We start from the raw sequence: 72089 nt of genomic DNA on the forward strand, positions 1-72089 counted from the left end.
GGGCATTAGCTTAACTTTGAGTGAGTTAGAACAATGTTGAAAATTGTTCCTGACTTATTTTGGCTTTGTCCAGAATTCTTGAGCAAACAAGTTTAGAAATTTGTTAACAATTCTTATAAATCTGGAAGTTTAACACAACAAATGTGACATAATTTTAAAAACTGTTCATACTGCTAAAGTGTACCTCATTAAAATGAACGTTCTTCATTTTGAGTCTGAAAAACTCCTTGTTTCACATTATTCTAAACTGCAAGTGTGTGTTATTCTGACATTGTTGTTATTATTAATATTTTCAATATCCATGCTAAAGAATACAGTATCATTCTATTTCAAAGAACTTTTTATAAATTTTAATGACGCATTTTAATTGTCAGATTTTTCTTATTTTGCTCACTGATTCTACATAACGAGAGACAGTGTTCTACATCCTGGAAATGGAATGTTGAGAATTGTTATATAGCTGTTGGGTTTTCTGCAGGGGGGTGGGGGGTTTGTGTGTTATTTATTTATATATGTGCCAATGTCTGTGGATGGCATACCCCACACATTTAGAAGTACACCAATGCAGATCATAAAATAAATGTTTGTTTTCCAGAGAATATGTATATGTATGTTTGCTGTAACAAAAGGAGATACTACCAGCCCAGCTATCTGGAACTTTGTAAATAATTATAGGTCATTTGTGAATATCGATAATTCATAGACTTGTGTTACAAATGTATTAGAACTGTATGTCATATAAGATGGTTTAATGAAGGTTAGCAGGACTAAGACAGAATATATGTGTGTGAATGAGAGGGAGGACAGAGGAATTGTGAGGATGCAGGGAGTAGAGGTGGTGAAGGTGAATGAGTTTAAGTACTTGGGATCAACAGTTCAGAGTAATGGCGAGTGTGGAAGAGAGGTGAAGAAGAGAGTACAGGCAGGATGGAGTGGGTGGAGAACAGTGTCAGGAGTGATTTGTGACAGATGGGTACCAGTAAGATTGAAAGGGAAGGTCTACAAAAGGGTAGTGAGACCACCTATGTTGTACGGGTTGGAGACAGTGGCATTGACAAAAAGGCAGGAGTCAGAGCTTGACGTGGCAGAGTTGAAGATGTTAAAATTTGCACTGGGTGTGCCAAGGATGGACAGGATTAGGAGTAAGTATATTAGAGAGTCAGCACAGGTTGGAAGGTTTGGAGACAATGCCAGAGAGGCAAGATTACATTGGTTTGGACATGTGCTGAGGAGGGATGCAGAGTATATTGGGAAAAAGATGCTAAGGATGAAGCTGCCAGGTAACAGGAAAAGAGGAAGACCTAAGATAAGGTTTATGGATGTGTTGAGAGAGGACATGCAGGTGGTTGGTGTGACAGAGCAAGATGCAGAGGACAGGAAGAAATGGAAACAGATGATCTTCTGTGGCGACCCCTAACGGGTGCAGCTGAAAGAAGAAGAAGATGTCATATAAGATGGTTTATACAGATGTGTGCTGAAGAGATATTTTATAAAGTACTGAGCTAAAATGTAACCACAGCATGGCCTACTGGAAAAAATGAGAGAAATGTGCATGCATTATTGTAAATGTTTAGATGTATATATTTTAACAATGGAAACTGGAACACCAGAGGTCAACTTCAGAAAAATAGCTGAAATTAAATTACTTTATGACAGCAACAGACAGGATGTCTGTACTAGGAGGCTCTCTGTGTCTCTTGAAAGAGAGGTAATTACTAGGCTTGAGATGTGGAAGTGTTTTATTCCTTTATAACCTCCTACAGTTGCACAGCTCTGAGCAAAAGCCTTTGTCTATTTATGTTCACAGGCAGATGCTACATGCTACCAGCTGCATCAATGAGGGTTTTACCTGGGACAGTCAGATGGCAAGAAGTGATGTCATTCTGCAAGCTATCCCAGCAATAATATTTGGGATATTTAAGGGCTCTCTGAGAGAGACTGAGTAATCTGTATTTGTCTTTGACCTGACAACATCAGCTGGAAGACCCATTCACCACATCTGCCTTGTTGCTGTGTAAGTAAGTCTAGGGAACAGTATAATTCTCTTAAACACATTCAGGAATGTAGCTAAGCTTAATTTAGATATTTTTCTTTACTTATTTGAGACTGTCCTGCAATATTGTTTTAAATATTTAGTGTGATTTTGAACTCTGATGCAACTGTGATTATATACTGAGTATTTTCTTGTTATTTTATTATTTATTATTAAATATATTTAAACCTTTCATTGTGGCTGATATTTGTAAGATTGGCCACTGTGATGCAGTGGTTAGCATTGCTGCCTCACAGCAACAGGTTCTCCAGTTCGATCCTCGGCTGGGGTGCCTTCTGCACAGAATCTGCATGTCCTCCCTGTGGTTGCGTGGGTTTCCTCCTGGTGCTCTGGTTTCCTCCCACATCCCAAAGACATGCTGTAGGTGGATTGGATACTCTAAATTGGCCCTAGGTGTGAGTGCGTGCATGTGTGTGCCTTCCATGGAAAGTTGGGCGCCGGGCTGGTGACTCTACACTGTAAAATTCCACTGCCAATAATGATCGGACAGGTGATCCACTGTGGCAACCCCTAACCAGGAAAGCTGAAAGAAGAAAAAGAAGATCATGGCTAATATTTGTGATACATGTTTTAAGTCATATTGAAGTTGTGAGAGTACTTGCATATTTATCTGGTGACACTGTATAGGCCACTCCTAATAACCTTGCTCTTGGTCAAACTATCATTTGTATTAACAGTAATATTACACAGTAGGATTGGAAACCCTTTTTTAAGGGCCTTAAAGTAGCTGACGAGGAGGTGGCTGGTGGCAGTGATAACTACTTCATAGTCTGGGCAAAAGGGCACATAACTAGTTAACCTATACTGGCCTTTTCCGTGTGTGTGTGTGTGTGTGTGTGTGTGTGTGTGTGTGTGTGTGTTTGTGTAAATTAAACCTCAAAGGGTGTATGTGTCAGCTACTTGGGCAGGGACATGAAGCACTGGTTGGACAGAGAGGGTGCCGGAGGTCTTGACTTGGCCACTCAGCTGAGATCCCAACTCTATTGCTGTGCCAGTGGGGTATCTTACTGGGGATCTAGAGAAAGAAGTAGAAACCAGCCCCAGACTGACTGTGGTCTCTGAGAGTTCTTAAGGGAAATTGCACTTGATGCAGAGAGGTGCATCTGGAAATACTGTGTGTGTAAGTTGTCATCCCCCCACTGGTGCTAGTGGTGAGGATTGAGGTTCCTTCTTGATTACTGGGCTAGAGGTGGGGTGTCACATATGTATATATGTGTTTATGTTTGTGTGTGTGTGTGTGTGTGTGTGTGTGTATATATATATATATATATATATATATATATATATATATATATATATATATATATAGATAGATAGATATATGTATATAATATATATATATATATATATATATATATATATAGATAGATAGATAGATATATGTATATAATATATAATATATATATATATATACATATGTAGATATAATGTATAAAATATTCACACACACATGACTATGGTTGCTTTATAGATGTATGTGTATATGTGTGTTTGTAGTATATATATTCACACACATATTACTATTGTTATGTTATATGTGTATGTACATATAATACAAAATCAAGGAGTGTACCATGTGACTAGGCTATGCACCACATGGTCATATGCATGGAATGTGTAATCTGACTGGGCAATGTCAGGGTTGGGAGGGTGGCCTAATGGTTAAGGTGTTTGCCTTACAAACCCAAGGTGCAGGGTTTGAATCTCACAGGGGATAACTGGCTAGGCTTAAAATGGCTCGCAAGGGCAGTTAGTCAAGTATGAACCTATGTTCCACGTGGTCATATGCATGGAATATACAATATGACTGGGCTATGGTCCATGTGGTCATATTCACCTTTCCAATACCCGACCTTAGACCTAACTTCCTTTCTTAAGCAGCAATAGGCGAGTCACAGTTAGGGAGAATTTATGAGTACTCATCCATTTGTCAAATTCTTTCTTAAAAAAATATAGTGTGCCACATTGCTTGATGTGGACAGGAAGGTTATTTCGGAGAAGTGGTAGTATCTATCTGACAAATATGGCTTTCCAATCTCATCTCTGTATTTGCTAAAGAAGGTTCAAATCTTTTATTTCAGTGTTTGCCACGCTGTTGCTTTTGGGGAGAAATTAGAGATCTTGCACTGCCAGATCCCAATTGGCAGAGAAAGCAAAGCACTGACTGCCCATTTGGAGTCTATATTACACTGCATACAGGGACAAGGCCTCCAGCCTCTGTTGTTATAGCAGGTCCTTTAGTCTTGTGATATTTTTTGTAGGGAATTTTTGTTGTCTCTTGAACTGCTTTATATGTGTATTAACATGCAACCCAAACGAGGCATTGTATTCTGTGATGGGCCTGATATGTGCAGTATATAGATAGTTCAGGACTTCTTTGGACCTAGAGGAAATACTGTTTGAAATCAGCTGTGTGAGAGAATGATTTCCTGACCAATGCAGTAACATGATCTCAAAGAAACAGGGAGTTTGCTACTTAGTTTCCATGGTCATGGTGATACATCATCTTCATTGTGGAGTGATGTGTTTTCTGTACTGCAAACTTGGTGGAAGGTAGTTTTCAAAGTCAGACAATATTACATTTTTTAGAATTTCATTTCATTCCATTTTCAGCACATCAGCTAGTAACCTGGTTAAGTTAACTTGCATCTTCTACATATCTGAAGGATATTCTGTTATAGCACCCAATTAACAGAAGTCGGCAGATATGGTTAATTATAGTTCCTTGTTTTTGATTTGGAGATCAGAGAAGGATACGCTGAAGAGCAGAGATCACAGACTGGAACTCTGTGATATGCTACTGGTTACTTTCATAATGTCTGAGGATACACCTTCCACCCTCCAAGTGTGGGTTGTATCCCTCAGCCAGTTTGTCATCCAGCTAACTACAAACGGATCAGTTTAGAGTGCATTTAGCTTGTTAATAATGTTGTCATGTGATGTTATAGCAAATGCTTTGGCAAAGTCAGGATGTGCTCTATGACCAGTGTGACCACTGTCTACAGCTTGCTTTACCCTCTCAAAAATGCATAACAAATGAATTCCATGTGATCTAGCCTGAACAAAGTCAAAGCACTGTGGCTTAGGTCAAATGTGATATTTTATATCTTACTGTTGGTTTACTTTCTCCAAGGGTTTTTGGTTTCTAATACCATCTATTGGGTCTGTATCAGAACATCAAAGTATTAAAACTTCAAAGGTTCTGATATTGAACACTATCCAGTGAACGCTAAGAATAGCGGAGCTGCAGAGCAGCAAATTCTTTCTTCGGGAAAGAATTTTGTTGGCCGTTTCTGTGGCTTCACTATTCTTAGAGTTGTGGTGGAAAGTTAGGGGTTGGGTTCAGGTAAGTTTGTGATTGTTTGTACGTTAGGGTTAGGGGCAGGTTAAGTGAGTTTGGGTTAGGGGTGGGTTAAGTGAGTTAGGCTTAGGGCGTGGGTTAGGCGTGTTTGTGATAGTGACAGATTTTAGCGTTAGGGGTGGTGTAAGTGAGTTAGGGCACAGGTTAGGTGAGTGTGCAATAGTGACGGACCTTAGGGTTACGGTTTGGGTTAAGGTAAGTGGGAAGATAGTAGTGTATGTTTAGTTTAGTGTAGCGTTAGATGTAGGATTTTAAGTGTATGTGTGTGGTTGCTGTTTGTTTGATGTGCTCGTGCTGTGTGTATGTGTTTCGGAGCAGCAAATTTTTTCCATGGGAAAAAAATCGCTGTTCTGAATGTTTGATGTTTTCATGTTTAGATGTTTTGAGGCCTATGAAATAGCATTCGCTATTTTCATCTTCCGATAACATGATATAAACGCCATCTATTATGACCCATTACAGGAGGTTCATCAGGCTGACAGATCTGTAATTCTTGGAGTTTGTGGTGCGGCTACCTTTGTGAAGAGTCATCATAGCTGCTGTGCATCAAACCTCTGGGACAAAGTGAGTAGATAAGCTCAGGTACAGAGCAAGTCGACCGATGCATGTTAAATGCTGTTTATCAGGAAGCCTGATATGTTTTCAGGTCACATAGTGGACATATTTTTGTTTCAGCAAAGTACTTTTAACAAGTGTTATTTTGGAATAGCAGGTGGTTTTGCACCTTAGGTGTATATGGATTTGGTATAGCTGTCTCTGGGCAAAGATGGCATTGAATTTGTTGTCCTGTATATTTGTAGTACCCCCACATCTGTGTAAGTTGCATCATTTTAAATGAATTCTGAGCAACATTGGGTGATATTTTAAAACTTCCTGACCTTCATAAGGATGGATTTGTAATTATCCTTGGCTTTTGATGCTGGCCTAATTTCTTGGAAAGCATTAGCTTTTCCTGATGCTTTTTTCTGTTGTATAACCTTTTGATTAACAGGGGCACTGGGAACTAACTTTGGGCAGCATGATGCCAGGAAATCGTCTTGGGCTAGGCTTATATAGGCTCCCGGGCCATTACCCTAGTACACACCTATGAACCTATGTACCTATGATGCTAGAATCAGAGGGGCTGTAGCCAAAAGGCAGACAGTGTTGGGGGAGTGTGTGACAGAAGAATGCCAAACAAACTGAAAAGTAAAGAGTATGAACCAGTGATGCAACCATTACTGATGTATAGCAAAAAACATGGGCAGTGAAGGCACAGCAGTTGAGGAAGCTACAGGTTATGTATATTAAGTACCTGAGACAGGTGGTGGGATGCACAGTGTGGAATAGATGAAGAAATGAGGACATCAGAGCAGAAACCAAGGTAGCTCCAATTACAGAGAAAGTCAAAGAGACCAGATTACTGTGGTTTGTGCACATGTGCAGGAGTACAGAAAACTATCTGGTGAAGAAATTTGGGACAGACAGGAAGAAAGCAAGAGGAAATTAGGGTGTCCAGCCAAGAGATGGATGGATTGTGTAGAGAAGAGTTGTAACAGTAAGGCATGACTGTCGAAGCAGGTAGGTAGTGGCGCTGAATCGAGAGAGATGGAGAAAGTTGATGTGACACCCCAACCACACATAGAAAATGAAATGGATTTGATAATGATGAGCAGTACCATAGCAAGGGTGGGGGGCAGGAGCAACTGCCCTGGTGCAAAGTGTTGGGGGGAGCACACTCAGTCGATCCCAATCTCTCTTTAATGTAGTACTAGCTTTGTGGTCAAATCTGAGTCCTAAGTGCTCCATGTGTGGTGTAAACTGTAGCAAGGAGTAGGAGAAAAGTCCACTTGTAGAGTCATAGACCTAACTGTAATAAGCCAATCACTTTCAATGGAAGAGGTGGGGAGAGTCGTAGACCTAACTGTAATAAGCCAATCACTTTCAATGGAAAAGGTGGGGAGAGTCATAGATCTAACTGTAATAAGCCAATCCCTTTCAATGGAAGAGGTGGGGAGAGTCATAGATCTAACTGTAATAAGCCAATTACTTTCAATGGAAGAGGTGGGGAGAGTTGTAGATCTAACTGTAATAAGCCAATCACTTTCAATGGAAGAGGTGGGGAGAGTCATAGTGTTAACTGTAATAAGCCAATCACTTTCAATGGAAGAGGTGGGGAGAGTCGTAGATCTAACTGTAATAAGCCAATCACTTTCAATGGAAGAGGTGGGGAGAGTCATAGATCTAACTGTAATAAGCCAATCAATTTCAATGGAAGAGGTGGGGAGAGTCATAGATCTAACTGTAATAAGCCAATCACTTTCAATGGAAGAGGTGGGGAGAGTCGTAGATCTAACTGTAATAAGCCAATCACTTTCAATGGAAGAGGTGGGGAGAGTTGTAGATCTAACTGTAATAAGCCAATCACTTTCAATGGAAGAGGTGGGGAGAGTCATAGATCTAGCTGTGGTAAGCCAATCACTTTCAATGGAAGAAGTGGGGAGAGTCATAGATCTAACTGTAATAAGCCAATGACTTTCAATGGAAGAGGTGGGGTGAGTCGTAGATCTAAGTGTAATAAGCCAATTACTTTCAATGGAAGAGTTGGGGAGAGTCATAAATCTAGCTTTAATAAGCCAACCACTTTCAATGGAAGAGGTGGGGAGAGTCATAGATCTAGCTGTGGTAAGCCAATCACTTTCAATGGAAGAAGTGGGGAGAGTCATAGATCTAACTGTAATAAACCAATCACTTTCAATGGAAGAGGTGGGGTGAGTCATAGATCTAACTGTAATAAGCCAATCGCTTTCAATGGAAGAGGTGGGGAGAGTCATAGATCCAACTGTAATAAGCCAATCGCTTTCAATGGAAGAGGTGTGGAAAGTCATAGATCTAACTGTAATAAGCCAATCGCTTTCAATGGAAGAGATGGGGGAAGAGTCATAGATCTATCTGTAATAAGCCAATCACTTATAAATTAGTGATCAGCTTATTACAGTGACATGCTTTTTCTTTTGCTCTTCACTTGAAGAACTGTATATATATGTGTATATATATATATATATATATATATATATATATATATATATATATATATATATGGGCCTACGTCAGATCACTGAGAAACCAAAAGACTAAATTCCAAAAGACTACAAATTCAAAATACTGAATGATGGAACTTGCTCCATCTCCACTGTTATGTGATCTTGGAGTTGGTATACATAGTTAGCAGAGGGTGTGGGTGCTGCATCCCCCCCCCCCCACATGAGGGGTGCAGGGGACTTGCCCCCTGCATTAGAATTGTGTTCAGTATTTTGAATTTTCAGTCTTTTGGGAGTCAGTCTTTTGGTTTATCAGTCTTTTGAAGTAGGCTCATATACATGTATACATGTTTAGTTTTTTTAAGTAAAACATGAGCACTGTAGAGCTCTGTGCAGGCTGGGTATAAACTTGAAGCAACTGTTTCTTACATTTGTAACAAGCAGTTTTCTTCATTTTAAAAAGTACAAAAACCCCCCAGTTTTTTTTACTAAAATGTGAGAGCTGTAGTGCTCCGCACAAGTAAATTATAAACTGTAGCAACTGTTTTCTAACAGTTTGCTACAATTTAAAACTGTATATATATATATATATATATATATATATATATATATATATATATATATATATATATATATATATATATATATAAAATATGTTGAACAACATTGGGGCAGGCACAAAAATGGGACCTGAATGGCTGCGCAATAGTGAAGGGCAGGATCGCCATGCATCTAGCCACCCGATTGCTGTGCCAGTAAAAGGTGCATCCATTTTTTTAATTTTTGGCCTTTCGTGGACGAGCTGGCGGTGGTGTAGATTTAACTGTAATAAGCCAATCACTTACATTGTAACAATTATATTTTTACAGTGAAGTGTTTTTTTTTGCTTTTCACTTGAAGAGCTGAGGGGTGGGTGCTGGTTTGTAGTACCATCCCAGGGCACAGGTTGAACAAGCTACACTTTTGATGATGATATGTCCCTATACCTCTGAAGACTCATGCATGGTAATTTATATCTATCATTCAGTGCTGTTAAATACCCAGACCTCACTAATCTTACATCTCCACAAATGTGTCCACAAACTAGAGAATCCCTTAACTGTTGAGCATTTTTCAGTAGGTCTGTCCTCAGAATTGTGGCTTTTTTGGGCTATTTTGATGATATGAAGTCAAAAATCCATATCTCCAGAATGATTCAACATTTACTCATGAATGTTTCAGAGAATATTACTAGCATAATTATCTATAAAACTTTATTAGATAGGACTGCTACTGTTTAAGACAAAGGAGCAACTGCAGCTTTAATTTTTATGAAAAAGAAATGTATGTCATTTTTAATGTCTCAATATATACAAAGACTGATAACATTACAGTTCTACAGGAGAACATAGTGCTTTTATGTCTAAAAATCACATGAATATTTTATTCATGTTTTTGATTATCTTTTGATTATCTTTTGATCATCTCTGTGTTGGAGGGAAGCCTTCTAGCTTATCAGTGGGAGTGGTAAGCATTTGGTAGCCTATCTACCACAAGAGGAGTGGTTCTGGCCCAGAAATTGTAGTTTATTGGCCATTTGGGCATTTTATTTCCACCTCTTTAAACTTTCTGGTTTAAAAGCCGCACTTGCGATTGTTTCCCACCTTTCCTGTAACTAGCCTAGTCCAGATACAGATTTGATGTATCCAGGACTTTTTGTAAGCTTCTGAGCCCCCCAAGCCTTTCTGTGTTGGAGGAAAGCCTTCTAGCTTATCAGTGGGAGTGGTAAGCACTAGGTAGCTTGTCTACCACAAGCGGACTGATTCTTGGCCCAGAAATTGTAGTTTATTGATCATTTGGGCAGTTTGTCCATCTCTTTCAACTTTCTGGTTTAAAAGACCACATCTGCGCTTGTTTCCAATCTTTCCTGTAACTAACCTACTGGGATGCACTAGAAAGTCTTAAACTGATAAAAGCCTTCTAGCTTAGAAGAGAGACTTTGGAGTGATTAAGTATCAGTTTTCTGTATCTTCTTGCTGTACTTAACTGTTTTCTGCCATTTATTGTGATTTAAAAGCTTGTTTTTTTTCACATATTGTACTTATTTGACTACCTACACTTTTAAAAAGAAGGAAGTTTCTCTGTTCACCTGTGAGAGAGGGGAGCTTTGAGCAGCCTATCTGTCCCTGGAGGAGTGTTTCCAGCCCAGAAGTTAGTAGTTTATTGGCCATTTTGGGCTAATTTCTCTCTCTTTCATTTCCCTGCTATAAAAACCACGTTTACATAGTTTTGCTCGCCGGGCAGCACCGGTTAGCTAGGGTTAAATTACTCCCAGCTCCACTAAGTCTCCTCTTCAGTTTTTCCCTTGAAACTAGTCTAACTCTCAACCTAAGCACTCAAAAAGCATCCTACAGTCCAGCACTTGCTCAAACCTAATAGCAAGCACTAATATACCCTGAGACTTGATTGCACAGCAGGGCACAGCTCTTTATTCACCCCTCACCAACCAAGCAACTAAGCAGCTCACCCTACTATTCAGGCATGACCAAAGGGCAATTTCAGGTGTACTCTCCAGTTCAGCTGGTGAATCTGGGTATCCTGAAGCAATGTTACAACTGCCTCATGTACACAGACAACCCTCTCCTTCTACCACAAAACACTAACATATGCGAGAGATGCAATTATATAGCCAAACTGAAGGCTAAGCTCTTTCCACCCAAGACTAGAACAGACAGTCAAGAGGAGAAGGGTAACACTTGCACCACACCTCCAGCCACACATAGACCTGCTAAACCAGCACTGGCAAAAAATACACATAAATACACAAAATCATACTCGGAGGCTCTAAATAAAAACCTGCAAAAGCATCAGAGACCTCTAAAGCAGACACCCAAACAACCTGCACCTCCCGTCACAAACCAGACAACAAATAAAATACAAAATCAGTGTGCTGCACAATCACAGCCCTTAAGGCGAAATAACATACCTAACACACTAGCAATAGGTGACTCTATAGTCAGGCACACTGACGTCCCACTCATTAGGCTGGACAAGCAGAAGGTTACTGTTAGCTGCCTGTCGGGAGCCAGAATCCGCCACATAACACAACCACTCAGGTCACTCCAGAACAAGTACAAATATGACTCTGTCATTCTTCATGTTGGAGTGAATGACCTGAGATGTACCTCCCCGGACTACATGAAAAGAGACATGGAAGAGCTCTCTGATCATGTAGCCCAGGCTGGTATGGCCCTGACCCTGCGTATCATCCTGCCCTCACCAAGAATGATACCTCAGTATAAAGAAAAAATGATCAATTTCAACAATTGGCTAAGCTTCTGGAGTCATTCAAAGGGGATCCAGTGTCTGTCAGCCTGGGACGACATGCTCGACAAGCCGCGTTGCTTCACAAGAGACGGCTTGCACCTGTCACCCATAGGCCTTCGAATACTGGCCAAGGCTCTTGCTGCCCCCATAGTGCCTTTTTTAGGCAAGGCTCAAAAGTCAAACCCACCTATCTTAACAGCACAATTAACAAAAAACTGAGGGTTATGTTACTCAATGGCAGGAGTTTAAATCTCAAAATGCACATGCTCGAACACTCCTCAGTATGGAGAACGTCGACATCTATGCAGTAAATGAAACCTGGTTCAAGGCTCCAGAGAATACCCCAGCACTACCGGGCTACAACTCATACCACATGTTTCGGCCACAGAACACGGACCAAAACACAAAAGGAGGGGGGTGTATCCATATTCATCAGGGATACCTGCACCTTCAGGTTAGTGGAGCAGCATGATACCTCTGAGATCATCCATGTGCAACTAACATCAGGCAAATCTGCAATGCAAATTGTGGCCTGCTACAGATCACCATCTATGACTCAGGACCACCACTCCACCTTTCTGGAGACACTGGAAAACATGAAGGTCCTACCGAACACCCTGATATTGTGCAATTTCAATTACCCTACCATTAACTGGGAAAACTACTTGAGTACAAACTCCTAGGTTCAGCGCTTCCTGGAATTCATCAACTCAAATGCCCTGAATCAGCTGGTAAACTCCGCTACCAGAGGTGGAAACTTATTGGACCTGGTCATCACCAACATGGGCGATGGGTGTTCCACACAAGAGGTCAACCCGTCACTGGTTAGATCAGACCATATACTAATCACTCTGGATGTCCACATCCCACCACCACCCCCAACTAAGGAAACCACAGTAACAAACTTTTCTAAAGCAAACTTTACTTAAGACAGAGGTGGTAAGTTTCACAGCCCCCACCCTAAAGGATAACACTGCCCAAGATGCAAAACCTTTACAAATGCACTCTATGAGCACCTACAAGTATGTATGGATTGTGCCATCCCTAGCAAAACCAAGACCCACTCCTCTAAGAGAAGGAAACCAGCCTGGTGGACCCCTGCCATAAACAGGCTATACAATAGAAGGAGAAAACTAGTTCAGAAAAAAAAAAATCCCAAGAAGGAAAGACATCCCTGATCAGTATCAGTAAGAAACTAAGGTCCCTCATAAAATCATCCAAGGCTAACTTCAAAAGAAAAACAGCTAAGGATTCAAAAGATAACCAGAAAGCCTTCTTTAGCTATGTTAAGAATCAAAGTGGCAACTCGCAGATATGCACTGAACTAGTGCAACATAGCACAAAATATACTGAACCTACTGATATTGCCAACATCCTGGCAGATAGATTCAATGCAAACTACACCCACAAAAGGGCCCACGACAATACTGAAAAGTGTAGTGTCCCAGAAATCACAGACGCACAGGTGAAAACAGCCCTTTCAAAAGTTAAAAACACAGCATCAGTGGGACCAGATGGTGTCCCAGGCTGCATCTTGCACAAACTACAGAACAAACTAATCCCCCAAATAAACACGCTGTTCAACCTCAGCCTCTCCACAGGCTACGTGCCCATAGAATGATGCACAGCAATGGTTATTCCACTCCACAAAGGAGGGCCCACAACTGCCCTGGTAACTATCGCCCCATAAGCCTGTCTAGCCTGGTCTGCAAGGCTATGGAGCGCATCATCATTGAACTCATTAACAAAGACATTTGGGACCTCCAAACACTTGACTCGACCCAGTTCAGCTTTGTTAAGGGCAGATCATGCCTGCTAAATCTGGATGACTTCTTTGAGACAGTCATCAAGGCCATAGATAAGGGAAAGGTGGTTCACACAGTCTACCTTGACCTCGCCAAGGCTTTCGACACCATTCTCCACTCGGGTATTACAGAAAAACTCACCAGCCTGAACATAAACCCCTAAGTCAAGAGATGGGCTGCCAACTGACTTACAGACAGGACTCACACGGTAAGAATAGCAGACTCCAGGTCAGACTCTAAACCAGTCACAAGTGGTGTCTCACAAGGCTTGGTCCTGGGACCCTTACTGTTTGTCATATACTTCTCAGAGTTACAGGCAAACACAGGAGGAATATGGCTAACCAAGTTCACCGATGACTGCAAACTGGGAGCCATAATTATCTCTCTGGCTGACACAGACATCCTCCAAAAGGGCCTTACTGAGAGGGACACTTGGTGTCAAAGTCATGGCCTCAAGCCAAATGCCAAGAAATGCATAGTCATCCCATTTGGGAAAAACAAAACACACACGAATTACCACATAGGTGGCAGCCCCCTTAATAAAGAAGAGGTAATAAGAGATCTGGGGACCCAGGTAGATAATAATCTCTCCTTTGACAATCATATTGCCAAAGTAGTTAGGAAATTCTTCTATGTGGCCCATCTAATTACTAAAGGGTTCACATCTAGAAATAAAGAGGTATAGTGCCCCTCTACTCGTCACTCATCAGACCCATCATAGAGTACAATGCCCCATTTGGGATGTACCTCACAAGACACTTCCAGCAGCTGGAAAGACCACAAAAGTACCTCACCAAGAGGATTACTGGCCTCAAACATATGTCTTATACAGCCCGACTGAAAAAATGCTAGCTGTACTCAGTGGCATATCGCTTACTCAGAGGTGATCTCTGCCTGACTTACAAAGCCATGTCTAACTCAGAATTGCTGGACATGCTCCATCTAAGGAAATCCAAGTCACTGTGAGCCACGTGCTCTAGTTAGAACATGCTGGAGGGATATATTTTTGTCACAGAGACTCCCCATGCTTTAGAACAAAATTCAAAACTACATTAGGCAAAGTCCCTCACTAACATTCTTCAAGAGAAACCTTAACGAGTGGATGGGTAACAGAAAATACACCCCTGGGATCACTTCATTGGCTCTGCTTGACAGAGGATCAGTTAATTAGTCAATGGGGCAGTGAAAGCCGACACACTCTGGCTAGGCTTATAAATGGCTCAGGCAGGTAGCCTAGTACCTACCTATGACCCTAAGAAACAAAATGCCACAGAAGTCAGCCCACATTTTGCCTCACTAAACTTGACTGTAATAACTATTTGTGCTGTACATCGCACAACAACAGTTCCTGAAATAGTAGGAATAACATGTTTGTTTAAAATGTTTTTAGCAAATGTTTTTAATAATGTTTCTTAACAATGTTTTTCAATGTTCACTTGCGCTGTGATTGTAAGGTGATCCCTTTAAAGGAAATCACACCTGTTTTAGTGATTACTGTTGTGATGTCACTCTTGAGTTTTTAAAAACAGTAATTTGGCGCCATTCCTTTTTTACTCTGAAGAAGCTACTGAAGTTTCAGTAGCGAAAACGCTGTATCTCTGTCTGAATTAAATTTGCGTTAAGTTTATATTTTGCAGTTTGGCTTCCTTCACTTCGGACTTCTGTGGCATTTTGTTTCTACCAGTTTGTTTCAGTTCTACAGTTTGTCTAGTTTCTTCATGGCTACAGGAGGTCCTACCAGCCCAGGGAGCCCTAACATTTTGGGTTTGGGCACTTGTGCCAGCTTTTCAAACTAATTAGATATGCCGGCATTGTTTCAGACTATTTCCCAGCATCTGGACTCCCTTAACAAACGCTTGGATTCCCTTGACGAAAGGATATCTAGCGGTCCAGTTCAACTCAGGAATGGCTTAACATCTTCACAGCAAGGTGTATCCTTGCAGTCTTCTGGTTCCAGTTGTTTTCTGATACCAGCAGCGCAACCTGCTCCAATGACTCTTATTGGCAAAACTCTAGTATCTGCTTCTACAAATGTGAATGAGACCGCTAATTTGGGTAATACTTCAGCAGCAGCTCATTCCTCATCCGAGAATCCGAACTCAATGCTCATCGGAGTTCCTATACTTAGCGAGTGGATTGGCGAAATTGAAGCATTCTCCTTCACTCAACAACAACCACAGGAACTACCTGCAATGGGAACGGGTATGTCTAACAACAACATAGCAGATAACCTAAAGGCAATGGATTACAAACTTGTAAAACTTAAAAAACTTCAGTTGGAGATGTGTTATTTTAAGCAATGTCTACAAGATCATATTATACCTAAGGGGCTTAGAAGTACTTTTGCTCCTACAGGGCTATTCATTGATGAAGTATTTCTGTCTGAATTAAAAACTCTTTTCGACATTCAAGGTTCACAGTTACTTGAACTGTTGATCAAGCATTACTCACTGTGTATTTCAACCCTCACAAGTGAGATTAACCAGCTAGATAACTTGATCAAACTTGACCTTGACTTTATCAGTTATAAATATGATTACACTAGAATATTCAAGAGTATTGATGCTCTCTTGACCAAATTAAAAATAAATAAATCTAAAAAACTTAATAGGGACAGATTTTCATACCGGCAAGGAAAAGCATACCCTAAGCTGGCATTACCTAAACCCAGTATCGATTTTATGGGCTCCCAAGATGTATTTAATAGCAATGAAGAAGGCTCTGTTCAACAAACTGGTGCTAACCAAGACACTATCACAGAGGAACATGACCTAGACCTAGAACAAGGGCCTAGACGAAGTAATCGAATAAAAGCGAATAAAAATAACAACTCTAATCCCTCCTTTTATAACCAATGTGGGGGAGAAACTAACCAAGGCAACCGTAACAACAGCAATTTTTTAGGGTATCACAACAACAACCGCCAGTTCAACCGGAAGACCAGGAACTGGAGCAAATATCAGAATTGAGTTCTACTAATGTTGTTGATGAACCTGATGTTAACAACTTAAAAATTTCCTATAACAGCAAAGGGGACTTCAAGGTTTATAATTTTTCTACTGTCACACTTGATCAAAATCTTATAGACCTTTTAGCTCTTGGCAACACTTTCGTGCCTAGCCAGACCTTTAACCTTACTAGAACCATTATAGATTTAAAAAGTTTTGTGCGTAAATTAAACCTTGACATTCTGTTTCCTAGCACAACATCACAACAAACCTGTAACCTCAAACTACCCAGTGTATTTAATCCAGTATTACATCCGGACCTTACTCTATTTGAAAGAGTGTGTGAGGTCGACCTCAGACACTTAAACAAGAACCAAAAAACTTATTCAGGTTTTAAGAAGAACAATACATCTAAAGAACAAATGGCCTTGTTAAATAATTTGTGTAGCCTACCAGTCAGGGTATTAAAACCAGATAAAGGGGGTGGACTAGTAATCTTAGACAACAATGATTATAGAGGAAAAATAGCAGCTGTCCTAGATAACCCAGCATATATTCAATCATCAAAGAACGAAATGAATATAGCTTATTCCAGAAACAGAGGGTATTTCAGGGACCTATGTTTAGCTGGAAAAATCGATCTAGACACCTACCATTACATAGACATCACGTTTCCCAAAGTACCAGTGATTTTTGGAATCCCAAAAATTCACAAAAATTTAACAAATCCTCCTATGAGGGCTTTGGTGGATGGTAGGTCTTCTATGACCCACCCCTGCGCACACTTAGTGGATAAAATCTTGAGTAAATACTTGAAGCTAATACCTCACATTTGTAAGGATTCTTGGTCATTTCTTCGAGATATTAATAACATCTTATTTGACCAAGACTACAACTTCCTTACTATAGATGTCGTTGACCTATATACCTCGATTCCACACATTGAGGCTACTGAATAGGTTAGTAACATAATAGGTGATTTGGGTGCTCCATCGACAGAAATAGATACTGTTTCTGAGTTACTTGATATTATTCTATCGTCTAACTTCTTTATATTTGATCAGCAATACTACTTACAAACACAAGGTATTGCAATGGGATCACCATGCGGCTCCAGTGTTGCAAATGTATTTGTTGCTTACTGGGAGAAGCAATTTATACTACACAACAGTGAGTTCAAGCACCAAGTATCATACTACACCAGATACCTCGATGACATCTTTATCTTATTTAAAGGTAATGTTGGTGAGGCTGCAGCTCTGGTTGAATACTTGAATAGCACAACTAACTTCTTTAAGTTTACATTCCAGTTTTCCACTACAGAGATTGAATACCTGGATGTTAGGCTCACAAAAGATAGTACAAGGGGTCTCTTTTTATCATCTATTTACAGGAAATCAACTTACTGTAACTCATTTCTTCACTTCTCAAGCCTGCACCCTTATAGACAAGAAAGATCTATAGTGAAAGGACAGCTTATCAGGGCTGCAAAAATGTGCAGCACAACTGAAAGCTTTGAGGAAGAATGCCTTACACTTGGAGGTATGTTTTCTAGCAGAGACTACCCCAACTCACTTATTCTGGAACTTACACAAGAAGTAAGAAATAAAAGAGAGTCAGGTTTATACACACCTTTGCTAGCTAGTAGTACAGCAACAAGTAATGATACTCTAGGTACTCATGAATTAAGTCCAGGTACGACTGAAACTAGTTTAAGTATATGTGAAAGGAGAGGTAATGTTAATCTTATTAATACTGCTTCTAAATTTACTACCGGTTTTATAACTACTTTTAACAAAGACTCTTACCTCATACGATCTATTATACATAAGAACTGGTATTTCATCACCAGTAACGCCCAACTTTTTGAGAAACTAGGTAGTTCCCCCCCTAATAGTCTATAGGAAAGGCAATAACTTGAAAAGTCTATTAGAAAGGAACAAAAAACAGGATTTCCTCTCCAAACAGAAGGGCACGTACTCCTGTGGTCATTGCAATTGGTGTAAATATTTGAGGACAGGTTCTACGTTCCAAATTAGAGGTAAAAAATATAACATCCTTTATAAAATGGATTGTGATACTAGATCAATTGTCTATCTGGCCATATGTGATTGTTGCCCAGCATACTATGTTGGTAAAACAGATCAGAAATTTAAAGACAGGATTTACCAGCATTCGTATGCTATCAGGAAAAAGAAAGAAGATAACGCTTTGGCGAAGCACATTATGAATTGTGAAGGCCATAGCTTTCACTTTATGGCCATAGACCATGTTCCACATAATATTAGAGGGGGTCCCAACGCGTTGATTTTAGAAAATAAGGAACTTGAGTGGCAAATAAAATTGGAGGCATTTAACAGTCCTGGCTTAAACGAACACTGCAATATCTCCTGTATTCTCAAACTTAAGAGTTACATGAGATAATTAAATTTTAGTACCAGGACTTCATTATTTAATATTTTAATTTTTAAACTTTTGCTACTCAACAGCTACCTTCACTAAAGGACAAAATAGGAACGCGGAGTAAATACATTTCGACCAGCTTGTTTTAGAGTACAGAGGAGAACATCCCTATGACCCCCTTTTTTTTGGCTTAATGATTAAGATTTCTCTTATTATTCGGAGAATATTAACTATCGGGTCAGATCTGGTTTCTAATCATAGTAATGTTTCCCAAGGACTAAACATTAGCCCTTTTACATAAACATAACTTTATACTTCAGATACTATATACTTTAGAATGGCAAATATTGTGCATTTCATATAAATATTTTATATTACATGCAAATTAAATTTGAGTTAGTAATGTCTTATTGACGATGTGTGTAATATAACTACTTGACATAAGTATACTGTTTGTAATACCTGACAGCCCACATTTTGCCTCACTAAACTTGACTGTAATAACTATTTGTGCTGTACATCGCACAACAACAGTTCCTGAAATAGTAGGAATAACATGTTTGTTTAAAATGTTTTTAGCAAATGTTTTTAATAATGTTTCTTAACAATGTTTTTCAATGTTCACTTGTGCTGTGATTGTAAGGTGATCCCTTTAAAGGAAATCACGCCTGTTTTAGTGATTACTGTTGTGATGTCACTCTTGAGTTTTTAAAAACAGTAATTTGGCGCCATTCCTTTTTTACTCTGAAGAAGCTACTGAAGTTTCAGTAGCGAAAACACTGTATCTCTGTCTGAATTAAATTTGCGTTAAGTTTATATTTTGCAGTTTGGCTTCCTTCGCTTCGGACTTCTGTGGCATTTTGTTTCTACCAGTTTGTTTCAGTTCTACAGTTTATCTATGACCCTATGAACCTATGATTACTTTTCTTTCAAAAGAATTGAAAGCTGTTCTTTGCAGCTGTTTTGTAAAAGTTGTGCTCTGTCAGTTTTCAAAGGTCTTTTGGCCCGAATTCCACCTTAAATTCAAATAGAAATATTTATCCGAATGGAGAGCCTCTAAAAGTCCATCATATCACCTTTACTTTAAACAGTTAAGAAATGCCACCAAAAAAGACATTCTGCAAGACAAAAAAACTATTACCTTCACCTCCAACAAACCCACCAACAAAAACCACAAAAGTTCTGGTCAGGCGTCAACAAACTACTTCAGCCAGGGCACTCTAAAACTCCTGCCCCATCAGGATTCAACCATAATAACTCTAACCAAATTCCTGATGCCTTTAATAACTATTTTATTGAAGCCATTCAAACCCTAGCGAATACATTACCACCTATTACCACTTCCCCATTAAATACCACTAATAGTCCAGCTCCAACCTTTCATATACAACCTGTACCTACATCCCTCATTTGCAACCTCCTTCAAAAACTGAAACCATGCACCCCTTCTGCAGACTGTCTTCCAGCTGAATGCCTGCGAATTGCAGTTAAAGCCATTGCCTATCCCATTTCCATCCTTATAAATAGAACAATTTTAGAAAGCACAATCTCTTCCATATGGAAAGTCTCCCATATCATCCCTCTACATAAAGGTGGGACATCTACTGAGCTTTCCAACTTTCAGCCAATCGCCTTACTCTCTCCAATAGCTAAAATAATGGAAAAATGCATCCACAGACAACTACTTGACCACCTTCTCCATAATAATTTACTTGCCAACTGCCAGCATGGCTTTAGACCTTTTCATAGCACAACAACTGCCCTGCTATCCTTTTCTGACTGTATAAACAAAAATCGTAACAATAACTCTCTTTCCTCTACACTATTTATTGACCTTTCAAAAGCCTTTGATATGGTTAACCATCACACGCTTATTGATGTACTAAAAGCCCAATCACTTGACCCACAGGCATTACGTTGGTTTAAATCTTAACTGAGGAAAGCTAGGCTTTAAGGTATTCTGGAGGGGGCTATGTAATTGACCCGAATGGTTTTAATATGGTAAATTCGATTCTTAATGTTTATGTTGTATTTGAATTAAATGATCATGGTTATGTTGATTGACAGTAATTAATTGTTGGCCAGCTGATGTTGAAATGAGGTATTTAAATGATGAGCTATGGAGTGCAGTAGTGTTCAGTCCTTGAGAAAGCCTGGCAGAGGCCGGGTGAAAGCACTTGGTTTTATGTATTTGTTGATTGCAAAGTATTAAAGTTTATTTGGATTTTAACTTGGCTCAGGGTCCTCTGGCTCTTGGATATTTCTAAGTTACTGGTTTGTGCAGCTTCTTGGTTCATGTATCATAAGCAGTAGCCAGTGACTTGTGTGCACATGTCCTACCTCTGTATGATGGCCACAATGTACACTGGCTACAGTGTAACACACAAGTATAATTAGAACAAGGACCTACTGTAAGCATTAGCAAGCAACTTGTGTGCACATATCCTTCACTGTACAATCTGCATACATGTGACATATACTCAGTATGTCAAATTAATACATGGTAAAAGTAGTTTTAGCAAAGGCAATCAAAACTGCAAAAAATAATAAGGAAATATGTAGGTGGGTTGGAGGTGGACAACATGAGCCCACATCAGTGTGCTAGCCCTTTAGAGCCTTAAAATTGAATTTTACTACTGCATTTATTGTATTTCTGTTTCTGTAACAAAAAATGAAAAAAAATCCTGTCTACTTGCTCATTTCCCACCTTTTTCTCAAACTAGAATAGTCCAGATCTCATATTTACTGATTTCAGGACTATATTTTGTGTTCTGAATTCCCCAGACCTTGCTGAGATAGACGGAAGTGTTTCTACTTATCAGTGGGAGTGGAAAGCTCTGAGCAGCCTATCTGTCACTAGAGGAGTGATTTCCAGCACAGGAATTGTATTTTATTGGCTGTTTTGGGATGATTCTATCCCTTTCAGCTTTCTGACTTAAAAACTTGTGTTTGCACAGGTTTGCATATCGCACAGCGCTGCTAAGCTAGGGTAAACTATTACCAGTGCCTTAAAGTCTGCTTTTAATTTTCCCTTAGATTTTGCTAGCTTTCATCTCTGAGCACTCAAATCAGACCTCTAAACCCAGTACTTGCTCATAACCTCTTGCAGCTGTTACTGTAAGCATACCAACTGCTAGAAGCACAAAATAACATCCTTAAAGGAAACAAAAACAGCATCAGTACTTAAAAGGAAGCAAAACAGCTCCAGTAGTCAAATAATTAAGCACCTATCCAGGCATTTCTGAAGGTCAGTTACCTATGCTTTCTCCTATTAACCTGGTGAACCTGGGCATCCTGAGGCAGTGTAGCAATTGCCTTATGTACACAGACAACCCTATCCTCCTACCTCCAAACACTTCCACTTGTGAGAGATGCACGTAGATAGCCAAACTAGAGGCCACGGTCTATCAAACCAAGACTGGGTTAGTCAGTCAAGATGAGAAGTTTGTCACATACATCACACCTTACAGAACACATAGAGCCACAGATCACACACCACCACACTTCTCACATAGTAACACAAAATACACACCCACTTTTGCAGAGGCTCTCAATAAAATTCTGCCCAAACAACAAAGACCTCTGAGGCAGAAACGTAAGCAACCATCTCAACCTAACACAACCCCCAAGACAGATAGCCCACATAAACAGTGTGCCACACAGCCTAAGCTCTTCAGCAAAAACATTTTACCCAATACACTAGTTATAGGTGATTCAATAGTAAGGCACACTGATGCCCCACTCACTATGGTGAATAAGGAGAAAGTTACGGTCAGCTGCCTGTCGGGTGCCAGGATTTTCCATATAATGCAAGCACTTGGGTCTCTCCACAACAAGTACAAATATGACTCTATCATTGTCCATGTTGTTGTGAACAACCTAAGATGTACCTTCCTGGACTACATGAAAAGAGGCATGGAGGAGCTCTCGGATCTTGTAGCCCAGGCAGGTATGATCCTAGCCCTGAGTAGCATCCTACCATCGCCCAGAATGATACCACAATACAAGCAGAAAATGATTGACTTCAACAATTGGCTTAAGTTTATGGTGTCATTCAAAGGGGATCCAGTATCTGTCTGACTGGGATGACATGATCGACAGACCTTGATGCTTTGCCAGAGATGGCCTGCATCTGTCAGCCCTAGGATTCCGGATACTGGCAATGGCTTTTGCCACCCCTATAGTGCCCTTTTTTATGCAATTGCCTGAAGAGAAATTTACCACCATAACAACTGGAAGCAAACACAACCTGAGGGTTATGCTACTCAGTGCTAGAAACCTAAATCTCAAAATGCACTCACTCGAGCCACTCCTTAAATTGGAGAACATTGACCTATGTGCAGTAACAGAGACCTGGTTCAGGCTTTGGAGAGCACCCCAGCACTACCAGGCTACATTGCATATCACACCTTTCACCCTCTAAACCTTTACCAAAGCCCTAAAGGAGGTGTGGACCAAAGCCCCAAAGGTGATGGTTTATCCACCTTCATAAAGGATATGCAAACCTCCTGACTGGTTTGCCAACACAATGTATCAGAGATATTACAGGTACAACTAACACTGGACAAAACTGAAATCCAGGTTGTAGCCTGTTATGGATCCACCACAATGTCCCTAGACTCCCACTCCAAATTCCTGAAACCTCTGGAAAGCATTAAGGTTCAGCCTAATACCCTTATACTGGGAGACTTAACTACCCCTCCATTGGCTAAGAAAATTACTCCTGTTCCAACTTGTTTGCCCAATGTTTTCTGGAATTCATTAATTCCAGTGCCCTGGACCAAGTCATTCTTACCCCTACCAGAGGTAGAAATATTCTCAACTTGGTCATTACAAACATGGGGGACTGCTGCTGTACACCATTAATCAACTCCTCCCTGGTTAGATCTGTCCACAAGTTAATCACAGACACTATCCAAATTCCCACCCTCACCCCCCCCCCATGAAGGAAACCACAGTGAAGAACTTCTCCAAAGCCAATTTTGAGCTTCTAAAGGCAGAAGTGTCAGACTTCACGTCATCCATGCAAATGGGGAATGGATATATGTCAAACGTCACGCCATCCATGCAAATGGGGAATGGATGTATGTCAAACATCACGTCATCCATGCAAGTGGGGAATGGATGTATGTCAAACGTCATGTCATCCATGCAAATGGGGAATGGATGTACGGCTGCTGAATCATACACCAAGGCACTGTATGAGCATTTACACAAGTGCATGGATCAGGCCATACCAATGAGTACCAAGATCCTGTCCTCCAAAGAAAAGGAAGCCAATCTGATGGTCCCTGCCATTAACAAACTCTACAACAGAAGGAAAAAACTGTTGCATAAAAGGGTAAAGTCCCAAGCCTGGAAAAATTCCCTTGTAAGTCTCAGCAAAAAACTGAGATCCCTCATCAAATCCTCCAAAGATAGTTATAAAAACAAAATTGCTACATATGCTAAAGATAACCACAAGGCATTCTTTAGCTATGTCAAGAATCCGCATAACAATACACAGAGCTGCTCTGAGCTACTGCACAACAGCACCACTTATACTAAATCAACAGATATTGCCAATATCTTGGCTGACAGGTTTAGTGCAAACGTTAACCCTCTTTCACCCCCTAAAGGGCCCATCCCAATACTCAAGGAATGCCAAATCCCCAATATCACAGCTGCACGGGTAGATGCTGCACTATCCAAAGCCAAAAATATTGCTTCCGTGGAACCTGATAATATACCTGGCTGTTGTCTACATGAATTACAAAGGGAACTGCACCACACCTAAGTGCCTTGTTCAACCACAGCCTCACTTCAGGCTTTGTGCTCACCAAATGGCGTACCACTACAGTCATTCCACTCCACAAAGGGGGAGCACCTACTGACCCTGGAAACTACTGCCCCATCAGCCTGATGAGTCTAATCTGTAAGGCCATGGAGTGCATCATTATGGACCACATAAATAGGGATATAGGGAACCTTCAAACCCGGAACCCCTCGCAGTTTGGGTTTATGAAGGGCAGATCATGTCTGCTCCACCTGATAGACTTCTTCAAATTTGTCACCAGATCGGTCGATGAAGGCAAGGTAGTCCATACAGCCTATTCAATCTGTCTAAGGCCTTTGACAGCATCCCTCACTCAGAGATCATTGACAAGCTCACTAACCTAGACATTAACCCCTACGTCATAAGATGGGTTGCCAACTCGCTCACGGACAGAACCCACATGGTGAAAGTAGTGGACTCCAAATCCATCTTCCGGGCAGTTATAAGTAGAGCCCCACAAGGATCTGTCCTGGGTCCTCTCCTGTTTGGTATCTATGTCTCTCAAGTTCAGGCCAACACTAAGGGACTCTGGTTAACCAAATTTGCAGATGACTGCAAACTGGGAGCTATTATTGATTCTCAAGCTGATGTAGACATCCTACAAAAAGACCTCACACACACCAATAACTGGTGCCAGAACCATGGTTTTAAACTCAGTGTTAAAAAGTGCATTATCATCCCCTTCGGGGAAAAACATGGTGCCCATGAACTACCACATTTATGGTAGCCCTCTCAACTCCCAAGGTGTGATAAGAGATCTAAGGACATAGGTAGATAGCAACCTCTTCTTCGATAACCATTTTGCCACTGTAGTTAGAAAGTCCTTCTGTGTGGCACACCTCATTACAAAAGGTTTCTCATCCAGGAAGAAAGAAGTCATAATCCCTCTCTACTCATCCCTCATTAGGTCCATTATAGAGTACAATGCCATATTTGGCATGTACCTCATTAGACACCTACAACAACTGGAGATGTCAGAAAAGTTCCTCACAAAGAGGATCCTAGGGCTCAAACACATGCCCTATACAGACAGACTCAAAAAACTCCAGCTATACTCCATCTCATATCGCCTACTTAGAGGCGATCTCTGCTTGACATACAAAGCCATGTCTGACCCAATGTTGCTTCATGCTTCATCTGAAAATTTCTCAATCCCTCCACACCACACGCTCCAAAGACCTCATCCTCATCACCACATTAAACAGAACCTACAGAAGGGACAGGTTCCTAACTCAGAGACTACCCACACTCTGGAATAAACTCTCCATTCATGTCAAGCAGAGCACCTCACTGGCCCTCTTAAAGAAAAATCTTGATGAATGGATGGGTAACTGGAAATTCACCCCAGGGATCTCTTCAACAGCCTTGCTCAGTAGGAGAACAAGGAACTAACATCCGGCAACAGGACGACTGGGAATATTCTTGGGCTAGGCTTGTGTTGGATTCAGGCCCATTAGCCTAGTACTGACCTATGAACTTATGAATCAGGATAAAGCAGGACAAGGTAAGTTGACACAATGTAAATGCATATGAACAGCAAACAAGGTGATGTAGAAGCCACACAGAAATACATTTAACCAAATGGAAAACGCATGTCAAATGGCCAGATGGATTGCTGATGTCCATAGAACTGGACATGTATAAAACAGACATACACAGTAATATGCAATCATGTGACATCAACATGCATAGGTAAGTAAGCTACAGATTACAATCACATACACATATACTGTCATGCAAATGTCAAATAAAGAAATGCAGCTGTATGTCAACCACCCTGCTCATTACAGAGCAGAGGACACTCCTGTGAGCATCATTACAGCACATCAGTAGAAAATCACTGAATGCTGATTTGACAAAGGTACATTTTTGTGTCAGTATGTATCTGACTATGTGCACACAAATGTACACTCATAATGTGTACAACTACTTATGGAAAGTGTAGACCAAGTTTACTACATCGCTGGTGTGGAAATGATACATACAATAAATGTGATGTAATGTACTGTGACAGAATGTGTAATCTGTAACATTGTAACCTTACCTTACTCTTTGATGCAATCAGATAAGGAGGACTGTGCATACACAGGGAATACCAGTATATAATCCTACATGGAATCAGTATTACCTTACCTTACTCTTTGATGCAGTCAGATAAGGAGGACTGCGCATACACAGGGAATACCAGTATATAATCCTACATGGAATCAGTATTACCTTACCTTACTCTTTGATGCAGTCAGATAAGGAGGACTGCATACACAGGGAATACCAGTATATAATCCTACATGGAATCAGTATTACCTTACCTTACTCTTTGATGCAGTCAGATAAGGAGGACTGCGCATACACAGGGAATACCAGTATATAATCCTACATGGAATCAGTATTACCTTACCTTACTTTTTGATGCAGTCAGATAAGGCGGACTGTGCATACACAGGGAATACCAGTATATAATCCTACATGGAATCAGTATTACCTTACCTTACTCTTTGATGCAGTCAGATAAGGAGGACTGTGCATACACAGCGAATACCAGTATATAATCCTACATGGAATCAGTATTACCTTACCTTACTCTGTGATGCAGTCAGATAAGGAGGACTGCACATGCACAGGGAATACCAGTATATAATCCTACATGGAATCAGTATTACCTTACCTTACTCTTTGATGCAGTCAGATAAGGAGGACTGTGCATACACAGGGAATACCAGTATATAATCCTACACAGAATCAGTATTGCCAAACCATGACGCACAACACCACATCATGACAGCTGTCATCCAAAACCATGTGGAAGGACATGTCTGTTTGTTGAACATACCTGATATGTAAGAACTTAAATCCAGGGCATATGATACTGTTAGTGATGGACTATGGACAATTTATTTATTATTATTATTTATTTGCATTTGTTTACCGGGATGGTCCACTGGGCTGTAGTGAACCCATTTTCAGTGGAGGCCTGGGGAGAAAAGCTCCACAATAAATACCAAATAAACAAACACCAGCCAGCTGGATCAGAAAGCACCCCAACAAACCTCTAAGATCAAAAATGCAATAAATATAAGGAAACCATAGCGTAAAACTCATTTAATTTGCTTTCATATGAACACCAGGCTTCTTCAGAAACAAAACAAATTGATAAAAATCCGTCTTCTATTTATGCTAAAAGACACACCTTACCAATTGAACAATGAACACGAATTAACAGTTAATTAAACAACAATTAATTAAATATTTAATCCCTAACAACCACAAATATAAATACCAAAATAAATAATATACATTCTATGTCTGGTACAGAAGTAGTAATCTTAAAAGGTTAACTATTTGCCCTTAATTCTTATCACTTAGGGAACATTTAATGTTGACAGTATCACTCAGACCTGGAAAAGTGTCCATCCCCAATTTTAAGTGCCATAGGTCCTCCCTTTTCTCCAACCTATTCCTATAGTTACCTCCTCACATGTCCATAGGTACCTGTTCTAAAAGTAGTAAACATAAACATTTTACTATTACTATTTCCTTTATGTCTGTATAAGGCATTGCTACTATCCTTAACTTTAATAGAGTAAAGATGCTCTTTTACTCTTTTAAATAAACTTTTCAGTCGTGCCTATATAGTAACCTTCACAGTCAGAGTACAATGCAATATAAACTATTCCCTCAGTTCTGCAATTGTAAACCCCTAAAATGGGTATTATTTTCTCTAAAAAACATACAATACAATACAATACAATACAATACATCAACATCATCAGTACTTATAGTACAATAGATCACATGATCAGTACATACAATACAATAGATCAACATGATCAATGCCTATAATGCAACAGATCACATGATCAGTACATACAATACAATAGATCACATGATCAGTACATGCAATAGATCAACATGGTGGTGGGAAAATGTGATGCATTGCTGGTAGTCTTGATTGATGGTGGGAAGGTGTGATGCATTGCTGGTAGTCCTGATTAATGGAAGGAGGATGTGATGCATTGCTGGTAGTCTTAATTGCTGGTGTGAGGGTGTGATACATTGCTGGTAGTCCTGATTGATGGAGGGTGGGTGTGATGCATTGTTGGTAGTCCTGATTGATGGAGGGAGGGTGTTATGCATTGCTGGTAGTCATGATTGATGGTGGGAGGGTGTTCCATATTTTGCAATAGAGGAGTAGAGCATCTGCGACAAGATGTGTTGTCTGTCAGTCGTCTCACTAACACACATGTTTACAGGCCGCCTGTTGCATCAATATCAGCAGATTAACTGCCACAAGGCATGGAGAGTTGAATGTGTGGACAGTGTAATGTGTTAACGGGTGTCATGCACACACTGAAACCAAAGTAAATGTCAGACGATAACACATAAGCATAGCAGATGCATGGTATGTATGCACAAGAGTAAAGTCCAATCAATTAAATGCCAATCACCATGTTGGCATCATAACAGAGGTTGAGCACACAGACAATATCTGCTGACAGGTGGAAACAAGTTAATGTGGATCAGACTCCTGAATGATCTCACAAGCTATTATCCTGAATGAATCCCACATAGCACATGCCATTTCATTAAACAAGGTCCCCATCATGTCCCTCATCTGTATTCAGAACACATTGATATTGACCTCAGGATCTTCTCCCAAAAATTGTCTCTATCCTGGTCGTGTCAATTTCCAGGGTGCAGGCAGGATGTGTCAGGCAGGGGCAGGTGCAGGTGTGTCAGCATCATCATCATCAATCCCCTTCTTGAGAAGAAGAATCTGGCAGTGTCGTTGCATGTGCACAACATCTGTGGATGGACGAACATCCTCAGGTAACATGCTCTGTAAAGATTAATTGTAAAAACAAAACAGAAAAAAAATGTTTAGCATGCAGATAGTCACATGATCATCACAGCACAACATAATATCATTATTATGACAATTTACTCAGGGACTGAGACAGATCCATTATGGACAGAGTTACCTATGGCCCTGTGTGTTGTACTGCTAAAAAGGAGAGCAGTATTCTTTCCTGAACACTTCTAGATGTTTACATACACACACACACACACACACACACACACACACACACACACACACATATACACACACACACATATATACACATATATACACATACACACACACACACACACACACACACACACAGACACACATGCACATATATACACATACACACACACACACACACACACACACACACACACACACACACACACACACACACACACACACACACACACACACACACACACACACACACACACACACACACACACACACACACACACACACACACACACACACACACACACACACACACACACACACACACACACACACACAGTTCATTAGCACACACACACACACACAGTTCATTAGCGCGTGCACACACACACACACACACACACACACACACACACACACACATTTCATTAGCACACACACACACACACACACACACACACACACACACACACACACACACACACACACACAGTTCATTAGCTTTGCAAAAATGTATGAATGTGAAAAAACATATTTTACTGTTTGCATTCAATGATGTATGCAAACAGCCACAACATGCCTTTGTAAAAATGAGGTGAAATTTATCGGACAGTATTGTGTACAATAGGGAAACCGTATGACAACTTTGTGAGAGACGCAGCATGATATTTGACTGAACACACATCAATATGATGAGTACAACACTGAAAATGTGATACTTTCAATCAGCATAACTTTAGACATATCAGAATGTAATATTTCTGTTAATAACAGTATTCTGTTAGCACAACTATATACATTATCTTCAGAAACTATCAGGAATCACTAGGCTGACAAAGCAACACTTTGTAAATATGTTTACCGATTATGAACTACTGATAAATGGGTATCTGCTCAAATGTCAGTCAATCTAGGCAGTAACAGTGTTTTTACAAAGACACGAATAATGTCTCAGGCAGATGGAATTCCAGTGTTAAACTAAAGGCAATCCAAAGCAATCTGCAGAGAGCACTTTTAACAATAGCACAGCAAACTCCCATTCACTAATAGGTACACTATGCACAAAAGATCAATCACCAGAACGCAGCCAGAGATACAAGTGCACCAAACATACCAGGGCCGGCCTTAGCTGAAACGGCGCCCTAGGCGAAGCACTGCTCTGGCGCCCCTTAAGCCCCACCCACACTGAACACAAGGAACACCCCTATTTGAGCCACACCCACAGAAGGGTCACTCCCACAAACACTCCAGTTCTTTCCATTAAATGCATGAAAATCCAAGTCACACTGTTAAGACACCTTGTAGTTTAGTTGACTGCAATTAAAGGCTGAATATCCTTAAATCTTGTTGATCTGTTCCTTATGTAGTGTTCATCTGCAGTCATGAGACAGTATTAACTTTTTTGCAATGTGCATTGATGTTTGTGTAGAAGTTCTCATTTGGTCTAGTGTAGCAGCAACTCTACATTTTTACTATATACCCTGATGTGCTTCATGCTCTTTACAGGTCAGCCGTCAAGTCTACATACTTCAGACAGCTACACATTGTTATGTGGTGGTTCTGCAGCTGTATGCTGACCCAGAGGCCAAAAAGGAAAGCAGTGTTACTACAGTCAGTGACGTCTTGAACTTTGCATACAACTTACCAACACCAAGCAGATTTCAGAATTGTATTGGCAGTGTTTATCCATTATGGGTTACAGATGGATGTGGGACATTTAAATTCAGTTTTAAACAGCAGTGTATTACTTTCAGCTATCAGGTCCACTCAAGTAATTTGAAGACATATTTAAGACAACTGACATTGATATTGTCAAATGATTTATTTCATTACTTGTCAAGTACATTTTTATATGCAATCTTTGGCAGTAAAATTTTGCATTTGTACAAACTGTCAGATCTGGTTGACCAATTTGAAAACAGGTTTCAGTTGGCACAATTAATGCTAGAGACATTGAAATAGTCAGATTTCATTTCATTGCTGGCTACTAGACATTTACTTTATATAGTTCATACGCCAATCTCGACTACAGGGTAAATTAGATGTGAAATCATGCATAATTTGCACTCTATTCATTACCTACCTAGCTACTTACTAAAGCTGCACTTACCGTGCCTTGCACTGAGCAAATCAATTATATCACCATAGTCTATCTAGCAAGATACCCCATTCATTGAGATCATAGCCGAGGCCACAAGTCTATCTTGTCACATAGTACTTAAATATGTTAGTTGTAGTTTGGAGAAGCTTCTCTCTGATGCAACTGTCATTAGCAGTGTCATCAAAATGTGCAGAGCTACCATTACCTGTGGGAAAATCTTAAGTAATACGCGCTTTATTACATTGACATCCAGCACTGATAATCCCTTTGGAGTAATGTGATAGTGTTTAATTCCTGATACAGCTGTACTGCATCAATATCAGCAGATTCCAACTGAGTTAACAGACAGAATTAAAATATGTTCAGTAACTACCAAGAGTTCCTGTATGTTGTAGAGGAAGCCAAAAGTAGCACTGAGCTGGACGTTGAGTGAACCTGTCCTTCACAGATGACTGCAACATCAACATGACTGTTGAAAGTTGACTTTATTCTGTTCAGGACTAAGTCATTTGGTTGATAACAAAAAAGCCTCCGCTTTCCTGGGTCTCACCTCATCTGCACCAGAAAACTGGGCTTCTACCCCCAGTGCTTCAGCTAGCTCAGTAGTAATTACCTTTGCCCTCTTGTACCTTGTGGCCCTGTATTATGTTAACATACTTTTCAGGTCATCAAGCAGAATCACTGCTTGATCAATTTGCATGGAAGAGCTTTGCAAATGTTTGACTTTTCCAACCTTCACTAATGCATCATACCAGACCATCAGTGCTATTAAAAACTTAGCACTTGTACTACTCAGCCATGCTGCTTCAGATATGCGTTAGGATCCTGATCTTTTGTAAGTTCTGCCACTGAAACCAAGGCATTGGAAAGTGCACCCACTTCAGATCACACTGCTTTGGCACTTTCTACCCTACACTTCCACCTGGTCTCACAAAGTGGCTTTACAGATAGACCTGACACATGACAAAATATTTTGTACCTCTGAAAAGTGTACATTCGTTGCAGATTACCAAAGAATGAAACTTCTACTAAAGACTTTGCATCATCACTAATTACAAGATTGAGATTGTGACAGCCTGAGGGTACAAAAAATGCATGGAGAAAGACAAGATTCTTGCAACACCAGAATGTTTTCATTTCATATTCGAGCCAATATATCATAACCATGGCCTCTGTAGTTCTCTAGTGGAATTCCCAAACTTAAGTTCATTTAACATGGTCAGTGAGAAATCCACCAGTAGTCCCAGTAACACGAAGGACAAAAAGTACCCCTTTCCTTCCAGTTTCATTGCAGTCACAAAATGGACAGTGACATGCGACATGTTACACTTGTATTGTCATGTCTGCATGAGGCACTTAAGTGTTCAGTTGGCACACAGTTCACTGTACACTGCAACTGGCAGATAGACTGGCAATGACCCTACTGCCATTATGCAAACACACCTTCCATTATGCATGCAGAAACATTAGCAGATGGAAGAATAGGGTTCAACTTTGTCCTAGCAGTTCAAGTAAGCCAGTTACAGTAGTACAGAATGGTGCCTAGTTGACAGTACTTTGTGCTGCTGCCCTACAGGAACTCTGGCATTGAAAAGTATTGTTATGCCTTCTGCTGTAGGATCAGACTACAAGGTACATCAGATGTGAAATCATGCATACTTTGCACACTGTTCAGTCTCTACCTAGCTACTTACAAAAGCTGTAAGTTTCATGCCTTGTAATGAGCAAAACAGTTATATCAGCATATAACATCTGGCAAGAGCAATTATTAATTCAGATCATAGCCAATCCAACAAGTTTACCTTGTAACATAGTACTTGTTTGGAGAAACTTCACTCCTCAGATGCAACTGTCACATGCAGTGTCAACAAAATGCGCAGCACTACATCTAGTAAGACATCGACAAATACGCGTTTATGGACCTCCAGCACTGACATTACTCCAAAGGGATTATCAGTGTTTAATTCCTCATACAGCTGTACTGCATCAATATCAGCAAATGCAAAGTGGGTTAACAGACAATTGAAATATCTTCAGTAACTACCAAGAGTTCCTGTGTGTTGAGAAAGCCAAAAGTAGCACTGCGAGCTGTGAGCGGAGTGAACCTGTCCTTCACAGACGACAGTGCAACAACAAGAGTGTTGAAAGTTGACTTTAAAATTCTGTTCAGGACTAATTAAAATAATTTAGTGCATAACCAAAAAGTCGCTTTCCTGGGTGTCACCTGCTCTGCACCAGGAACCTTCAATCCAATTTTTCAATCAAAAAGTTGCATTTGCCATTTTTTTACCTTGCTGCCCTGTATTCTGTTAAAAGCCTTTTCAGTTCATCAAGCAAATCACTGCTTGATAATTTGCATGGAAGAGCTTTGCAAACGGTTACTGACTTGTCCAACCTACTAATGCATCATACCAGACCACCAGTGCTACTAATGCATCATACCAGACTACCAGTGCTACTAATGCATCATACCAGACCACCAGTGCTACTAATGCATCATACCAGACTACCAGTGCTACTAATGCATCATACCAGACTAGCAGTGCTACTAATGCATCATACCAGACTAGCGGTGCAAGTAATGCATCATACCAGACCACCAGTGCTACTAATGCATCATACCAGACCATCAGTGCTACTAATGCATCATACCAGACCACCAGTGCTACTAATGCATCATACCAGACCACCAGTGCTACTAATGCATCATACCAGACCATCAGTGCTACTAATGCATCATACCAGACCACCACTGCTACTAATGCATCATACCAGACCACCAGTGCTACTAATGCATCATACCAGACCATCAGTGCTACTAATGCATCATACCAGACCACCAGTGCTACTAATGCATCATACCAGACCACCAGTGCTAGTAATGCATCATACCAGACCACCAGTGCTACTAATACATCATACCAGAACACCAGTGCTACTAATGCATCATACCAGACCACCAGCGCTACTAATGCATCATACCAGACCACCAGCACTATTAAAACTTAGCACTTCTTGTACTGCTCAGCAATGCTGCTTCAGATATGCCTTAGGATCCTTGCCTTTTGTAAGTTCTGCCACTGAAACCAAGGCACTGCAAAGTGCATCCACTTCAAATTACACTGCTTTTACACTCTCCCTACACTTCACCCTGGTCCAAGTGGCTTTACAGTTAGACCCGTCACACTGCTTTGACACTTTCTCCCTACACTTCAACCTGGTCCAAGTGGCTTTACAGTTAGACCTGACACATGGCAAAATAGTTTGTACTAGAGTTAGAACGTAAACAGTGTACATTCATTGCAGATTACCAAAGAATGAAACAGCATCTACTGAAATGTTTGCATCAGCAATTACTAGATTGAGATTGTGTGACAGCCACAGGGTACAAGAAATGCATGTGGATGTAAAGATAAAATTCTTGCCTGAACAGTTTCCTTTCATATTAACAGCCATTGTCATAACCCTGGCCCTGCAGTTTTGTGAACTCCCCAACTTGAGTCCATTTAACACAATGTCACTGAGAAAGCCAGCAGCAGTCTCAGTAGCCTGGAGGAAGGAGAAAAGTACACATTTCCTTCCACATTTTCATTGCATTCAGCAATACAGACAGTCAGTGACATTTCTATATGCAATATTTCAGTGAAATGTTATGCTTTTCAAACTGTAATTTCTACTAGAGTCACTTAAAAACAGTAGGCTTGTCACAATTCATGTTAAACTGTACCATTGTCAGATAATTGATCAAAGACTGGAAATGACCCTATTGGCAGTAGGCAACTATACCTTCAGTACACATGCAAAAACATGGTCAGCTTCGCTATACCCACTCAGGTAAGTTACAATATAGAAGTGCATAGCTGACCATACTTGGTGCCTACCTGCCAACTCCACTGTAGTGCTTCCCTACAGGAACTCACATACTACAGAACTGTTGTGCCTTCTGCTTACAGCTGTAAGCAAGTCATACAAAATTTGCACACTGTTATTCATACCTAGCCACTTTCTAAAACTACACTTTTCTTGCCTTGCACTGAGCAAATCTATCAATTATATTAGCAGAGTCTATCTGGCAAGATATTTCATTATTAATAGAAATTATAGCCAAGCCCACAAGTCTATCCTGTAGCACAGTACTTCTTAAGTATGTTTTGATTAGTTTGAGTTTGGAGAAGCTTCTCTCCCCAGATGCAACTGTCACTGGCAGAGTCAACAAAATGCGTAGAGCTACCACTACTTGTGGGAATATCTCCACTAACCCTCACTTTTTCATTACATTAAGGACATCCAGTGCTGATAATCCCTTTGGAATAATGTGGTAAAGGGTTTTTAATTCTTCATACAGCTCTACTGCATCGATATCAGCAGAGTCATTGTGGGTTAAACGATTATGCAAGTCTTTACAGAGCTGCAATAGCTTATCATCAGAAACAGTAGAGAGGTCTTGTATGTTGTAGAGGAAGCCAAAAGTAGCACTATGAGCTGCAAGTTGCGTGAACCTGTCCTGCACAGATGACAGTGCAACATCAACAAGAGTGTTAAAAAAGTTGACTTTAAAATTCTGTTCAGGACTAATTAGACACTCATCATCAGCTTCATAATCAAAAAGCTTCCTCTTTTTCCTGGGTCTCACCTCATCTGTACCAGGAAACTTGAGTTCAACCTCCAGTTCTTCAGCTAGCTCAGTAGCAGTGTCTTTTGCCTTTTCGTACCATGTGGCCCTGTATTCTGTTAAAAACCTTTTCAGTTCTTCAAGCAGAATTACTGCCTGATCAATTTGCATGGATGAGCTTTGTAAAAGTTTACTGACTTGTCCAGCCTTTACTAATACATCATACCAGACTACCAGCGCTATTAAAAACTTAACACTTTTCATTGTACTGCTCAGTGATGCAGTATGGTACAAAAAAAATAAGCCGACACTATTGATGCACCCCACAGATGATCCTAAGTCACTTATACAACTCCACCGCGGAACCTCCAGACTAGCAGTGCTACTAATGCATCATACCAGACTAGCGGTGATACTAATGCATCATACCAGACCACCAGTGCTACTAATGCATCATACCAGACCACCAGTGCTACTAATCCATCATACCAGACCACCAGTGCTACTAATGCATCATACCAGACCACCAGTGCTACTAATACATCATACCAGAACACCAGTGCTACTAATGCATCATACCAGACCACCAGCACTACTAATGCATCATACCAGACCACCAGCGCTATTAAAACTTAGCACTTCTTGTACTGCTCAGCAATGCTGCTTCAGATATGCCTTAGGATCCTTGCCTTTTGTAAGTTCTGCCACTGAAACCAAGGCACTGCAAAGTGCACCCACTTCAGATTACACTGCTTTTACACTCTCCCTACACTTCACCCTGGTCCAAGTGGCTTTACAGTTAGACCCGTCACACTGCTTTGACACTTTCTCCCTACACTTCAACCTGGTCCAAGTGGCTTTACAGTTAGACCCGACACATGGCAAAATAGTTTGTACTAGAGTTGGAACGTAAACAGTGTACATTCATTGCAGATTACCAAAGAATGAAACAGCATCTACTGAAAAGTTTGCATCAGCAATTACTAGATTGAGATTGTGTGACAGCCACAGGGTACAAGAAATGCATGTGGATGTAAAGATAAAATTCTTGCCTGAACAGTTTCCTTTCATATTAACAGCCATTGTCATAACCCTGGCCCTGCAGTTTTGTGAACTCCCCAACTTGAGTCCATTTAACACAATGTCACTGAGGAAGCCAGCAGCAGTCTCAGTAGCCTGGAGGAAGGAGAAAAGTACACATTTCCTTCCACATTTTCATTGCATTCAGCAATACAGACAGTCAGTGACATTTCTATATGCAATATTTCAGTGAAATGTTATGCTTTTCAAACTGTCATTTCTACTAGAGTCACTTAAAAACAGTAGGCTTGTCACAATTCATGTTAAACTGTACCATTCTCAGATAATTGATCAAAGACTGGAAATGACCCTATTGGCAGTAGGCAACTATACCTTCAGTACATATGCAAAAACATGGTCAGCTTCGCTATACCCACTCAGGTAAGTTACATTATAGAAGTGCATAGCTGACCATACTTGGTGCCTACCTGCCAACTCCACTGTAATGCTTCCCTACAGTAACTCACATACTACAGAACTGTTGTGCCTTCTGCTTACAGCTGTAAGCAAGTCATACAAAATTTGCACACTGTTATTCATACCTAGCCACTTTCTAAAACTACACTTTTCTTGCCTTGCACTGAGCAAATCTATCAATTATATTAGCAGAGTCTATCTGGCAAGATATTTCATTATTAATAGAAATTATAGCCAAGCCCACAAGTCTATCCTGTAGCACAGTACTTCTTAAGTATGTTTTGATTAGTTTGAGTTTGGAGAAGCTTCTCTCCCCAGATGCAGCTGTCACTGGCAGAGTCAACAAAATGCGTAGAGCTACCACTACTTGTGGGAATATTTCCTCTAACCCTCGCTTTTTCATTACATTAAGGACATCCAGCGCTGATAATCCCTTTGGAATAATGTGGTAAAGGGTTTTTAATTCTTCATACAGCTCTACTGCATCGATATCAGCAGAGTTATTGTGGGTTAAAAGATTCTGCAAGTCTTTACAGAGCTGCAATAGCTTATCATCAGAAACAGTAGAGAAGTCTTGTATGTTGTAGAGGAAGCCAAAAGTAGCACTATGAGCTGCAAGTTGCGTGAACCTGTCCTGCACAGATGACAGTGCAACATCAACAAGAGTGTTAAAAAAGTTGACTTTAAAATTCTGTTCAGGACTAATTAGACACTCATCATCAGCTTCATAATCAAAAAGCTTCCTCTTTTTCCTGGGTCTCACCTCATCTGTACCAGGAAACTTGAGTTCAACCTCCAGTTCTTCAGCTAGCTCAGTAGCAGTGTCTTTTGCCTTTTCGTACCATGTGGCCCTGTATTCTGTTAAAAACCTTTTCAGTTCTTCAAGCAGAATTACTGCCTGATCAATTTGCATGGATGAGCTTTGTAAAAGTTTACTGACTTGTCCAGCCTTTACTAATACATCATACCAGACTACCAGCGCTATTAAAAACTTAACACTTTTCATTGTACTGCTCAGTGATGCAGTATGGTACAAAAAAAATAAGCCGACACTATTGATGCACCCCACAGATGATCCTAAGTCACTTATACAACTCCACCGCGGAACCTCCAGACTAGCAGTGCTACTAATGCATCATACCAGACTAGCGGTGATACTAATGCATCATACCAGACCACCAGTGCTACTAATGCATCATACCAGACCACCAGTGCTACTAATCCATCATACCAGACCACCAGTGCTACTAATGCATCATACCAGATCACCAGTGCTACTAATACATCATACCAGAACACCAGTGCTACTAATGCATCATACCAGACCACCAGCGCTACTAATGCATCATACCAGACCACCAGCGCTATTAAAACTTAGCACTACTTGTACTGCTCAGCAATGCTGCTTCAGATATGCCTTAGGATCTTTGCCTTTTGTAAGTTCTGCCACTGAAACCAAGGCACTGCAAAGTGCACCCACTTCAAATTACACTGCTTTTACACTCTCCCTACACTTCACCCTGGTCCAAGTGGCTTTACAGTTAGACCCGTCACACTGCTTTGACACTTTCTCCCTACACTTCAACCTGGTCCAAGTGGCTTTACAGTTAGACCCGACACATGGCAAAATAGTTTGTACTAGAGTTAGAACGTAAACAGTGTACATTCATTGCAGATTACCAAAGAATGAAACAGCATCTACTGAAAAGTTTGCATCAGCAATTACTAGATTGAGATTGTGTGACAGCCACAGGGTACAAGAAATGCATGTGGATGTAAAGATAAAATTCTTGCCTGAACAGTTTCCTTTCATATTAACAGCCATTGTCATAACCCTGGCCCTGCAGTTTTGTGAACTCCCCAACTTGAGTCCATTTAACACAATGTCACTGAGAAAGCCAGCAGCAGTCTCAGTAGCCTGGAGGAAGGAGAAAAGTACACATTTCCTTCCACAGTTTCATTGCATTCAGCAATACAGACAGTCAGTGACATTTCTATATGCAATATTTCAGTGAAATGCTATGCTTTTCAAACTGTCATTTCTACTAGAGTCACTTAAAAACAGTAGGCTTGTCACAATTCATGTTAAACTGTACCATTGTCAGATAATTGATCAAAGACCGGAAATGACCCTATTGGCAGTAGGCAACTATACCTTCAGTACACATGCAAGAAACACGGTCAGCTTCGCTATACCCACTCAGGTAAGTTACAATATAGAAGTGCATAGCTGACCATACTTGGTGTTTACCTGCCAACTCCACTGTAATGCTTCCCTACAGGAACTCACATACTACAGAACTGTTGTGCCTTCTGTTTACAGCTGTAAGCAAGTCATACAAAATTTGCACACTGTTATTCATACCTAGCCACTTTCTAAAACTACACTTTTCTTGCCTTGCACTGAGCAAATCTATCAATTATATTAGCAGAGTCTATCTGGCAAGATATTTCATTATTAATAGAAATCATAGCCAAGCCCACAAGTCTATCCTGTAGCATTGTACTTCTTAAGTATGTTTTGATTAGTTTGAGTTTGGAGAAGCTTCTCTCCCCAGATGCAACTGTCACTGGCAGAGTCAACAAAATGCGTAGAGCTACCACTACTTGTGGGAATATCTCCACTAACCCTCGCTACATCCAGTGCTGATAATCCCTTTGGAATAATGTGGTAAAGGGTTTTTAATTCTCCATACAGCTCTACTGCATCGATATCAGCAGAGTCATTGTGGGTTAAAAGATTCTGCAAGTCTTTACAGAGCTGCAATAGCTTATCATCAGAAACAGTAGAGAGGTCTTGTATGTTGTAGAGGAAGCCAAAAGTAGCACTATGAGCTGCAAGTTGCGCGAACCTGTCCTGCACAGATGACAGTGCAACATCAACAAGAGAGTTAAAAAAGTTGACTTTAAAATTCTGTTCAGGACTAATTAGACACTCATCATCAGCTTCATAATCAAAAAGCTTCCTCTTTTTCCTGGGTCTCACCTCATCTGCACCAGGAAACTTGAGTTCTACCTCCAGTTCTTCAGCTAGCTCAGTAGCAGTGTCTTTTGCCTTTTCGTACCCTGTGGGCCTGTATTCTGTTAAAAACCTTTTCAGTTCTTCAAGCAGAATTACTGCCTGATCAATTTGCATGGATGAGCTTTGTAAAAGTTTACTGACTTGTCCAACCTTTACTAATACATCATACCAGACTACCAGTGCTATTAAAAACTTAGCACTTTTCATTGTGCTGCTCAGTGATGCTGTATGATACAAAAAAAATAAGCCGACACTATTGATGCACCCCACAGACGATCCTAAGTCACTTATACAACTCCACTGCAGAACCTCCCTATAATATGACTGTTACTGCCAGTATAACATCTCCTTGAGATATTATAGCAAAACAGTCTGTTCTTTAGATAGAAGGACCTATTAGACAGCCACACTTGCTTATTTCACTTGTACTATAAAATATTTATATATAAACCAGCACATGAATTACTATGTTAAATCATATTACCATTCTACATTCAAATGACATTTTTGCTGCGAGATCAGTGTACTGCAAACAGTAAACAAATTCCCATTTTTGATGTATTGTTAGAAAGTGACACTGAAGCAGTAGAAATAAACCCACACCATGTTTACAAAGTTCACTGCTATTGTACATAGCGTCTCCATCACTCCCACTCATACACTGCTATTCCTCCGCTAGGGCAAGAATGCCAAGTAAATTCAATTATTTCTTCCTACATGTTTTAATAAATAGGTGTTTTGAACTTCAGCAGCATGCGAGAAAAAAACTACCACCACCAAATACCTTTCAGGTAACTGCACTGATGAGCTGTCCTAGACATTTTCAAAAGGAAAATTACAGCTAAATAGCCAGGCACTGTGGTATAGAAACATTGCACACTTACTCTACGTTTACAATTAGTATCATCATTCTGACAGCAGCCAACAACTTGTTAACACATTTCTGAGTGTTAGCAACTTAAACTAAAAATGCAGCAGTGCAAGATAAGCCATAAATACTAAACATATGCACTGCAACTATGGTAGTAGAAGTACAAATCTGCATTCAAATGCAGTTCAGAGAGAGTTAAGAAACTAACACAACTTCCAGTGCATGCATGCTCACTCAGCTTTGTTTCCCGAGCACCCACATATTGTGACATTTAATTTGCCACTGCTCATTAAATAACTGACAGTAAACTGATACACCAAAATTTCATGCAAAAGAAAGTCAAACGTGTAAAACTGCATTGCCCAACAGTAAAAAGGTGAGCGAGAGTTATATAGCATTTGACAAAATCAGAAGGTAAAATCATCACAAATATGCCTTCAAAAAGCTGCACTAGCAATGCTTATGCTGCTATCAAACATGCTTTCACATAGTACTGATCCGCAGTAAAACAATCAGGTACATCACAAAAACCAAAGCAGAAATCTGTTCAGTCACATGACATGACTACTGTGGTTAAACAATGGGTGACATGAAATACAGCAAAAAGCTAATTTCATGAAACATTCTAATAGTTCTATTTCACTCACAGTCCTTGTACCATGCAAAACAAAAAGAGCTTGATCACCATCCGATATGAAGTAAATGTTGTAGTAGCTTGTGTTACAACACTAGAAGAATCCCAACCAACACAGTCACAACACAACAGGAATTCAGAAATTAGAATATAGTATTCACCAAGGTAAAACTGTGCCACTTGTAAAACAAACTGAAGCACATACATGCAATATCCGTAAAGTGGGTAACTACATACAAATTCATGTTGGTACTCTGCTCAGTGGCGGCTGGTGACTTCAAATCAAAGGGGGGCTGCAGGAGACAGCTGAATGGCTGGGGTCAATGGGAAGGGGTGTGGCCAACTAGAAAGGGGAGGAGCTATGCTCAAAACCACAAAAACTAACTAAATACACTGCCCTGGGTGCCAAACCATCATTATATGAGTCTAATCAAGACAAAATGAAGTGTAGAAGAATAAATATATTTCAATGCATTGGCTGCATGACAGCGTACTTAATATCTAGATGGAAACAAAAAGGTTGTGAGGCATGAAAAAATAAATTACTTTTTAAATACATTAATGGAATGCCAGTCAAAATCAAGTATAAGAAAAACAAGCAGCACTCAACTCAAACCACTTCTTTCACTGCAGTTCTAATTATAATTTATATTCAGCTTTATTAAAGTACCAAGTAACGTGCTGAAAGTAGAAATCTCTGATGCCCCCACTTGTAAAAATGTTTCTTATCCAAAAAAAGACCTGCTGCCTGACAACTATCTACTTATTTCATGGGGAAAACATGATCAAAGTAAAAAATAAAAAGCAAACAAGAAATGAGCTCAAGATACATTGCTTAAAAGGATTACTGTACAGGTTATGGACCACACGATTGGCATTCTGTTTAGTTTACAGGTAAAGCATGCAGAGATCACTGGAAGTCTCCAAGTGTAATGAGCTTCTCAAAATAATGTAATCTGTCCTTTATTACAAATACTGTCATATGCATTTCAATACCAAGGGTTATACATTATCTAGTTAAGTATTCTCTACATGGCAACAACAGAAAGGCTTTCAGTGTTGGCAATTCTTTAACAGTATGCTTATTAAAGCTTACTTGCATCTTATGATCACAGCCAAGCTTACCTGATGGTCATTAAAGTATTGCTACTTAAACACAGAGCAACAGGCACTTTGAGTAATAAGCATAAATCAACAGTACAACAAATATGACAGAAACCAGACCATTCTGCAAAAATCAAGGACAGATGAAAAGCCACTCTAGTACTTGTGTCTACCTTGAATGGGGGGGATTCTCTGCACATTTACAATGCATAACTACTCATTGCCTTGCTTCGACACATCCAGAGTCACTACATGGGGGAGTGGGGTGCAACATGTATGTCACAATTTGAAATGTCTCTGGCTGACTGTGATGGCCCTGACACATTTGTCATACCTCTGAACCTCAGAGCAAGAAATGGACAAAGCCATACAAAGAAGTGGGACAAAGGCCCAAAAAGAAGGACAATTTTTAAATATTGCTCTTATAAACTTAGAAAGATAATAGAATAGGTCTTGCATTAGTATGAATTTTCTGAATGGTATGAAATCTGAAACTCAAATATCTGTCATTATTTTCTAACTTCAGTCTTTAATGATTTGTCACTAATTTGCCAAAAAAAAAACACAATTTTATGAAAAATGGACCAAAAATGTGATGTAAAATATAAAATAGCCACACAATACAGCTGGGAACCTGTCAAAGAAGGGACACTTTAATATTAGTACTGCTATCTTGAGCAGCTGACAAAATAAATGCATCTACACTCATTTCTGAAATAAAAGTAATCTATAACTCTGATTATTACAGTTATTTCTTCATTGTAAACCCACCATTTTTTCTTCCAAAATTGCTATTTTGCGGACGGATTATTCGGGGGAAGAGCAACATTTTGAGCCAAAAACAGGGACAGTTGAGAGGTTTGGCTATGCCTAATTTTATAAAGCAATTTATTTGCATGTACCTCTCAACCTGTTAATGCAATAAATCTGGACAAGGCCAAATATATTGGGGGAACATATAAACAGTACTAAAAATTGCTCTTGTATAAACTGAGACAGTTGATAGAACAACAGGTCTTACTTTAGCATGCATTTGTCTGAAGGTTATGAAGTCTGAAACTCAGTGTGTCATTATTTAGTGACTTAATTCCTAAATGATTTGCCAGAAAACCACAAATTTTATGAGGAACAAACCAAAAATAAGAAGCAAAAATCTATTCATTCTTTGAAAATCTGGACAGTTGGGAGGTATAGTTCAGCTGGGGCTGTCTTTAAGTTTGCCGCCCTTCCCCCTCACAAAATCATGGTTGAATGGAGCCTCCCCCTGCAGCCATTCCATTGATCCATTACTTGGCTATTTCACTCCATTTACCATTAGGGTTAAAACCTGTCCCACTTTGCAAGGAACAGTTCCTCTTTGAGCAGTTGTGTCCCGACAAAAAATATTAAAAATGGCAAATGTCCTGAGATTGTAGGACATAATTATGTCCCATATTTTATGTAATAGTTGCATAAAATAGTTATTTCTATATCTAAAATACCTAAATGTTACAAGAAACAAAATAAACAACTAAACTGTTGCAAGAATAAGCTTTTATTTAGGCAAAAGAGTAAAGTTCTATCCTTTGTACTGACCATGGGTATGTGGCGGCCTGTAAAATCTGACGTGTGTCCCGAAAATGTCCCACTTTCGCCATTTGAAAAGGTGGCAACCCTGTTTACCATAAACATTAATGTGCATACTGATTTACTTCTATGATGATTTGGACTTCATTTGAAAGTTTTATTTTGCATTTTACAGCACAAACACTAAGACATCTGTTAAACAAACTTAGCATTAAAACTTCTCTGCCCTTGAAACTCACATTCATTGAAACAGCATTGAAACCCACATTCAAAGAAAATGCATCTTACTAGTGGCAGAACTGCCCAATTCAGAACATCTTTCCAGTAAACAATGAAACAAAATGCATGCACCCATAATAACAAAACTGCCCAGTTCAGAACATTTCCATCAAAAAAGTCTACTCAAACTTCTACAGTCCACCATTATCAGTAAATATGCATAATTCTAAAGTCCACCATTATCAGTAAATATGCACAATTATACAGTCCACCATTATCAGTAAATATGCACAGTCTCTGAAGAAGTAAAAAAGTCATCTAAATAATTCCACATTAAATAAATCTGTAACTAATGAAGAGGTTGCTGCTAGCAAACACCTTTATATTTCATGGTTTCATTGAAAATAAAGTGTCTGATGCCCCTGAGGAATAAATTGCCTATATTAAATTAAAAATGATAAGCTAGTAATATTGCAATAGGAAATGGATAGCAAACTGATAACAGGCTCATAATTAGTATCTTAACTTTTTCAGTACGGCAGCATTCACCCCTTGTGGGAGTAGAACCAACAACCTTCTGCATCAAAAGAAAGTACACAACCTGTTGTGCTATTAACAATGCAATCTGACTTAGCATAAGCAGCACTAAACTTCTCTTCCGCTGCAGCTCTCAGCTCCTTGTAAAATCTACTCAATACTCAACTGCATCTCAACTTTGCAGCACAAGAAATCTGGAAAAAGCCAAATTTATTGGGGGGGGTGTCAAAAGCCCAAAAAACAGGGACACATTAAACATTGCTTGTATAATCTTGGAAAGTTGCTAGAATAAAATGCTGTGTTACCACCATAAAGTTTACTGCCAAGGTCCCTGTGCAAAAGAGTCAGAGCAACATACCACTATGCCAAATCAGCTGTTTTGTAAAAGAAAAATGCTGTATTACCACCATACATTTTATTACTAATGTCCCTGTGAAAAACAGTCAGAGCAACATACCACTATGCCAAATCACCTGCTTTGTGAAAGAAAAATGCTGTGTTACTACCATACATTTTACTGCCAAGGTCCCTGTGCAAAACAGTCAGAGCAACATACCACTATGTCAAATCAGCTGCTTTGTGAAAGAATGGAAGACTCACCCCGGGATTCATGAACCTTGCGCCAGGCGCACGCATGGCGTAGGCGCCACAATGCCAGACATGGCCGCCGAGTGATTCAGGTACGATCCAATTCCACGTGCACTACCGGCGTGCGCCTGAGTTGCGCCACCTCCGGCGTAGGTATGTTAAACACCCCATGTGCGGTGTTGCACCATGCAAATGAAGGCATATAGCGATCCAAGAAGTGGCGCAGGCGTAGCATAAGGGCATGGCAATGTAAACCAAAAAAAACGGTTTACATATATCCAAACATGACATAGGAGTAACAGAAGGCTGTCAACGTCAGGTATCATACTTGTGCAATATGCCAGTGGTGAAAGACACCGAGAATGTCAAAAGAAAACATGCACAAAATGTAAATAATGACATAAATGGTATGTCCGCAGAAACCACAGCAGAACCCCAGGACATGTCCGCGGAAGGTGCGAAACAATGAAATAATATGACAATGTCATAAAAGAGCAGTATAATACACATCAGCTTCACAGCCACAATACACCATAGTATGCATGGAAAGCCACAACCACAGCTCAAGGGTTGCCAAGGAGTGGCGGCAGTGTCCGGCACCGTAACCATGTATTAGTAGTCAATGCCATGCAAATGAGGCAGATAATACTGAATCGCAAAACCCCCGCCGGCGTAAGGCTGCACCAAACAGCGCAGCGGTAATACACCGAGGAGTGGCCTAGAGGGAATACATGTCAACCGCAGAGGGGTGTGCCACTGTAGGAGTAAGCACATTGGAGCCCAGCAAACATGGGCTGTGCAATGCACATCACGGCAGCAGGACCGGCGTGTGAGGAAATAGATGCGCTGAGAGTACACAATGCGCGCACAGATGCATGTGCATGAGGATGACTACGTTCCCCCAACCCAGTCATGTGAAGGCCGCCCCGTCAACAACCACGGATACAGGAAGGTGATGCGGAGAATATGAGGAAATGCGGAAGCAGTGTAATTGGAGTCGTAATGAGCAATCAACACCAATCAACCCACGAAGGGCAATTGGCGGCAGCTGACAACTCTGCATGCAGAATCCCACAAAACGGGAAAGGGGAGGCATATGAATGCAAAGAAAGTAGGGGATGTAGCAGAATTGCAAAGAGCGAAGAACCGATACAGCACAACCAAGTAGAGAGGTAGCATAACGGCGGCGGCAGACAAAATGCATGATATGCCATGTCCCTGCAGGATGCACTCCAGGAAATAGTAGGTGCAACGTGCAGAAACAGTAAGGTAAGGTGTAAAGCTAAACCAATGCAGGCAAGTGTAATGTAACACCAAAGGCAACAGCGTTGCAGTGCCAACGGTAAAGCACGGAAGATAATCCACAGATACGGCCACAGAGACACACCCAATGACATCACCGGGTGTACAGCACAACAGTATAAAGTGTGAATGCACACAACACACAGCGTGTATTCCCAAACGCTGCACTTTAGGGTGTAAACACACGGGGAACTTTTAAAATGTATATGTTGGGTGCCGCCGTGGCTGTGATACATCAGCATGTGTCAGAGATAGACGGAGTTGCGGAGGAGGGTGCCGACAACTACCGTAGGCCTCAGAGGAGAAGGAGAGTGTTCAGACCAAGGGTAACCTACCAGGGGCTTCAAGACCTGGAGATAGTAGAGCGTTACAGGGTGGACATGGACACGTTACAGCAAGTAGTGGAGCTGTGCCGGCCACTCCTGAGAACAAGAAACAACAGAGGGGAGCCCATCCCAGTGGACACAAAGGTATGTGTAAGCTTGCGAATACTGGCTACAGGTACCTTTCAAAGGCCAAGCGGGGATATAATGGGCATCTCACAGGCATCAGCATCCAGGGTACTACACCAGTTTCTGGATGCCATGTTACGACATGCCCATGAGTATATATACTTCCCCAGATCTCAGGAGGAGTTGGCTAGCAATATGCGCCACTTCCACCATGTGGCACAATACCCGGAGGTACTGGGTGCGATAGACTGTACGCACATAGAAATCAAGTCACCACCCGGGGAGCAGGGTAAATGCTACATAAACCGCAAGGGATTCCCCTCCATCAATTGCCAGGTCGTGTGCAATGCGCAGGGCATTATCATGGATGTGTGTGCTGGCAGCCCTGGAAGCTACCACGACTCCCATATCTGGCATGCCTCACAGCTGTATCAGGTATTCGCCAGGGGGGACATCACACAAGATCACCTTGTGGGGATGCTGGCTATGCACTGGAGCCATGGATGATGACACCCATCAGAAATGCACACACACACATGCAAGAACGCCATAATGAGGCACACGCACAAACCAAAATAATCATAGAGCGTGTGTTTGGGATGCAGAAATCACGGTTCCGGTGCTTGGATACATCCGATGGAGCCCTGCAGTACTCTCCAGGCACATGTGCCCACATATTCATAGTATGTGCCATGCTACATAATATGATCCTGCGGAAACAGCTGCTGCAGGGACATAATGGTGGAGGGCCACCAAGCCCGCCACAACTGCCAAGGCAAGCACAGGCACAGAGCGTTCAGCGCCATGAACACACTGTGCCAGCCCCAGTAGGCAGACGGAGGCGTACCCAATATGTCTATGTCTTGGCAAAGAGGGAACAAATAGCACATACTCTGACAGTGTAGGCCCCATGGACTGACACCTCCCTACCTGCACACACAGTGAAATGGACGGCACACAAACATGGCCGCCCGTAATGTGTACCGTATGGGCGGTCCCATGTGTGACTCCAACATAGGTAGCACCCAAACACTGCACACCCAACAGCCAGCGGAGCATGGAACGCCAACACCTCAACCGTATGTGGGTCCTACAGCAGACGGCGTAGCCGTATGCTGCCACGTTTGCCGCAAGGTGTATACATATGTACATATGTGCATACACAGATATGGAGATAGATATCATTACACACGTAGAAATATATGTACACATACACAGATATAAAGTACAACAGGTAAGACAGGGAATCAGAGGGATGCAAAGTGACAGAGAAGTAAGACGCGATATCTCTACATAGTAGACATAGTGAACGACAACCCGAGTATCCAGGAGGGTTTACAGAACAGGGAACGGCACCCATGGAAAGGTCAACCTACCTAAATGCATAGTCGCGAGTCGGGATGATCGCCAGGCCACGGTACAGTAACAGGACATGTGCGGGTAATATTATTAGGATATGAGGGCGGAGGTAGACACCGCCGCCGGTGATGCGGGCAACGTAGGTACTGTGTGCAACCGTCCCTGTGACAGTGGCAGTATGTGTATGTGTGCGGTGAGGGTGTCGTGTGTTCCGCTGTGTGAGTGTAATGTGTGTGCCACTGTAAAATGTGTATGTAGGTGACATGTGACAGGCAGAGTGGAATAACATGTGTAGGCATACAGTATAGGAACCACAGGCGTATGTACAGCAGTACCCCCAAAGTAGTACTGAGAGCCCCTCCCTGTCTAGGCGCGTGGCGACATAAAACGATGCAAAGCGAAAATGTCCCAGAATGTACCACAGGAGTATAGCCAACATGAAATGCAAAGGACGTATGTACAAACCATGACCGTATGTATGGCACCGATATGTTAATTTCAAAACGATACGTCGGCAACGTTACACAGCAATAGTCATGTACCGCGGAAATACGCATGTGCTACCCCGGCACCGATCGTGGCTACGTATCGGCCCGTAAACACCGCTGTGTGTTCTACGAGTGTTAAACAAGCAATCGCCACCCGAATAGGTGGCAACTGGTAGCATACAGGCCGTCCCAAGTACAGGACCACAATGACCGTAAATATCTGGGACAAAATGCCAAGGGATAGTGGGCACGTACGAACAGCCGCAGATATACTACCGATGTGACAGAGGAATACATGCAGGAAGCACACATGCAGGCGATACCGACACCAGACGACATCAACAAAACCTACACTCCTAGAACAACAGACAGGTAACTTGCAGCTCCCCAGGCAGGGATAGAGCACACACACAAGCATACCATGTATGTAGAAATGCAAGGCCCACAACCCGTACCCGTCACCCACAACCGCCGATATACCCCATCGCACATATCAAAGGGATACAAGCCGCAATAGCAGCAAAAACATACAGGCAGTCAATGACAGCGGCATAACCGCAACATCTCGCGTGGGAAACACTATCAGCAGCAGATGCATACCTGCATCCATTGTGTAAAGGAATACAAGAGCTATGTTACACATCCGAATGCAAAACGCCATCGACAGACGCCGCCAGGACAGGGACACCCACATGTCGAACATAATACCATACCCAACACACACAATCCATGGCTAACACCACTGCGAAATGTACCTGACGCCACACATAGCGGCTGCAGTCACACATAACATAACACAATACATACCACCCCCACGAAGGTAGTGCAAATAACCAACGCCCAGGCGAGGAATGAACCATGCCCTAGTTCCGACGCGTACTGTACGAATGGAGTAGATGCACAGGTGATATGCGCATAAGTACACACCGAGGAACAGCTATTGGTGTGATGAACCCACATGTCGCAGGTGACGACGGATATAAGGAAGACTCCTAGTATATTCAAACTGTATGTTCATACCGAACCAATACTACAAAACTGCTCGACTGAGACTAAAGGATATAGCGAGACTCGAACGGAATACGGAAGTAAACACAGGAAAGGTATGTAGAACCCACGAGATGTACTGGTGTGTAACGCATGATATGTATGACGAAGCTGCACTGTATGTGAAAGGTGTTTGTAAGTAAAGATACCTGTCCATAAAACAGAGAGTGGTGAAAGGTGGTTATGTAGTGCTAACCCGCTGAGCATACCAATGACTGTGGACACCGTGTGCACAGCAGTGGGACATCATGTACACAGCTGGGATAACCCAAGGGCTGCCATAGGGGGGCAAAACACAGAACAATGCCACCACCCATGCCGATGCTGGCAGTGGATGTCCAACAAGGAAGTGCCACAGCAGGGGATAGGACATGTATGTATACTGTCACAGCACACATGTGTATGGGCATATACCGTCAATGTCATACGTAATGTGCGCATGACGTGCACGTATGCCTCGCAGTACGGGTTACTATGTCAAGTATGTGTAATGTAAAGCTGTCATGGTGGATATGACAGACATCATACACAGTATCACAGGCATAGCATGCATAATGGAGGTATGGCCTAATGTAATCTACACTAACAGGATATGTATGGCCTGTACATATGGGACAGAGTAGTAGCAGAATAGCCACCCGAAATGGAAGGAACACCAAGTAACCATGTCCAAACGATCTGTAGCAGGTGCAATGTGTGCAACAATGACGTCCGGCAGGTCCATGTGTAAACACATGTGCAGTGTACACAGTAGTGTCACCTCCCCATGGTAGTGTCCACTGAACAGCAGAGGTGGATGTCAACTGCATGTCTACACAGTACTGCCGCTGTGGTGGTACCATGTCTATGTGTCACCCTATCAGCAAGGGAGCTATCACATGACCAGTGCCACAGTGTGTCCCTGTGGGATGTGCACAGGACCTACGTTCCACAGCATGGTGTGTGTCGTGTCTGTGGAAGTAACACAGAAGCTCAGGCTAAGCAACATGGCATGTGTGCACATATGCAGGAGTGCTTCATTCACCCCGCCCACTGCAATTGCCATGTAGGAGTACTACATGCATCACTAATGCGGAGGACATGGCCCATGTTAGAGTAGATGACACCCCTGTGTAAGTGGTACGCAGATGAGTACAGATGTGTTCCCTGTCTGTCATCTGCATATGTAAACTGTCTGAGCCTGGTATACATCATGGCATGACTATACCGTGCCATGTAAAGTCGTAGCCATTGTGGAAGGTACACCACGAATGTGTTATTGTAACCCTGCCCGTGTGTAGATGTGTGTATGGCACAGGTACAAAGGCTACCAATGTACCAGCAACACACACAGTACAGATATGTGTGGCCCTGCAGATGTGTACCCACGCCACAGTGGAATATGGCAACCACAGCACCATGTGGGGCATGTGTGTGTACAGCAACCATGTACAATGTGATATGCATGTATGGGGACAGTATCCATGTGATACCCAGTGGATGACTGTTGCTATGCAAAGGTGATGTGTACGCACCATGTGTGATGTATCCTGACACAATGACATCTACACGATATATCTGCCACACCGACACATGTATGGTTGTTAGCAGTATGAGCTGGCGGAGCTACAATGCTGCCAGGTATGTCGATGTGGGATATCTAGGCATGGACAGTACTCTGTGACAGCATGTTGTGTATGTAAGCAAATAGTGAATATGAGGGGCCACATGACTGAGGACTGTGTAATGCCACATGTACCTGACATGTAGTAGGTAGCATGATATGCTTGCACCACTGTGTGTCCTGTCCAGTAGTCATATAGCCTAACATCCAGAGACACAGGGTATGATGTGACGGTGGATGTGTACATTGCCAATACCAGAATGTGGAATGGTGCTGAAGGGCAATGTGGGGACAATGTCTGATCTGTTACCCTCCGTACCACACCAACCACCCATGCAAAGGTATGACAGGTGGCCAGCATGTGTATATGGCATGCTGTGGCACACAGAGGCCCAACAAGGTTGCCAGTAAAGGCATGGAGGTCATCAGTGAGTGTGTGAAGCATGGATGTGAGGATGTGCCCCAGTGCCATACTGAATGGTCCAGTCATGGGTGTACGAATGCAGTCCCACATGTGCAATGCAGTACCACCCATGTGTAGTGTGATAGATGCGGTAGTGTGGTGGTCAAGGTACACAACGTCCATGAACAGGCTAGCAGTTAATTCAGTGGGCTGCTGCGGAGACACATACCAAACAGGTTGGCGGGAGATAACAGCTAGGGAGATCGGAGGTGACATTGGGACAGTGTCCTAGGACATAATGTGTGCATGGCAGTACCATGTATGTGTCCACAGGGACACTGCGATGTCCATGTATGGATTGGAACCCTGTAGTGAGTGAGAGTGTGTATTGTTGGTAGGTACCCCATTGGCTGGCATGTTGCCAACAACATCTCAGTCGGCAATGCCTGGGTGACTGTTGTACGCTACATCGAATGTGGATGTAGCCAAACAACACAGACATACCACCACACTGCCTCAGGGCCCACACTGCAATGTACGGCAGTCATGTGTAGGTAGCTAGCTTTGGAGCATGTGATGGACCACGAGGACCCGCCATGACTGTCAAGTGATGCACCCCACACATGTGAATATACCCACCGTGCAACAGCCTGCACATGTGCCCATACAGCAGATGTGCATGGAACATGACTACCACCGTGGCGTCTGTGAAAAGGCCAGTACCGCCATGTCTCTGTGTGGAATAGCATGGTCCCTACCATTGCGTACATGTTGCGGAAGTGCACTGTGATATGTGTCAGCATAGTCACGTACACTGTCCAGCTGCCGGGGTGCCATGCCATTAAACACCCCCATCAGCAGACGTCAGTAGTACCGGCCATTGAGCACATGTACCATGTATGCTGCAATGGGTGTGTGTCCAGGGTGTGGCTAGCAGGACCGCGAAGCATATATGTTCATCTACCAGAGGGGGGATATCCCTAGGTTTAACACACAGACACATGGAGGTATGGTACATGCCGAGGGTAGTGTAGGTATGGTATGTGTTGTGTAATGTGTTACCCAGCTATGTGTAGTGCATGGCCAAGCATGTGTGGGTACATGGGAGTCCATACTAGGAAAGTGTGGGTTGCTGTCAGCACACGGCAGTAGCAACTGTCCGAGGTGCAATGTACAGTATGACAACACAGCCAGCATGTAACCTGTGGTGTACAGTGTACTCTCTGTTGCGTGTTACAATGTGTCTAGCGGTCACAAACATGGGTATCTGAACATGGAGTACCTATGATGCATTGTGTTCGGAAAATATACAGTATGTGTGTAAAACATTGTGTGATGTGGGATTCCCTCACCTGTGTGTGTTGCAGTCCAGGTATGTGCCTGGGAGGTATGATCTGTGTACAATCTGGACTGGCAGGTGTGTTGTGCAGAGCATGGAGGCAGGTCCCAGGCACCGCAGATAAATGTGAGGCGTGCACTACTGTGCGTGCCGTGCTTGTGTGCAGCACAGTGGAGGGTGCAAGCATTGTCACACATTACTGCATGCCGTGCCTGCCTGTTACAGCCCTGCTGGAGACAGACATGTGACACCGCCGCCCAGAGGCAGCATAGCATGTGAAGATGTACATGTGGGCCCCACACCCTAGGCAGATGTCCGCAGGTCATGTGTGCCACAGTAGTGTGGTCGACCACGACTGTCATACTGGACAGATACCACATGCCTGTATAAGTACAGTATGAGCATAGTCAACAGTCGCAGTGACAGAGTAGGCCAATGTACAGTATCCCCGTGTGCAGACCACTGCCTACTGTACACCTGGCTAGACACACACCGGAGGGTGAATATACCTTTGAGCCATCACATGTCCCAGTCCACGTAGCCTGTACAATGTCATCACAGGGTGGTCACAATAACGTGTGGTAAGACAGACACGTTGTACCAGGTGATGTGTCATGTGTGCATATGTTGAGTTGCACAGCTGTTCACACGTCCGCAACATATCGGTGCATGATGTATACTGTTACATGATGTGTGGAACTGCACTGTGACCCACAACAGGGCCATCTGAGACAGGTGTGTTGTGAATGGTGTAACCCATGGTCACACGGGATACACACTGCTGCTGTTGGCAGCCATGCTGGTGGCCACCAGTGGTGCCTGCAGTGGTCATACAGACATACTGCACACAGTGTTCTGGCAGGGATGTCCATTGTTGTGGATGATGTGTTGCTACGTGAAGGTAGGTGTGTGCTGTGAATGTTACACATCCAGATGTCACTATCTGGCGCAGTCATGGTCGTCGACAGCATCACACACATCCACAGCGGTCAGAACCCTGTCCCGAGAATGGGTGTCAGCCACCCTCATACTGTGTGGCATATGTGCACATGGCAGAACACCTCCCACTGGCTGGATAACAGTGTCAGCTAGGATGGCTACATGATGGCTGGAATATGCCGTGATAATGTACAATGCTGGTAGCCCAATGAAGTACCTGGAATCACACAGTACGCCATGGCTGCCATGTAAACCATGCACAATAATGACTGTGTGACAGACACAAACAATGCGTAGACATGTTGAACATGCACGCATGAGAATACCCAATGAGGTATGTTGCACATATCGATGTACAACTGTCATCTATGGCCATAGTATGGATGCAGATGCACATGCCCCACAGGCAGTACCACGCGATGTAGGTAGGGGGGCATTGCACATGTACATGTGACAGTTGCTGTACCACCACATGTCCTGCATAGCCGTCATGTAGGGGTAGCAGTGGCATGTGACTGTTGGACATGCCTGTACATTTGACCATGTCCCACAGGACATGTGTTACGTGTGTACAACATGTGTTGTGCCGTCATCAAGCTGTGAAGTGTACGGCTGCCAGTGTACCTGTGTGACATGTTCTGCGATGGGTGCAAAGGGTGACAGTACTGCATTGCATGCCCACATGCCCCACACAGGTGCATAGCCTGAACATACAATACAAAGAGGGTGTTGGATGATAGCAACCCACAAGAGGAGATGGGTACGGGTGGCAACCCACTACCACCTGTTCGGGTACGGTGTGCATGTCTATGACCCATTAGCACCCGAGAAGCTAGCGGTACAGCAGTACAGGGTTGCATGCATATATGTTCAACAATATCCCTGTGTGTCCCACCACTGGCCCATGGACAGACAGACACCAACACAATGTGCAGATATGATATGTGCACAGCACATCACCGATGCCTACTGTAGAACAGGCTTACTGTGTAGACATGTGCACAGTAGGTCCGCGCCAGCCGCACTCAAACACGTTATGTGCCGAACCACAGCAATAGTCCAGCCCATGCCACAGACGGATGTGCACGCATCTGTGTATGTACGTCTGGGAATGTCTCCGGCATAGCAGTATAGCTGTGTCAGTGTTGCGAACAACATAATGAATGGGTCGTATGTGTGAGGGGTGCGTCATACGTGTATGGTCAGATCGACGATACCATCAGTGCCCCTGCTATGTGAACATCCCTGTCCCCATACATGGATACCTATGCTGTGCCCAAAACCATGTTCCCCGTGGGAGGGATGGCGGTGTGCAGTGCACCAGCAGACATGGGGGTGGCAGCAGGCACTGGATGTAGACATATGTGGTACCCATGTCAGTCCAGGCAACCATCCATATGCATGGGATAGCAGTGTGTGGGCACATACAGCACTGTAGTGAACAATATCGCAGCACATAGCACCTGTCAGGGTTAAAGTGTATGCATGGATGTGCGATACCTGCATGCACCAGACACACCCCCACCAAGCAGTGTGCAGCCTACCTTGCATAAGGCCAGTGTCCACACCATGATGATAGACATGTGTAATGTCCATATACACATAGCAATGACATATGGAATGGACAGCCACCCTGCCAATACCAGTACCCCCCAGGTGGGTCACATCCCAGTGCCATGTATGTGGCATACCCTGCCATACCATGCACCCTGCCCAGCAAGGCTGCACGTGCTATCACAGTCCTACATGGTGCGATGGACAAAAGGCACTGTCACTATCAACCGTCCACAGCAGTAATGTGGCGGTGATGCACCCTGTGGTGTTACAGGTGCTGTGTGTTGCTGTGGACAACGTGCGCACATGCTATGCATGACCTTTCCTGCTAATGTGACATGGTTACACATTGTCCCATGTGTATCACATGTGCAACACAGGTGAGCCGTGGCAGGTTGCCCAACACCCATACAGTGCTGTGTGGATGTACATGGCACAACACATGCATGTACAGGTGTCCATGTGTATGTGTGCAGTGCCACCGCTGACGTTCATAATGGCTGCGTACGTGATGTCTGTTGACATATACACAGCATCCAGGTGAACAGTAGAACTGTTGTCACATGGGGACCTGTGCCAACTGATATGGACACAGGTGCAGGCAGGTACACATGTCCACAGCAGGCTAACATCAACATGGTGCGTGTACAGTGTGATGAGGTGACACACAGATATGATATGACACCCACTGCTCAATGGTGTGACGGCAACACGTCGGCTGTGTCACTGCCATGATGCATCACAGAGAGTACTGTGCAGATGTTGTACATGTCATAGCAATGTATGTCCAGCAGTATGCCAGCACAGCAGTGTAAATGTGACCTGTCAACATCATTATGTCTTACAGATAATGCCACGTTCCCGGCTGCCTGCCTTCAGCCGACAGGAAGATGAGGTGATAATACCGTTGCTCCACGACAACTATGACATACTGTTTAGCCATGTGTCACTACAGGCACAACAATGTGAAGACATGTGGCAGGATATGCGCAGGAGGGTGAACACCCTGGGTGGCCACAACCGCACATATCAACAGATCCACAGGCACTGCACAGACCTAATTTGGCATGCGAAACAGCGTGCCGCTGCAATCGCCAGACAACAAGGTGGGACAGGTGGTGGGCCACAAACCCAGCCCCCACTCACACCCACGGAGGAGCTCCTGGCCAGTCTGGGGACACCCAAGGAACAACATGCTGAAACCCTCGCTTCTATCGTGGAGGTGGGTGTCTCCCAACCAACGAGCCTGGAGCTGCCTGGTAAGTCAGTGTTGCATGTTTGTATGATAAGTGACGTAGGAGTGGGTGTCATAGTACACCACATAATGTAGCAACACATGCCAGGTATATGGCCACACAAGCTGCATACTACAGTATGCTACGTTGTGTTTGCAGACATGTGCATAGCACATGCTAACACACAGGTGCATGGTGTGACATGCACAGTGCTTACCGTGGCGATAGTAATGGATAATGTGTATACTTTTGTGTCGCCCCTATACAGGTACGTCTGGCGTGTCGCACAGACATGGGTCTGTCGCAGGTAAGACTGTTGCTAGTAATAGGCATGATACGGTGTATAGATATTCCCCATGTGTCCAGGTATGACATGCACACCTGGGTCTGCCCTAGTCACGGTATACAGGTTGCACCACCCAACACACACGCCACCCATGTACAGTAGATACAACCATCAGTATAGACCGGCATGACACCACAGAACCCATCGGTGTGATATGTGCAGTCAGCTATGCATACAATGGTGGAGGTGTTCCACAATGGCTGCATGTGTAGTATGCATCAGTATGCCTGTGCGGGATGCACACAGTACCACATAGTGAGCTGTGATCTGGCCAGAACACAGGTGTTACCACTGTGACCTATGCCCCTGCATTGGGTGCACACGTTGTGACATGGCACATATGCACGTGGAGGTCTGTCCGCAACATTGCCACACCATGACATGACCTATGCACGACATAGCAGACATCCACAATGTCTGCATAGCCTTCGGGAATGTGACACCTCAGACTAGTATGGTTGTATGTCACATGGGTCACCACAGGGCTGTGTACACGATGCCCATCACACACAATTGTCCATGAACCAGACAAACATGGCCATGGGTGATACCTACAGGCATGTTGCCACACAGTACATCCGCAGTGGGTAGTCACCGTTGCACCCTGTCCACACATAGTGGGGTCATCACTGTAGTGGACCCCCTGGACATCCGATGTGGTACACCAGACAAATGGAATGCCTGTCTGCAGCCACTAGAGGTGTCACCAATGTCTACCATATACGTGCTGTTGAACAGCAGAACTGACTTGCAGACATGGCAATGCAATGCGTCCAGGTTACGCATCGCACAGAAACATACCTGTGTCCTGCTGCCATGCAGTGGCACAGTGCCCGTACTCCCCACTCTACAGCTATGTACACAGCTCACACCAACCACACCTGCACAGACATCCTTGTTACACATGCATTCTATCTGTAGACTGTACACATAACACTGCACTGTGACATCCGTTGTGATGTGGTGCATGTGGTGGGACACCATTGTCACATGTCCACATGATACCGCACATGTTTGCGGTGTACATGACATAGTGACACCAGCCATGTGTACTGTTAACCCGCCCGGGGGCACACGGTGTATCACGGTGATGCATGCAAACTACCATGAATGTGTGTACTGCAAGCCTACTAAAAGACACCTGCCTGATGTAGTGTGCACTCCAGGGCAGTATGCATACTGTCACTATTAATGTCTGGGCTACATTCACTGGGCTGTGGTGTGGGAATGCTGCATGCCACCTGCAATATCACATGCATGATGTGTCTGCATGTGTGTGTGTCTGCGTGTGTATGTCAGCGTGTGTGTCCGCATGTGTGTGTGTGTGTGTGTGTGTGTCTGTGTGTGTGTCTGTGTGTGTGTGTGTGTGTGTCTGTGTGTGTGTCTGCGTGTGTGTAATGTAACTTACGGTATGTCTTTGTATTCACAGGTGCTGTAGGTGCATTCCCCTCCTGCGGTCCATCTGATGCTAGTGTCCCCACAGATACTAGCGGTGATGACCATGTGCATGAGGCACAGGCAGGGTCGTCACGGGCAGAAGCTGTGCCATTGGAGAACATCCCACTTATGTCCCCTTCATCCCCGCACACGGTTCAGATGCCGACACATACCACATCACCGTTGCCCATAGATGAAGGACAGTCAGCGTCTGTTGGCACCGATCAGGAATGTGTGGTGGCTGCAGAAGGTGCGGGTACACACCATGTTGCCAGTGTAATGACTGGTGAAGTGCCACACAGGCATGTGGCAGGTGCTGCTTGTAGGAGGAGCACTGCTAGACATTCATCTGCCGTACAGGGTGCAGCAGCTGGTATAACCAGACGCATGTTTCAGACTGTAATGGCGGCGCAGGCACATGCCAAATGGCAGAACCAGGAAGGGCAGAGGCTGCAGAGGGCCGCAATCCATTCCTTAAATGAGAACATCCAGTCATTGGTGAATGCTCAACAGCAGCTTGCCGATGTTCTGGATAGGAGATTAGGTGAGATGGTTGGGATCCTCGACCGAGGCATGACCATCCGCGAGCGTGAGCTGTCCGTGCTGGAACACCTGGTAGGGGTGAGGCGTAGGGCACGTGGGCATAGGCCAGCAACACCACCTAGTGCAGGTCGACGTGTGCGTGCCACCTCCCATGCCCACTCACACAGTGCTGGTAGCAGCAGCAGTGCAGCTGCTGCTACACCAACCACACCAGGACACAGCAGGCCACGTGGACGTGGCCCTGGATGGTCCCAGCGTGGACACGGTTCCAGCGGACATGTGTCATCAGAGAGTGGCCACTCTATACCTCCACCCGGTAGTGCTCGTGCGACCCCAGGCAGGCACGGGTCATGTGGCCGCAGGCGGACACAGTGAGCCATACCACCTGCACTGTACAGTCTGGGGCTGCCAAGTATACCCCGTGTAGGCATCACAGATGACTGAACTGTGTACACACATACCCACACACAGCAGACACAACTGTAGGGCTCCACCACATCCACATGCATTCTGCACAGTCATGCCCAGTAAATGCACAGGCCCTTACACACACACATGATGTCATCCATTGGTACAGCCTATGCCCGTGGCACACATATCACCCTGTGCATATGATGAAGCCTCTGCCGCAGAACCGTGATCTACACCATTGGTGCACGGTTATGCAAGCATATTCTGATGCACAGGGTGGACAAGATAGTGAGAGGTGTATGTGATACCTGTGTCCGCATAGTACGCGATGTGTATGTTGCGGCGGTTGTGTATGGCAGGTGACAGGTGCGTATGTGACGTGGGTTGTGCACTGACATCATGCAGCAGACATACCATGTAGTGCAGGTGCAGCATTCATTGTTTTGTGTACACGGTATGCGTGGCGGTTACATGTGTAGCACCATGTTGGTTCAGTTAACCCGTATGCCAATTATGGTGTACTTGCATGTGCCTACTGGGAGCACTGTTATCAGTCCCCCACATGTAGCTGTGGGGTACCCACAGGCACATCTGGCAATATCAGCATACCACAGGTACCCGCAACCTGCATGGACCCCTACATAGGTACATAGGCGCACATGTACATACCAGGCTATGTGCCCTACAGCATGTGTAATCCTAGCCAGAGTGTGTGTGGCTGCTAACACCCCTTAGGATGAGGATACCACATCCATCGGTCTGCTGTCCCCCTGTCCAGCACTGACACAGAGATGATGCCTGGCGCATACCTATGATCACACATCCAACTCCTGGACAAAGTCAGTCAGGGCCTCTGCTTCACATGGGCTGGCAATCCTCTCCATGTTGTAGGGGGTCTCTGGGCGTTGACCCTGTTCCCCCAGCACGTCCTATTCATCTTCGTGGTGAGGTTTCTGACAGTCGCTTCTGTGCCCGTGTTTGCCTGGAGCCTAGGAGGTGGAACATGTCCATATCACCCAGGTCGGACATGGCCGTGTATGTCAGGCACAGATCACCACAGAGCAGACGTGCTGGGAAGGTATACAGCCGGAGTCCCCTTGGTCGGGCAGCGTGTGACACATGTCCCAGCACCTTTATCCCCGTGTCGTGGAATGTTTGTGGTCCTTCCGAGTGCTGCAGGTGTCAGGTTAGGTACAGCCCAGATGTGCCATTGTACGCAATCATTGGTCTGATGTGTGAAGTGTGCAGGGGTACAATGAACTCCCCTGATGTGGATGTGATTCCTTCCTGACCAGATGGCCACAGTGGAATGTCTTCCCAACCACACTGGCATTGTGTGTGTTGACAGAGGTTACCGACAGGTGTGGTACCCATGTCCCTGAACAGGTCCACCATGTTGAATGGATTACCACCTACATGTTACGTCGGGGCGAACATGTCCTTCCCACTGGGTAGGTCTGCACCTTCCCTGGCATGTAGCAGCAGGCCATGGCTCTGGCACCAGTTATCCATGTCTATGAGGCCCCAGGTGGATGTCCGTGTCAGATGGGGTGTTGGGTATGGTGGCCGGTGTGCAGTCATCTGCATACCTTGTCTGCCACAATCCCCTTATGTTTGCATGCACATTGGAAGGTCGAATGCCGAACGGGAGGGGGCCCAGGACTGAGCCCTGTGGGCCTCCACTCGAGACCAGCTTGGAGTCTGACATGGCACCAGAAACACAAACCCTGTGTGGTGTGACGTCCATCCATTCTGAAAACTATCGTGTGAGATATGTCCCCACATGTACACTGGCGAGCCTTTCCATGAGTCCCACGTGGAGTGTGGTTTGAACGCTCCCGCCAGGTCATGGTAGTCTGTGCAAACCGACGTACCCCCATCAATGGCCTTAGTGACCCCTCCAGACAGGCCGAGCAGGTTTGGGAGGCAGGATCTGCCCTTGACTAAGTCGTTGTGGGTATGTTCCGGTATTGGCTGTACACCACTGTCTGTATTCATGGGCCCCAGTATGGACCTCCCCGCAGCTTTGCAGACAAGGCTTGTGAAGCTGATAGGGCAGGAATGTCTACAGTCCATAAGAGCACTACCCTGGCGTAGTGGGACCACAGCTGCCATATGCCATCCAGCGGGGACCTAGCCCGTAGTAAGGCTAACATGACACAGCGGCCTTATGTGTGGGGCGAGGGCCTCAATGAGGTTGGGTAGCACACAGCCAGGGGCACCATTTGGGCCCATTGGTGCTGTGTTCACCGCCTAACAGATATCAGATCACTCCAGGGCATACGAGATGTTTGGGAGGCTAGACTCTGGTGGGATGGATACGTCCCCTCTTGGGGGGGGGGTGGATGTATGCATGGAACATGTCCGCTGGTTTGTTGACAATGTCTGTGGGTTCAGTGACCGTTGTACCATTCTGGATTAATTCCGGCCATGACTGTGCGCTCCCACCCATGTCCCTACCACAGCTAAGGAAGGCCCTATGGTTGTCTCATGTGCCCTCTGCAGTACCACTCCCACAAGCGGCCTTGGATGATTGTATGTGTGACTGTATGTTAACGCCGGTATTAATGAGTGATGCCTTCCCTGGTACTGATATTGCTCTGTCATGTATTAGCTCCAACTGTTGTTGTACAGTTTGTCAGTGGCTGGGGTCCACCAGACCATGTGCCTGCCTTCGGTGGACAAGGTGCTGATGTTATCATGATCGCTTGGTGCAGACATCCCTGGGGGTGCTCAGAGAAGGCATTCGTAAGGGTTTCGGCAGTGCGGCCTGTGTTTACCACTGGCATGGAGGCCTTGTAGGGTACCACACCAGTCGTATGACGTGTGTGGTTTGCTGTGGAGAGGTCGTCACTTAGGTCTCCCATGCCGGTGTTGGGTGCAGGATGTGGATTACCAGTGGATCCACTATACGGTCTGACATCACCATTGAGGGATGTACATCCTGTGTGGAGCATATCCTCCCCATGTGTGATGATCAGAACTGGTATACGTCCCCCCCTAGTGGGTATGGTGCATGGCTGTTTCACAGCAGTCAGGTGTATGAACACCTGGGACCTGTGGCGTAGGGTGTTGTGTCTTGGGTAATGTTCTCGGTCTATGTATGGGTGGTTGATGTCACCCAATACGGCGGTGTTGTGAGAGCATGCACACTCACCAGTGTCCTCAGGATGGCTAGCAGGTATCCTGGGTTTGGGAGGGTGGTCTGTAGCATGTAACAAACTGTAGGGCAGTCCTACCCATGGTTAATTGCACCTGGATATTCCCCGCTGCAACGGCCACATCTGTGGCATGGCCGGGTTGCTGTTGTGTGGCTGGACACACACGACGGTCCACAGTCTGCCACCCATGCCGTCGCACCATGTGTATGCATGTCTGCTCTGTGCCGAGTCTAAGTGTCTGAGCATGCCCAGTAAGCAGCTGTGTAGATGGACACACAGTACAGTGCACACCGCGCCCGACTGCATTGATACCCCAGGTGCATGCCTGTTTCCCCTTCGCAACGGCCACATCTGTGGCATGGCTGGGGTTGCTGTTGTGTGGCTGGACACACACGACGGTCCACAGTCTGCAACCCATGCCGTCGCACCATGTGTATGCATGTCTGCTCTGTGCCGAGTCTAAGTGTCTGAGCATGCCCAGTAAGCAGCTGTGTAGATGGACACACAGTACAGTGCACACCGCGCCCGACTGCGTTGATACCCTGTGAGCATGTCTGTCTCCCCTTTGCAACCGCTAGGTGAAAGAGGCATGGCAAGTACACCCGCCGGGGGTACACACGACAGTCGGCAGCGATGTCTGCTACTAGGCATGTAGCCATGGCCAATGACATCCTGCATAGCCATGGTGACCATCCAGGTGACTCATATGTGGCTGTCATGCCACATTGGCTGCCTACATCCTGCACGCCGGATGCCCTCTTATAGGGTATACTGTCATGTGGTGCATCCCGTATTCATGTCGTGATGTACTGATCAGTAGTTATTTGGTATTCCTGACTGCAGCACTACCGTGTTACTGTACGGCCACCTTGGGATGGTAACAGGCTGCGTGACTGCGCACTCTGTCTTCATTCCCTATCGGACGCATTGCCTCTGCAGATGATACCACCCACCTAGGGGTATGCCTCCTGACAGTGCTGTGCTCAGTAATCCTGGTAGCGTTCTGTAAATGCTTCATGCTGTAGTGAGTTCATGTAGGTAGGCGTAGGTTCGACTCTCGGCCCTTGTGTGTGTGTGTGTGTGTGTGTGTGTGTGTGTGTGTGTGTGTTTCCAGCTGCCTCTGCAGATGAACATGCTTTTAGACGCTTCGCAACACATACCTTGGCTATTGCCAGCTATTCTCTTATGGGTGATGTCACCCGCCTAGAAGTATGCCTCTGACAGCGCTGTGCTCAGTAATCTCGGTAGCGCATTCTGTAAATGCTTCATGCTGTAGTGAGTTCATGTAGATAGGTGTAGGTTCGACTCTCGGCCCTTCCCTGTGTGTGTGTGTGTGTGTGTGTGTGTGTGTGTGTGTGTGTTTCCAGCTGCCTCTGCAGATGAACATGCTTTTAGACGCTTCGCAACACATACCTTGGCTATTGCCAGCTATTATCATATGGGTGATGTCACCCACCTAGAAGTATGCCTCTGACAGCGCTGTGCTCAGTAATCTCGGTAGCGCGTTCTGTAAATGCTTCATGCTGTAGTGAGTTCATGTAGATAGGCATAGGTTCGACTCTCAGCCCTTCCCTGTGTGTGTGTGTGTTTCCAGCTGCCTCTGCAGATGAACATGCTTTTAGACGCTTCGCAACACATACCTTGGCTATTGCCAGATATTCTCTTACGGGTGATGTCACCCGCCTAGAAGTATGCCTCTGACAGCACTGTGCTCAGTAATCTCGGTAGCGCGTTCTGTAAATGCTTCATGCTGTAGTGAGTTCATGTAGATAGGCGTAGGTTCGACTCTCGGCCCTTCCCTGTGTGTGTGTGTGTTTCCAGCTGCCTCTGCAGATGAACATGCTTTTAGACGCTTCGCAACACATACCTTGGCTATTGCCAGCTATTCTCTTACGGGTGATGTCACCCGCCTAGAAGTATGCCTCTGACAGCGTTGTGCTCAGTAAACTCGGTAGCGCGTTCTGTAAATGCTTCATGCTGTAGTGAGTTCATGTAGGTAGGCGTAGGTTCGACTCTCGGCCCTTCCCTGTGTGTGTGTGTGTGTGTGTTTCCAGCTGCCTCTGCAGATGAACATGCTTTTAGATGCTTTGCAACACATACCTTGGCTATCAGCGGCCATTCCTTTACGGATGTTGTCACCCACCTGTACATGTGCCTCTGATGGTGGTGTGTTCGGTGGTCCACGTAGCACATTCCATACCTGTGTCAAACGTTTGTGCGGCTGGGTATGTGGGGGTGTGGTCAATCACCATGCCTGCCACATGTGTGTGTGTGTCCATGCTCCCAGCTGCATGGGTTCATAGGGTATGGCCTTGAGGTTTACGCAGAACACTCATATCCTGCCGCCATCCCTGTGTTTTTGGATGGTGGGATGCAGCTCGTGTACTGCTTGTGTGCCTGTTGTGGTCGGCGACCGTAGCGTGTTCTCCACGTGCACCCTGCTATGGTGTGGTGGGGTGGTGCTGTGTACATTACACTCACGGGCCTGCCACATGTGTCCATCTGTATCTCTGTCATTGTATATCTACGTACCTATGTTGTGCCCGTACTGCTGCTCTAGCATGGACAGCTGTCTTTCCCATGTATCACATATTTGCACAGCTGACACATATAACTGTGGTACGTTGCATATCCACTCATTGTCCATGCACCGTCCGTATTCCAGAACACCCTAATGACATCTGCTGGGTATCGTGGCAGACAGCTATCCTTGCTGTCCTGACACTGTACCCGTACACGCCATACACCTTGTGTGTACTTGCCTATTTATGGTTTGTGTATGTCTACCTGTGCTGTATGCATGGCCGTGTGTGTGTCCCACTACAGCCATCTGTGCAGGTGTCGCCACTATGGGTAATCCTTGTGGACCGCTGTTTCATGTGCACGTCTGCACATACCTGCAGACCGTACTACCCCTCCTACGGCAGCGGCCTTAGATCGACTGCTGCCCTACGCTGTAGGGCTCCATAGCACCCACCACCACAGCACATGGTGCCCCCATCTTGGTATACCTACATGACACACCTACTAGACAGGTGGCCCTACTAGTGCGGCGCCCTGGGCAGCTGGAGGATTGGCGTATGCCTACGGCCGGATATGGGCACATCACAAGGCATACGTCTACATTCGTTTTTTTACGACATCCAGGTTATAATACCAGAGGGGGGACCTCATCAGCTATGCTATAGAATGCGGATTTAGATGGATTAGTAGGTGGAGGGTTGGCCACACACCAGGGCTGACCGATGGAACACTGATGAGGCCTCTTTTGAGAAGCAGGTGGGGCAAACCCCCGTAATGGGAATGTAGTTTAGGTACCGATGTAGGGTTGACACACATTTGTCCACTCTTTCAGTTCTGTACCGCTGTATTACAGTGATATGCTATGCATATCTTCCATATACATTGTTAAACCTTTGATTGATGAGTATTCGGCATAGTACAATATCATATAATACATGTGTTAATAGGATGCTTTCTGAGATGTTAACATATGTGTGTGTGGTTAACATTGCGTCTGTGCTTTCTATGCTGTGGTTACATGTTCATTGTTTGCATAGAAAGTAACAAATGGAAGTGTGTGGGGGGATATTTAAAGCCTGGATGCTTCTATGTTATGTGTAAGTCTCACGGAGCCTATGGGTGATAGCGCTTACATGTCTATGGAGTAACCTTTGGATACCATATGTGACCTGTCGTGGACAAAATGTCTACGTTGACTGTTTCATCTACCTATGTGTGACTTGGTTTGTGTGCCATAAGGTGCCAGCGGGTCTTTGCTGTTGATTAGGTGTATTCCATGGTCAATTGACATTAATCCTATTAATTCACTGAAGGATGTTCTTCATTGGTGGGAACGCCATAGTTTGACCATCGTATGGCTTTCCTAGCTGACATTGATATTGTGCCATTGGTATGTGTTCCACAGGTCACCCATTTGTTCAGCGGTATGGAAGCGTGTGATCCCCATTTCGGTGCTGGCAGATTGAGTGCTGTGTACGCCGGTATTCGCACAGCGGTCTGGCTTTGTATGGGGAGTGTCTACTGTTGTCCCTATCTGTATTTCCTGTGTTATGCCTCACTGCAGCTGTGTGGTTACACCAGGTTCGTGGTTATGGGTGCCATCTTGGTCCTACGCTTGTCCATCCCTAGCGATTGTCTACTGGACACTGGTATGGAGCAGTACACATTTCACACCTGCATTTAGCATTAGCTGGTGGATGCTTTGCACTATCAGTGGGGAGTAAGGCAGGTGCTACTCCCACATCCCTCCCACGGTGCGGGACAATGTATTATCTGCCAAACAACACCGAGCCCGCTTCTGCATACCCAGGATCCCATGGCTGCAACCCTCGACGGTACCCATTACACATCCGCATGTGTGCGGAATGGGATGTGGACGCACCTCTATGGACTCTACAATCTGGGAAAATCTGTACATATGTCCTGCATTCCGTGGACAGTTGTCGCCAACCCTGAACACGCTGGGGTGCATATGTCTGGCTGTACCGTAGTCACGGCTGTCAGTTCTTCTGGGTCTCGATCGTAGCTGGTTGACATTGCACGGATGAATCTCTGGGGTCCTACTATGAACACCATTGTGCATATGTACAGTGTAGACCTTGTTGGACTGTGTCCATCTGGCTAGTGGGTTTGACTGCTGCTGTATGTTCCCCAATCGCGGATGTCTGCTTGCTACCCATATTATGTAGTGCTACGTTAACCAGGGTATTCTAAACGGAAACCGGATGGTGTAAATCCAATGATGCAGGCTAGGAGATGCTTTAAGTAATCCTCAAATGTCCCATTAGGATATGTCCGCCACTGTATTGTCAAACTGACACAACCAAAACATGTAGATCCTATGAATTCATTGAAGGATGTTCTTTATAAGCGTGAACGCCATAGTTTCAGGATCCTATGACTTTCCTACTTGACGTTGTTGGTGTGCCATTAGTATGTGTTCCGCAGGTCGCCCATTTGTTCCGCGGTATGGAAGTGAGTGATCCCCATTCTCTTTCTGGCAGATTGAGTGCTGTGTACGCCGGTATTCGCACGGCGGTCTGACTTTGTATGTGGAGTCTCTACTGTAGTCCCTATGTGTATTCCCTGTGTTTTGCCTTACTACAGCTGTGTGATTCCACCAGGTTTGCAGTTATGGGTGCCATCTTGGCAGACGCTTGTCCATCCTTGGGAAATGCCTACTGGACACTGGTGTAGGGCTGTACCCATTTCACAGCTGCATGTAGCATTCTCCGTGGATGATTGTCATTATTGGTGGGGGTAAGGCATGTTCTATACCCACATCCCTCCCACGGGCGGACAACGGATTATCTGCCAAACAACACCGAGCCCCATTTCTGCATACCCACGATCCCATGGCTGCAGCCCTCGACGGTACCCATTATACATTCTTCATGTAAGCGGACTGAGATGTGGACGCACATCTATGGGCACGGCCATATGGGTATTTCTGCTCATATGTTCTGCGTTTCATGGACACCTGTCATCAACCTTAAACACGCTGGTGGTGCATATGTCTAACAGTGCCATAGTCATGGCTGTTACGCCTTCAGCGTCGCTTCCTCCATCACGTTTATCTTGCTTAGGGCTAAATTTTTGGGTCCTACAATGGACACCAATGTGCATATGTAAAGTGTAGAACCTGTTGGACTGTGTCCATCTGGCCAGTGGGTTTGACAGCTGCTGTATGTTCCCCAATCGTGGGTGTGTGTTTGACTACACATATTATGTAGTGCTACGACATCCAGGTCTTTCAAACCTGACACCGAATGGTGTACATCCAAAGATGCAGGTTAGCAACTGCTTTACATAATACTCTGAAGTCACAATACGAATTATCCGCCACTGTATTGTCAAAATAACACCACCATGACATGTGGATCCTATTAATTCATTGAAGGATGTTCTTTATATGTGGGTACGCCATAGCTTGACCATCCCATAACCTTCCTAGTTGACGTTGGTGGTGTGCCATTACTATGTGTTCCTCAGATCGCCCATTTGTTCCGCAGTATGTAAGCGAGTGAACCCCATTTTCTTGCTGGCAGATTGAGTGCTGTCTACGCCGGTATTCGCACCGGTCTGGCTTTGTATGGGGGTGTGTACTGTGGTCCCTATCTGTATTTTCTGTGTTATGCCTTACTGCAGCTGTGGAATTACACCGGTTTGCAGTTATGGGTGACCATCTTGGTCGACGCTTGTCCGTCCATGGGAAATGCCTACTGGACACTGGTATAGGGCTGTACACATTTCACAGCTGCATTTAGCATTCTCCGTGGATGATTTGCATTATTAGTGCGGAGTAACGCATGTGCTATACCCACATACCTCCCACGGGCGGTACGACGGATTATCTGCCAATCAACACCGAGCCCCATTTCTGCATACCCACGATCCCATGTCTGCAACCCTCGACGGTACCCATTGCACATCCTTCATGTGTGCGGAATGGGATGTGGACGCACGCCTATGGACTCGGCAACCTGGGGAGTCCTATTCATATGTCCTGCATTTCATGGACACTTGTCATCAACCTTGAACACGCTGGTGGTGCACATATCTAGCTGTGCCGTAGTCACGGCTATCAGTTCTTCTGGGTCTCTAGATCGCTGCCTGTTCACATTGCATACGGATAAATTTTTGGTCCTACAATGGACACCAATGTGCATATGTAAAGTGTAGAACTTATTGGACTGTGTCCATCTGGCCAGTGGGTCTGACTGCTGCTGTATGTTCAGCAATCACGGATGTCTGTTTGAGTACCCATATTATGTAGTGCTACGTAAACCGGGTTTTCCGCCACTGAACCCAAATGTTGTAATTCCAATGATGCAGGCTAACAATTGCTTTAACTAATCCGCAGATATCCCATTGGGACATTCCCGCCTCTGTATTGTCAAATTAACACGAACGAAACATGTAGATCCTATTAATTCATTGAAGGATGTTCTTTATATGTGGGTACGCCATAGCTTAACCATCCTATAACCTTCCTAGTTGACGTTGTTGGTGTGCCATTAGTATGTGTTCCGCAGGTCGCCCATTTGTTCCGCGGTATGGAAGCGAGTGATCCCCATTCACTTGCTGGCAGATTGAGTGCTGTGTACGCCGGTATTCGCACGGCGGTCTGACTTTGTATGTGGAGTCTCTACTGTAGTCCCTATGTGTATTCCCTGTGTTTTGCCTTACTACAGCTGTGTGATTCCACCAGGTTTGCAGTTATGGGTGCCATCTTGGCCGTACGTTTGTCCATCCATGGGAACTGCCTAATGGACACTGGTATAGGGCTGTACACATTTCACAGCTGCATTTAGCATTCTCCGGTGGATGATTTGCATTATTAGTGCGGAGTAACGATATGCCATACCCACATCCCTCACACGGGCGGACAACGGATCATCTGCCAATCAACTCCGACACCCATTTCTGCATACCCACGATCCCATGGCTGCAACCCTCGACAGTACCCATTGCAAATCCTCCATGTGTGCGGGAATGGGATGTGGACGCACATCTATGGACTCGACAATCTGGGGATTCGGTGCATATGTCCTGCATTTCATGGACAGTTGTCATCAACCTTGAACACGCTGGTGGTGCATATATGTAGCTGTGCCGTAGTCACGGCTGTCACTTCATCTGGGTCTCCCGATCGCAGCCGGTTGACATTGCGTACGGATAAATTTTTGGGTCCTACAATGGACACAAATGTGCATATGTAAAATGTAGAACATGTTGGACTGTGTCCATCTGGCCAGTGGTTGTGACCGCTGCTGTATGTTCCCCAATTGCGGATGTGTGTTTGACTACACATATTATGTTGTGCTACGAAACCCATGTTCTACTACGATTAACCCAAATGGTATTAATGTAATGCTGCAGGTTGGCAACTGCTTTAAGTAATCCTCAGAAGGCCCAGTAGGACATATACGCCACTGTATTGTCAATATAACACAGCCAGA

The sequence above is a fragment of the Protopterus annectens genome, chromosome 2.part1 (assembly GCF_019279795.1).
Source record: "Protopterus annectens isolate FY-2018-M chromosome 2.part1, PAN1.0, whole genome shotgun sequence".
Taxonomy (NCBI): Eukaryota; Metazoa; Chordata; order Ceratodontiformes; family Protopteridae; genus Protopterus; species Protopterus annectens.